Raw genomic sequence first — 72,089 nt, 5'->3', positions numbered from 1 at the left:
GCAAAACAGTACACAAACTAGAAGAAGCCAAGAACCTCTATAGATCATCAAATTTCAAGACATCAAATTTAACAATAATAAAAATTTGTAACCATTAAACTCTGATTTCTAGAAATAATAGCAACAGAAGTGCCTCCTAGAGTCTTACTACGCTTAGCAATAGTAGCAAACTCTTCAAAACCGTCATACCATTTGTCTATCTAACTATGAAATTTAACTTGTGCTTTAACTTTATTCTATTTCAGAAGAACAATAGGGCAAATAAGAAAATTATCTCGCATTTACTGAAATGAAATTGACAACATGTACAGTTACCACAATTTTGCATAAAAGCTCTAATTGAAATTGGAAATGTATAGACATAGAGAGATCAAAAGAGAGAGACCTAGAAAAGTGAGCATGCTACATATGGTGTAGGTGACCATGACCGCTTTTATTGAACACAAATTTGAAATCCTTGGCATCGATTAGCTTTTCAGTATGATTTCATCACATATGCTAAAGTAGTTTCAATAGAATAAAGGCGAGGGAGACTGGAAACTCTCTTTGCTAGAGTAAAGGGGGAAACTATATGGAAATTAGTGTCACGGACTTAGACGGGTCTTGACATTAGGGCTCCAAAGGTATTCCGTATTTTGGAGGACATGAGCAAGGTTTTTTTTTTATTAAGTAGTTTATGATTAAATTATTTTAAAAGAAATAAATACGATAAATCAATATCTAGCACTTTTCCTTTTAATATCAATATTAATATAGTATTACCGACCGGATATTATTATTCTTTGGCTATTGCTAATTCAAAAATTAACTTTGACAATCGGAAAAAAAAATGGTTGTTATAAGTACACTTTAACGAACAGATTTATGTCCCTTCGTTGAGATATGGTCGTTAAAAATCTAATTTCTTGTAGTGGATGTTGAAGGTAATATTTTGTTCCTTGATTTGAATTGATGTGTTCATTCTTGAGCTTGTGTAGTTGATTGTCCGAATGATTGAATGTTTGTGAAATTGATCCTTGAGTCTATCCCTAGTTCAATTATCATTCGAGGAATAATGATCCCAAGGGGGAGATATTGTAATACTCCAAAATACCCCTAGCTAAAGATCGCTCGCATAACATATCATGCCGAGTCTTTTTGGCCAAGATCAAGCTAGAGTATTGAAAGTGGTTCAAAAACATGTTCAAAAATGGTCTCGGTGGATTTAGGCCAAGGAATTCGAAAGATATGTTTTTGGGGAAAAATAGCTTAACCAGAAGAGTACGCAACAAGTCCGCGTCACGAATTGGTCAATTTTGGATTAAAAATTACCATCGAAATTTTTTGTAAAAAATAAATTATGGCGGAACAAGTCCGCGTCAAGGACTTGTTTCATGACAAGTCAAATTTTTGGCCCGATCTTAGTTTTAATGAGGAATATTTTGATCTTTTTTCCACCTCTCGTATACTTAACCCATATCATTTTGAAGCCGAATTCAACCTCATGTCAGTTCCTAAGAATGATTTTTCCATCATTTACATGTAAGACTTTGAGAGCTAGGAATAAGGAGAAAGGAGAAAGCTACGGTTCAGAGACCAAGTCAAAATTCTTCAAGTTTGAGAGTTTAAATCTCTGTTCTAGGCATGTAAGGCTAACATAACGTTGGACTGAGTTCATCCACGTGCCCTTTTCACTTCTATTGATCCGAATTGAGTTTGAGTCTGAGTTTCTGAGTTCCCTGAATTAAATTCTTGAGATATCGATTATCTTATTGAATCCTTTGTATCTATCTAATTACATGTTGATGATGTTCATGAGTTGGGTATTTTGAATGCATGTTCATGTCTTCATTCACATGAACCCTAATTGAGGATTATATTTGATTTTATCATGATTTGAGTTTGAAAGTACGAGTTGTGATTGTTATGAATGAGATTAAGTCGAGTATGAGTTGAGTTGAGCCCTAATTGTCTTGAATTCCGAATTGAGTTAATTAATCCTTCGTTTTTTGAGTCTTATTAAATTATGCATTGAGATTATTGTTATTCCTATACTTTAATTCTTGAGATTGTCGTTCATGGTTACATTTCCTTAGACCAAAACTGAGTCAATGATCATGATTTTTACTATGCATTACTTTGAATTGAGATTGATGTTTTCTTGTGTGTGTTGAGAAAAGATAGCTTTTAATTGATTTGAAACATCTTTTACTGAGTCTAAATGAACATGAATGTTGAGCATATATAATGATTTGACAAAGAGTCTTGATGAGACGTGAACGACTTTTGAAGCATGTTTTTGAATGAAAGCACATGATGTTTTGAGAAAGAGTTTTGAAGGAGTTTGAAAGTATACTTTTTTTTGTTTTTAAAAGAAAGATTTGATGAGTTAGATGAGATTGAATTGATGAGAGTCCAAAGAGACTAATTAAACGAGTTAATCGAAAGGAATATTGGAGTCTTATGAGCATATTGTGTCTTGGGAGGAGTATTGAGCACCGAATTGAGTGATAGTAAATAACAACCCAAACTCAATAAACTATGTAGCCAGCGGGAGAGGATTGAACCGTGAAATCGGATGTTTCCCTATTATCCCAAAAACCCAGATGTTTCCCTATTGTCCCAAAAGAGGACTTGATGTGATTGATTGTGGATCCATTGATGTGATGTTCTTTACTCTAGCAAGGTATTGGATGGATGTGACAACGACATCACTTCGTTGTATCATCACTGGCTCATAGGTGATGGTTGTCGATTAGAGAAACTCCCAAATAGGACATGATAGTACTCAATATGATTGGATTGAGTTGCATATCATTGAGTCCTTTCTAAAATATAGTTAAACTTGTGTTATTTTGTTGAGTTTCATTATCATCCTAAGTTGAGTTATTTGAGTTGAGTATATCTTGATTTTGTTGTTTTCTAGCTATTTTACATACCGTACATTCCGCGTACTGACGCCATTTGGCATTGCATCATTTTATGATGCAGATACAGGTGCTAGAGATCCTCAACAGGCGCCCATTGACGATCTATTTCATCCCAGAGATTGTGGTGAAACCTCCTTGCACTCGGAGGATCCATTTATATTTTCCACTTAGAGTTTAATATTTCTATTTTTTTGATGTAGCCATGGACCTATTATTGGTACCATCTAGGTGTTTAGAGATAGAGGCTTCATAGACAGTGATGGATTGATTTGATGTTCTTATATTTAGACTTGTTCCTTCAAACTATTCTTATGATATTGGATTGATTTGAGATTGTTGGCTTTGAACTATGGTTCTACTTAATGATTAATTGGTTAGCCCACTTGACTGTTATCTGTATACTTCCATTGTTGATTGAATGAGGGATCGAGCAAAGTGGTTCACTTGGGGATCAGAGATGGTTTCCGAGTGCCGGTCACATCTAGGGTACCATCCCGGGGCGTGACATCTTACTTCCTTATTAATATGTAATATATTTACAAAAATAAGAAAGAAACAACAATGTAAATCACAATAATCAACAAAAAAAATGATTAACTTTTAAATTTCACTTATGCCACATAAATTGGGACTGAGCGAGTAACATATATTATTTATAAATTACGTTAAAAGTACAATAAATTACAATAATAATAATTTAAAATATTTAAAAATATATATTAAAAATTTGATTAACTTTCAAAATTTTACCTATGCCGCATAAATTGAGACATAGGGGGTAACATATATTATTTGAAAATTACGTTAACTAAGAGTAGCATAAATCACAATAATTATCAATTTAAAATATTTTATAAAAGATATTGTCACGACCCCGAGCGGTCCGCGAGTAGCACCCGTACTCACCCTCCGGTGGGAGAACCAATAATCTAACCCAATACAATCTCAACCATAGTCCTCTCAAGGGAATCACACCCAAACAAGTTTGTGTCAGAACGTGACACTCGATTAGATAATGTGTCGGAACGTGACACCCGATTCAATAATGTGTTAAAATATGACACCCGATCCAATAATATGTCGGAATGTGACATTCAATCTAATAATGTGTTGGAATGTGATACCCGATCAAATAATATATTGAAATATGACACCTGATCCACAAGCACAAGCACATGCACAAGCACAATCATAATCACAACCACAATGAATAATTTCACAATTTGCTAAGTTCAAGTAATAGATTCATTGCATGCAATTAGATCATGAAAGATTATCAATTAGCTTTATTTCATCATTTCTTTTTTCACGTAGATGCAAGTAGTACTATGAAATAGTTAACATGCACATATCACACTAATGGGAATATTAAACCATCACCTACCTCGAATTCAAGCCTTGAACTCTATAGAATCGGAGCTTTCCCCTTTTCCAAAGTCCTAGCTCGTTCTTGATCTATAAACAATCAAGGAAATACATATAATCAACAATAATGTCCTAATTTATCCGGATTATAGCAAAATCCTAACCCTTGTACCCTTTCATGATCATGTCCCCCCCACCTAGGGCCTTTACCTACCATTAATTGCAGGTCTAAATCTTCCCCTATATTATTTCTACCTAGAATCTAAGGTCTAGGGATTAAAATATAAGTTAGGGAAACGGTTAACTTACCTTTAGCAATGGAATTGGTGGAAAACAAAAGAGAAATAGCCTTAGGTCATTTCTGGTCTCTCATGGACGAGTGGGAGAAAATAAGAATGAATTGGGACTTTTCTGACTTAAAATCCGTGTCTTTCTCGCCATGGCAGCCACTTATCTCGCCATGGAAGCACTGCCATAGAGGAAATAATCCCACCATAGCAGGTTGCACGGAGACAGAAACTTCATAACTCGTGTCCCAATCATCATATTTACAACAAAATCTCAAATCATGATGTTAACTAATTTACCCTTTGTGCCAAGATCAATTTCGGAAATTCTACTCGCCCAGATTCAATTTCGTAAAGCCGTACATGCTCCTTATCATCTTGGCTATCAATTCGTATGATCAAACTTAAAATCCACTCCCAATCCATTACCGTATTTCCCTAGACCTCCCATGACTCAATTTTTATCTGAAATTGGTCTAGGCTCAAAATTTTCAACTTACTGCTCAAAAGATTTATGACCCTATTTCCTTTCCCATTGACCTATCCATGACTGCGGGGCCAAGTCGTTACATATATATTAAAAATTATTCAACTTGCAAAATTTTACATGTGTCACATAAATCACAATAATTAACAACTTAAAATATTTAAAAAGTATAACAAAAAACTGATTAACTCTTAAATATCACATGTGCCACAGATTTTATTTAAAAAGTACATTAAAGATATTATAAAAATAATTAACAATAAGAAATATTTTAAAATTAAGATGACTCTCCTAATTGTATCTGTGACACATAAATTGAAATAAATAAAGTAATATATATTGGACCTAGGCTTTTGCATCTTACAATATATTAGAAGAACTGATTTTTGAGGAGCTTAGAGTCAGGCTGTCAATTGACCAATTTGCCGCCCTTCTCCTCAAATTTCCTCTATTTTTTTATTTAGTATTTAAAAGATAAATTATTATTATTTATTTGACTTTCCTTTTTGTATATTATGTATTTAAAAACTATAACACTATAAATTACAATACTTAGTATTTCTTCGTTTATTTTTCTTTTTAGTATATTATGTATTTAAAATTATGAAAAAATATTATTATTATTTATTTGACTTTCCTTTTTGAATATTATGTATTTAAAAATTATGAAAAAATAGTACTATAAATTACAATATTCAGTATTTCTTCATTTATTTTTCTTTTTAATATATTATGTATTTAAAAATTATGAAAAAATTGTATTATTATTATTTTACTTTCCTTTTTAGTATATTATGTATTTAAAAATTATGAAAATATAATATTATAAATTACAATAATTAATAACTTAAAATATTTAAAATACATAGTATTATAAATTTGATTAACTCTCAAAATTTTACCTATGCAATATAAATAGAAGAGTGAATAGAGGAGCTTAGGGTCAATCAATTAATCGGTTAAATTGCCTTTCTCCACCAATTTCCTCTATTTATATATGGTGTTTTCTCCATTTTAACTTATTTGTCTTACTTTTCTTATTAGTATGTTATGTCAGTACTATAAATCATAATAATCAACAACTTATAATATTTAGAAACACACATAAAAGATTTGGTTAACTTTTAAAATTTTACATATGCCACATAAATTGGAACAGAGGGAGAGTAACATTAATATATATTATTTAAAAATTACATTAAATGTACTGTAAATTGCAATAATTTATAAACTCAGTTATTATGTATTGTAATTGACAGTGAACCCAATTATTATATATGTATATATCTTCACTTGAAATCATCGTAGGATTTCATAAACTTTCAAATCCTCGATCTGGAGTAGAATATGTTTTGAGACTGACGGGTTGAGTTCTTCTCTTCAAGATGTTAGCTGTGATAACAAAATATTCTGGCAATGGTTTAAAGAATTTTTTCAAACATCTTTTATTGAAGTAGAGGTAATGAACTGAAATGTAAAAGCAGAGAAAAAGAAAGATGGAGATCTAACTTAGGAGAGATTGTATTGATTGAGCTCAAAAGACTACATATACAATGAATAGACCTGCTATTTATAGACCTTGCATTTAGCTAGTAAGTAACTCATTTCAATTAATTAGAAAGTTTGTTATAACTAACTTGTGCAACTGACCATCCTATCCCCAACTACTTTTCAACAATTGTTAACTTCCCATTCATATCACAATGCTCCCCTTAAAGCTAGGAGGTGTAAAAATGTTTAAAACTCCTAGCTTGGATAGAAGGTGTTCATGCTAAAATCTTGACAATTCTTTAGTTAAAATATCTGTTGGTTATTCTTTGGTAGGAAGATAGTTCACTGTGATTAGGCCTTGCTGCAGTCTTTCTCTTATGAAATAACAATTAATCTCGATGTGTTTAGTGCTCTCATGATACACTGGATTTGCAGCTATTTGAATGGTTGCCTTGCTATCACTGAATACATGAACTGGAAGTTGAACTTCAACACCAACTTCTTTTAGCATACCTAGTAACCATACTAATTCTGATACAGTGGAGGCTAGACTCCTATATTCAGCCTCAACTGAGCTTTTTGACACAGTAATTTGCTTCTTTGCTTTTCATGAAACCATAGAGCTACCAATTTTAATCATGTAGCTAGTTACAGATCTTCTAGTAAGTGGACATGAAGCCCAGTCAGTATCACAAAAAGCAGTAATTAGTTCATCTGAATTGCTTGACAATAACAACCCTTGTCCAAGTTGTTTCTTTAAATATCTCACTATTCTCAGTGCAGCATCCATATGAGACTTCTTAGGATGTTCCAAGAACGGACTTAAAGTCTGAGTACTAAAAGATATGTCTGGTCTTGTCATATTGAGATACAATAGTTTCCCTATTAATTTTTGATACATTGTCTAATCTACCAAAGGATCATCTGGAATGTCTTAGTTTTTTTACCTGTTCATCATATTGCCTAGAAGTTAGTTTGACATTGATATCAATGGGAGTCCCTGCAGGCTTAGCTGCTGTTAGCCCAACCTCAGCTATAAGTTCAAGAGCATACTTCCTTTGGTGCATTAAGATACCTTCTGCTGATCTAGTAAACTCAATGCCTAGGAATTACTTCAGCTCACCTAGATCTTTCATCTTGAAGGCTTGTTGAAGTGCCTTCTTTGTCTCTTCAATCAGTTTCAAACTACTATCGGTCACCAACATCTCATCTATATATACAAGTACTATGATGATACCTTCTTCTAATTTGTTTATGAATAAAGAGTGATCATATTGACTCTGTCTAAACTTGAGATTCATAAGAGCTTCAGTGAGCTTATGACTCCATTGCCTTGATGCCTTCTTAAGTCCATAGAGTGACTTTGTTAGTCTACATACCTTCTCCCCTTGATTGACAAATCCTTGTGGAAGCTGCATATAAATTTCATCCTCTAAATCTCCTTGTAGGAAAACATTAAACATATCCATCTGATGAATGTGCCATTGTTTGGAAGTTGCCAGACCCCTCCACACTCAGGGTCAGGAATGAGAAAGGTAGAATGAGTAGGACGCTCATCATGAAATATTTTCGATATTTCTACCGGAAGACTAACAAGATTGTCACTATCTTAACCATAGGTGGGAAAGTTTCTTTGTAATCTATCCCCTCTTATTGACTATAGCCTTTAGCAACTAATCTGGCCTTGAATCTTTCAACCTCCCATGTGGACTTGTATTTCACTTTATAGACCCACCTGCAACCTATAGGCCTCTTCCCTTGGGCAACTCAGTAATTTCCCAAGTGTTATTGCTCTCTAAGGCCTGAATTTCAGCTTGTATAACATCTACCCATCTTTTATCCTTCACAGCTTTTGCATAAGTAGTTGGTTCCCTGATTGTAGAGGTGGCAACAATAAAACATTGGTATGCTGGAGACAGGCGAGCATAGCTCATGTAGTTAGATAGTGGATACAACCTCCTTGTTGATATTCAAAGAGATAAAATCGTGCAACCATGTATGAGTGTGTTTGCTTCTAGTAGACCTTCTAGGTGGAACTGGCTCTTGTAGGACATTCTGCATTGAGTTGGCATCTATATGATCAGGATTTGAAGTCGGGAGCTCAGAGATGGAGGATAAGATATCTGCTCCATCAAGATACTCATTTGTGTGGGAAACTACCTCATCTGACACATCATGAACTACTTCATAACCTGTGGTCTTAGGTGTTAGCTTAGTCATATCTTAAAACATAACTTGTAATCCTTGCAATGTATCAACAAATAGAGGCTTTTGCTTGGAACTAGCTTCCTGTGAAAAAGAAAACAGATCCTCTCTAAAGAGGACATCTCTACTTACAAAAAAAGATCTACTAGTCAAATTAACTAGGATGTACCCCTTCTGTGCTTCTGAGTATCCCATATGAACTGCTGCCTTGCACTTGGGCATCGTTTTGTTGTGATCAGTAAGAACTTTGGCAAAACACAAACAACCAATTGTTCTCAAATGAGACAAACCTGGTTTACAACCATATAGTCTTTCATAGGGAGTTTGAAAGTTAGTAGCACTACTAGGTAACCTATTGATCAAATAAACTCCAGCTAGGACACAGTGTCCCCAATACTTCAAAGGTATTTTTGCCTGAAACCTTAAAGCTCTTGTTACTTCAATTAAGTGCCTATGTTTCCTTTCAGCTACTCCATTTTGCTGGGGAGTATATGGACAAGACCTTTGGCGAATGATCCCCATATCCTTGAATAGATTTTGACAAACTAAATTACCAAAATCAGTTCCATTGTCAAACCTTAAAGACTTTGATAGGTTTTCCAAACTGGTTCCTAACATACTGAATGAACACCTTGAGAGACACACATACATCAAATTTATGATGAAGCAGAAATAAACAAGTCATTCAAGAGAAATCATCTACTATTGTAAGGAAATACTTGTTGCCATCACTAGTAGGAGTATGATAAGGACCCCATACATCAACATGTATCAATTCAAAATAATAACAACTTTTAATACTACTAGAAGGAAACATTAGCCTTTTATGTTTAGCATATGGACAAACTAAACACTTTGGCCTTTCACAGTACTAACCGTGAAGGCTCTGATACCATGAACTAAAATGTAAAAGCAGAGAAAAAGAAAGATGGAGACCTAACTTGTGAGAGATTCTATTGATTGAGCTCAAAAGACTACATATACAATGAATAGATCTGCTATTTATAGACCTTGCATTTAGCTAGTAACTAACTCCTTTCAACTAACTAGAAAATTTATTATAACTAACTTGTGCAACTGACCATCCTACCCCTAACTACTTTTTAACAACTTCTAACTTCACCTTCATATCACAACAGGTAATCAAACTGAAAAATATGGTAAGAAAATATAATTTAATAGTATCATATATAAGCCTATAGATCATGCACTGAAAACAAATTATACTTAGCAATGCACTGGACTGTCTTTAACATGAATTTGATTACTCCCAAAAAAAAGTCTTAAAAAAACCAACATGATTATCATTTAGTATATATTATTATTCATTTAAAGTGTAGCAACTCAAGTATTCAGAGAATGGGTCCTTCTTTACAAATTCTTTGGGATGCCAATTCTTGTTGTCATCTTGGATTTCAATTCTAATTTTGATATATATATATATATATATATATAAATGTGTTCTTTAATTTGGCATATGCTTCAATTTTGAGTGTGCATAAGTAGACATCTAAATTTGTATAAAGTTGAACAAGTAGACACGTGTGTCCTAATTAAGTTGCTTGATACATATAGGACGTCACGTAGGATGCCGTGTAGGACGTAAAATGCCATGTAAAATGCCAAGTAGGACGTATGTATCTACTTGTTCATCTCTATACAAGTTTAAGTGTCTACTTGTGTACATCCAAAATTGAAGAATATAAATATAAAATGGAGTTAAATTAAAGAACACATTTATATGTTATGCCAATAGAATTACACAGCTTCATCTATCTATCAAAAATAACTTTACCAAAATTATGTTATTCAAGGGTAAATAGAGATACTAAAATTAAATATTTTCATAAAGATAAAGACTTGCTTCTTTTTAGGGATAACTAAAAAAAATAAACTTATCTACGTTCAATGTTTATATCAGAATAAGAAATACAAGACATATGGTTCTGATATACACATGTATCACTTAACTATGATTGCATGATATTTTTTTAAACCAACATGAGTACTGTGTCAGTGTGGTTGGAATCTCTTCACCCTAAACTAATGGTTATGAGTTCGAATCCTAAGAATTGAAGAGAATCCATTGGGATCACGGATTCTAATTTAGTTGAGCTCTAATATAGATATCAGACATTGCTTGAACAACCAAAAGAAATATATTATTTTGCACTTCAATTTTTAACTACTAAAACTAAATTATTTGATTTGATATAAGAAAAATGGCAGAGATAAGTATTTGAGGGACGTTTGGGCTTGTAAGATGAAATCATAAGAGATAAAGTTGGAATTTTGTTTGGACATGCTATTTGAATTTTTAAAGTTGTATTTTTCCTCATAAACATAAAAATTCTCATAAGTTGTGAAAACTATCAAAATTATCCTAATTCTTTATACAATCTTATCAAATAAGCGAAAGTTTATAACAGAAGTATAATACACTACCACAAAACTATTCTAAAAATATACAACATTTATTGATCGAACTTTAGTTCAATAAAAATGTAAAATTGAACATGAGTTGTTGTGTACTACTCTTTTTTTTTGGTTTTCCACCGGGTGTCCGGAGCCCTGGAACCCCGACTAAATTCGGATCGCGCACTACAGGGACCATTCGGGGGATGGCGCTCCCAACAAGATTTTTTCCATTCCAGGGCTAGAACCCGAGACCTCTGGTTAAGGGTGAAGCAGTCCCACTACTGCACCATAGCTCATGTTGGTTTGTATACTACTCTTTATAATCATCCCACATAGTACGGACAATCTTCTCACCTTGAGCTTGCATTTCTTGATATAAATGGTAACATTGTTAAGAGTAATAATATGAACTATAAATTTAGTTTGTGAGAGTAATAGTTATATCAAATATAAATAGCTTAAAAGTTAGTAAAAGTTGTTTATATATGAAATAAATGATAGGTAGAAGAAATAAAATATATTTTTTTTTACTAAAAATAAATCTGTGGGTCAATTTTAGTATTAAAAAAATGTGAAATTATGATATGAAATTTCTAAATAAAAAAAAATAAAAATCATATGTCCAAACGCTGATTTCATTTCATGATTTCAAATCACATGTCCAAATGTCTACTTATAAATAATAATAATAAAATTATGAAAAAATTATCTAAATACATATCTTATTTTATCATAATTTCTAAAATTCTCAATTATTTAAAATGATTTCAAATATCCCCTCACTCTCCTCTCGCTCTCGCTGATACATCCATATCCCGTTCTTGAATACATTTCTTCCCTCTCGAATACATCCCTCCCTTCTCAAATACATAAATCTCTTCCGTGATACATCCTCTATGTATCCGGATGTCCTATCCTTTCAGATACATCCCCCTCCTATGTATCTAGATGTCTGCTGATAATGTATTCGAAAGTCCACTGACGTATTTTGAAATCCATAAATTTTAAAGGATTTTTTATAATTTAGAGAAGAAAAATAATATAATTAATTCTTAATACCGTGAAATTTACATAAGTTATACTAAAATTATTGGCATCTTTTATTAACACTTAACCAATGAACATGATTTGGTGCAAACTAAAAATGTTACGTAATATTTTTGTGTGTCCAATTATGTAAAGTTGTTTTCAAATAAGGTGCAATTGCAGAATAAAGGTATATTCAACTAGTAAGATCCTTGTTTACTAGTCACTCTTCTTCCCCCCAACCTCCTGGGCAAATGCTGTGTATATACACATTTTTGCAAGTGTTGAGGGTGCATTGAACGCAAAATATTTCGATAATTGTCAATGGATTTCACATCCTGCTTGTCGTTCCCATCATCTATTGCGCCTAATAGAAGCTGTAGTAGCAACAATTGTAGCAATTACCCATCATGCTACAATAATATCAGCAGTAAGCCCAATTTGTTGAAGCAGCAATCTTACGTCTTCAGCAAATACCAGTCGCCTAATTTCAAGATTCAACTTGTTCCTCGTCAGGTGGAAGAAATTCCATCATCTTTTCTTGTGTTGTGTTAAACCCTTTTTTATTTTAGGCATAACCTTTTAACTTGTTTCACCTAGTAGACACTTGTATAAAGTTGAACAAGTACATCGATTCAACGTCTTTTATTTAGATATATTTTAGCATCATAGCTTCTAGAGATGTTTGTGGATGACAGTCAAATTCCTTATTGCGGTGTTGTTATTGACAGAAACCTGTATAAAATTTATGGGTTAGGGACGTAGAGTGGCTTGAATTAAAAGAGCAAACACGAGGAGACTTCTATATGGCTAACTTACAGATGTTTGGGAGCTAAAGATTTTACAATGATACATCATACATCCTGTCTGTTGCTCTCTCCTTTATCCATAATTAGACTGTGTGTGTGTGCCTGTATCGGGGGGAAAATGTAGGACTTGAGAATATCATCTGTTAATAATTCTTGAAAAGGAAAAAAACGTTTTTTTGTTTTGTTTTTGGGTTAAGAAGCATGCCATCAAGCATTTCGGTTATGTTTTCCAATTATCTCCTGGACTTAAGTTTGTTTCTTCCACAGTTGAAAGCTGAGCAACAAGAAGGCTCAGAAGCTGGTTGTGAATCTGATAGTCTTCGGTGGCCTTCTCCAAATGATGAAGTTCCATTCTGGAAAGGAGAGTTTCCATCTTGGGACCTCAGCTCGGATGCTTCTGCTGGTGTGGAACAGGATTCTGATCTTTTGCACATTGTTCATGTGACAGCTGAAATGGCACCTATAGCAAAAGTCGGGGGTTTAGGTGACGTTGTAACAGGACTTGGACGTGCCTGTTTAAAGCGTGGCCATAAAGTTGAGGTTATGATTCCTTTCTATGAATGTATTCCAAAGCATTGTATCAATGAGCTAGCCTTGATCAGAACTTTCAACTCATATCATGATGGAAACTGGGTTGCCTGTAATGCATATCGAGGAGAAGTTTCAGGCGTTCCGGTGATACTTATTGAACCATCCAACCATTTCTTCAAGGGAACAAACATATATGGAGGGTCATACAATGAGTTAGATGCATACTTGTTTTTCAGCCGCGCTTGCCTTGAATGGATGCAGGTATTACAGTCCATGAGTTATAAATTGTTTCATGGTAGATGTATAGAAAGATTAAAACTAAACTTACTCCTATTTGACAATTCTACTGACACATTTTGGTTTAATTCCTTTAATCCCATGACTTATTGAGCTATATCTGATTGCACACTAGTTATGTACACATGTGCACATCTTGGGACAAGCCATATGGTTTGCTGCCTTGATCAAATGTAGTCCTAAGTTTAGTTGAATAGTTGCAGCCTCAATTCAGTAGGTTCTTGATGTTCAAATGTTTCAAACCTGTTCCTGTATTTTGAGTGATGTCTTCCTGTAGCTTTCATGCAAACAACTTATTTTTCTGGTCAACATCCTGTTACAGATAACTGGAACACAACCAGATATCATTCATGTACATGAATGGCAGGCAGGTGCTTTACCCCTGTTCTACTGGGATATGTACCATTTTCTCTCACTCCAGGTATGATATAGGGGCTTCTGTTTTTCATTCCGTTAATTGATCTGAAGCAGATCTATCTGTCTGTTTGTTTTTAGCATTGACATCCCGTGCAGAAACCGAGAATTGTATTGACTATTCACAACATGGAGCATTATGGAGAATGCAGGTACACTTTTAGGCTACAAAAGAAGGAAGAAATATGGCTTCATTTTTCTAATATGTTTATGCTCTTTGTATATCTAACCTCTTCAACGATGGTGTAGTCTAGTCCCAAGAGACCGTTGCACACCATAAATTAATCCCCTTAACACTTAACCAGATGCAACAATAAAGAAACTACAGAACAACAAATTAAAGGAGACCATATCTAGGATGGTCTTTTGTCCTCGTGATTTTTCAAATCTCAGTTTGCAGTTGTCTGAATTAGTGTCTATTCTGTATTCTCTTTTAGTATGGGCGAAATATGTTAATTTTTGATTATGCCTTGGGGGATAACTTTGGAAGGTATCCAATATAGAGAAAGGTCAGTTAATAATATCCAGATCACCTTACCCTTTGGGGTGGCCCAGTGGTTTGGGCTTGGGACATTGGAGGTCTCAAGTTCGCAATCCCTTGCTAGTGAAAGCAAGGGGTTTGCTTTCTGGGTCGAGCTCGTCGCACCGGGCTTGCCTAGTGCGGGTTACCTCTCTTGTGTGGTTTGCGAGCTATTGTGCAGGAGCGGGGGTTTTACTTTGTGTGCACCCAAAGAGTAGCGGCTGCGGGTTTACTTTGTCATAAAAAAAATACCTAGATCACCTTGAAATGTAAAACAATGTGTGTACATTAGGGGAATATTCTGTGTTCTAGAATTCCCATTGTCAATGGGTCATCATATGCAAGCATTCTGAATAACCTTTATTCATTTCTGCAATTATAACAAGGGAAGTTATTTATAGTATGGAATTTTCCAATTGGCTTCTTCTATGCTTTTGTTGGTTTTCAACTAGGGATGTCTTCAGTATTGATACTGTAATGGAATAAAATACTGATATATTCATTTGCTGAAAAAAGAGTTGTTTTACTGTTGTCCCAGCCTCTCAGGGGGCTAGTGATGTATCCGGACAGGCTCACTTGCTCAGTAGTAGAAGTTAATTTAAGAGTGAGGGAACGTTTGCAACTTAAAAGTCATAGCTGCAATCTAGAGATGTGTGAGAAATATAGGAGAAAAATATTATTGAATTGTGTAAGAACAATATTACACAAAGACCCTATTTATAGACACTATAAAACAATCCTTTTTCAAGTAAGATACTATAAACTATTCCTATTCTAAGTAGGATTGTGTACACCTATTCCTATTCTAACACTCCCCCTCAAGCTGGTACATACAAATTATATGTATCTAGCTTGTTACAAATATAATTAATACGAGGACCGGTGAGGGACTCGGTTAAGATATCTGCAAGTTGATTACTTGACTTCACAAACTTTGTAACAATATCTCCTGATAGTATATTTTTTCTGACAAAGTGACAATCAATCTCATGTGCTTAGTCCTTTCATGAAACACTGGATTTGATGCGATATGAAGGGCTTCTTGATTATCACACACAAGTTCCATATGACCGGTTTCTCCAAATTTTAGTTCTCTCAGCAACTATTTGATCCAAACTAGCTCACAAGTTGCTACAACCATTGCTCGATATTCTGCTTCTGCACTAGATCGAGCAACCACACTCCATTTTTTACTCTTCCACGACATCAAATTACCTCCTACTAAAACACAATATCCGGATGTAGAACGTCTATCAGAAGGTGATCCTACCCAATCAACATCTGTTATCCGGTGATATGCTCATGGCCGTGATCCTCGAAGAGTAGTCCGTTATCGGGAGCTGACTTTATATATCGCAGAATACGAATAATTGCATCCTAATGACTATCACAAGGAGAAGTCATAAATTGACTTACAACACTCATAGGAAAAAAGATGTCAAGTCTAGTCACTGTGAGATAATTCAACTTTCCAACCAGCCGTCTATACCTTTCAAGATTACTGAGTGGCTCCCCCTGTCCTGAAAAGAGTTTAACATTCGGATCCATAGGAGTGTCAATAGGTCTATATCCCGTCATTCCTATCTCCTCAAGAATGTCTAAGGCATACCTGCGTTGAGAAATAACAATACCTAATCTAGACTGAGCAACCTAAATACCTAGAAAATACTTCAGTCTACCGAGGTCTTTAGTTTGGAAATGCTGAAAAAAATGTTGCTTTAAATTAGTGATACCATCTTGATCATTGCTGGTGATAACGATATCATCAACGTAAACAACTAAAGAAATACACAGATTTGGTGCAGAATGCCGATAAAAGACAGAGTGATAGCTCCACTATGAATCATGCCAAATTGTTGAATTACTGTGCTGAACTTTCCAAATCAGGCTCGAGGAGACTGTTTCAAACCATAGAGTGACCTACGCAATCAACATACAAGGGTACTAGACTCCCCCTGAGCAACAAAACCAAGTGGTTGCTCCATATAGACTTCTTCCTCAAGATCACCATGCAAAAAAACATTCTTAATGTCCAACTGATGAAGAGGCCAATGATGGACGACAACCATAGATAGAAACGACGGACATATGCTATTTTAGCCACAGGAGCGAAAGTGTCTCTATAATCTAGTCCAAATATCTGAGTATACCCTTTGGCAACAAGGCAAGCTTTCAGTCGATCCACCTAACCGTCTGGATCAATTTTGACTGCATAAACCCAAGGCAACCAACAGTTGATTTACCTGCAGGAAGGAAAGCAAGCTCCTAAGTACCACTCATATGTAAAGCAAACATCTCATCAATCATAGCCTACCTCCATCCAGAATGAGATAGTGCTTCACCCGTTTCTTAGGAATGAAAATAGAGGACAAAGATGATACAAAGGCATAATGTGGTAAGGATAGACGATGATAACTCAAGAAAGTATAATGTGTGTTAGCATTTCGAGTGGATCATATACCTCTTTGAAGTGTAATCGGTTGGTCAGAAGGAGGCAAGTCCGCAGTAAGAGCAGGGCTCGGCACATGACATGAATCATCTAGGACTACAACTGGACGCGGACGACGATAAGTCAGAAGTGGTGGCATTACAACTAGAGATGTAGGAGAGACGGTAGATTCCTCAAAAGTTGATAGAGGTAAGATTTGAGGTATGGGTAAGACCTCAGATACATCAGGATGATCAGAAAATGTATAGTAAGGTTGAGATTCAAAGAATGTGACTTCGGCGAACATAAGGTATCAATGAAGTTCAGGTGAATAACAACGAAACCCTTTTTAAACTCGAGAGTAACCAAGAAAGACATGTTTGAGGGCACAAGGGGCTAATTTATCTTTCCCTGGGGCTAAGTTATGAAGAAAGCATGTGCTCCCAAAGACACGAGGAGGGATAGAGTAAAGACGTGACTGAGGAAACAGTATGGAATGTGGAACGTGATTCTGAATAGAGGATACGGGCATTCTATTAATTAAATAACAAGACGCAAGGACTACATCTCCCCCAAAACGCAATGGAACATGAGATTCAATGAGAAGAGTGCGAGCGGTCTCAATGAGATGCCTATTCTTCCTTTCTGCTACACCATTTTGTTGAGGGGTGTATGGACAAGATGTTTGGTGAATAATTCCATGGTGAGTCATAAACTCCTGAAATTGGGAGGATAAGTATTCTAAGGCATTATCACTACGAAAAGTATGAATAGAAACACCAATTTGATTTTGTGTTTCAGCAAAGAAACTTTTGAATATAGAAAATAACTTAGAACGATCTTTTATTAAGAAAACCCAAGTGCATCTTGAATAATCATCAATGAAACTAACAAAATAGCAAAAGCCTAAGGGTGAACTAACTCTACTAGGACCCCAAATATCCAAATGAACTAATGAAAAAATAGACTCTGAATGACCCTCAATATTACGTGAAAATGTAGCACGAGCGTGTTTCCCAAGTTGACACGACTCACAATCTAAACTAGACAAACTAGGCACCATTTTTTGTAGCTTGGTTAGACTCGGATATCCCAAACTTTTGTGAATTAGGTCTGGAGGATCTGTAACGGAGCATGCTGTGAAGGAATTTGAAGAGGTAAGATAGTAAAGGCCTTGTGATTCATGTCCTGTGCCAATCTTCTGTCCCATACTGCGGTCCTGCATGAGAAAAAAATCATCAAAAAAGAATATGCCATAATGTAAGGCATGCGTCAAACAACTAACGGATGCCAGATTAAAAGGAGAGCCAGGGACATAAAGAATAGAGTCTAGAGTGACAGAAGATAAGGGTTTGGCTTTGCCAACCCCTTTTGGTTTTGTTTGGATCCCACTAGTTAAAGTAATATCTGGAAGAAATTGTGAATAAACAATATCAGACAAAAGTGATTTATTATTAGAGATATGATCAGAAGCGCCTGAGTCCATGACCCATGATCCAAGAGTACTAGATTATGAAATACAAGCAAAAGAATTACCCACAACAGAAACATCAGGTTATGCAATCGAAGCTACTTGTAGTGACGTTTGCTTACTTGCTCGATACCAGAGGAATTCATCATATTCTGTATGAGCAATATGAGCATTATTGGATAAGTGATTAGGCTGAGCCACAGATGCTACTTGTGGAGATGTCTGTTTACTTGCACGATTTTGAAGGAACTCATTATATTCCTTTAGAGCAATAGGATCATAACTGGGTGGTGGACCATGCAAAATATAACACATGTCACGAGTTTTCCCAAGTTTATGACAATGACTACACTTGGATCGAGGTTTTCCAAAACGCCTTCCTCTTCGCCGATTCTCCATAGATTTATGTTCGTTTTTCTATGGTTTGAGATGCAAGAACAGAGGAATCAATGGTGGGTGATGAGGCTACTTTGTGACTGGGAGGCGCGGCAAGGCGAAGTAGACGAGAGAATAATTCATCAATTGTAGGAACTCTAGGACTAGGTAAAATATGATCACGCACTGAATCATGGTAAGTAGGAAGTCCAACAAGTGTAAGAACTTGAAACAATGTCTGTTTGTGCTCTTGTTGTTTTTCCACATTTGTAGTAACTGGCATCAACGTTTCAAATTCCTCCATGACTGCTTGTACCCGTCCCAAGTAAGTAGACATATCGGAATCTTGTTTCTTTAAGTTGGTCATTCGAGATTTCACATCATAGAATCGAGATATGTCATTAGCGTATAAAGCACGTGCCTTTTCCCAAACTGAATTACTTGTCTGGATGGGCGAAACAAGGGCATCAACATGGAATCAATAGATCGCCATAGGAGACTACATAATTGAGTATCAACCTTCACCCATTGTGCTTTGACTTTTGCATCTTCCTCACTAGCCTTTGCCTTTTCATCTACCACATAAACACTATTGGTTAAGTGATCTTGGATGCCTTGACCCTTACACTACAACTCAACTGAGGAAGCCCAAGCTAAATAGTTTGAGCTTCCCATTAATGGTTCTGAAGTAATTATAGGACTTGAACTTCCTATATTTTTGGAGCTAAAAATATCAATCCCGAAAGACATATTATGAAAGCAAAAAGAAAATATATAGGAATCTGGAATCTAAAAAATCTGGAAAAGTCAAATCTGTCCGGAAACTGGAAAAGATAGATCTGACTGCCGAAAACTGGTCGGAATCAAAATAGAAATATATGGTCAACCTCGGGATGCAGAGGCGCCTCACTGGAAAAAAATAAAAAATTCAAAAATTGGCCGAAAACTGCCACACGCGCCGGAAACGGACTGAGTTTTCTTTCTTGTAAGTTTCTCACCAATGCTCTGATACCATGTGAGAAATATAGGAGAAAAATATTATTGAATTATGTAAGAACAATATTACACAAAGACCCTATTTATAGACACTATAAAACAATCCTTTTCCAAGTAGGATACTATAAACTATTCCTAAATCTCTTCCTATTCTAAGTAGGATTGTGTACACCGATTACTATTCTAACAAGATGGAAATGGGCCATGTCAGGTCGGGAAAGAGTGGGTTAAGCTTTTCCCTGTGTTGATTGATAATGATAGCTTAATGATAGGAGTAGAATGATATTGTATTGAATTTAATTGATTGTATTGATTATGTGGTATTGTATTTCCTTATTTAGTCTTAGGACTCATTGTATAAGTACCTATTCTCATGGTTGTATATTCATCAAGAAATACAAAGAACATTTTCTTCTTCTTGAAATTTTCATGGTATCATAGCCTTTGCTGCCTTTATGAGGTGATTTATCTCCCTCGCAACACTAGGGCTTCGTTTTTATCAAAGAGGTCGAGTTTTCTCTCTTGGTTGACTATTCACAACGCAATCTATTTCTGGTCAGTTTCTTTTGGAATTTTTTTCCATTGGGGTCGCTGGAACATTCCGAGCCTATCCCTACCAGTTTTTGATTTTTTCCGATTAATGCAATTAGGATTCCGGTTAGGCATCTAGCTTTTCGGCAACTTTTCCTGATTTTGTTTTTCTAGATCTTGGGTCGCAGGCTTATTCCGACCTTTCCCATCCAAGATTTGGCAGATTTCGTCCGGACAGAATTTTTTCGCCGAGTTTTCAGGTGAGATCAGGAAGATTATATCTCCGGAAGGCTATTTCTGTATTTCGGAATATCCCTATTCAATTTTGGACACTAAGGATTATTACTTGTTCAAACTAGTGATACAAAAATAGATAATAATTCTATGTCTCAAATTACTGTTGTAGAAATTGGATGGTGCGGCTACGTATCTTGCTTGCGTTTTATTAAATCTAGGATATTATTGTTTATATCACTTGAGAAAAGAAAGCAGCCGTTGTGACATACTCCATCTATAGTCAAATCTATAGGAAATTGATTGAGTTTATCACTTGAGAAAAGAAAGAACCTATTGTGACAGACTCTAGCTATAGTCAATGGATTCTGATTTGACTAAAGCTAGAGTCTGTCACAACGGTTGCTTTCTTTCGTCCAGTGATATACCCAATCAATTTCCTAGATTTGATAAAAAGCAAGCAAGATCTTGACCAAGCAAGATATGTACCCCACCATCCAATTCTACAACACTAACTTGAGCAAGTAATAATCTTTAGTGTCAAAATAGGGATATTCCAAAATATCTTCCAAAAATAGAATCTGCATGATCTCACCGAAAAATTCTGCCTGGTTGTAATCTGCCAGAACTTGAATGAGAAGGGTTGGAATAGCCTGCAATCCGAGATCTGGAATAGATTTGCGTGAAAGTCATTGGAAATCTGTAGATATGGCCAGAAAGCTAGCTTCCACGCTGGAACCCTAATTCTGGTGATCGGGAAAAAAATAAAACTGATAGGTATGTACTTGGAACAAGCTTGCGATCCAAGATCTGACAAAATTCCGGAAAGATTTGCTGGAAAGCTAATTTCGGTGATCGAAAAAAAATCAAACCTAGTAGGAATAGGCATGGAATGTTCCAGCGATCCCAATGGAAAAGAAAGTTCAAAAAGAATTGACCGGAAGGAGTTTGTGTTGTGGACAACCACCAAGAGAGATAAAATTTGACCTCTTTGTTAAAAAATGGAATGCTAGTGCTGCGAGGGAGGTAACTCACCTCAGGAAAGACAACAATGCGGCTCTAATACCTTGAAGATTCAAGAAGAAGAAAAAGTTGCTTTGTATTTAAAAGGGCAGCCCGGTGCACTAAAGCTCCCGCTATGCGCGGGGTCCGGGGAAGGGCCTGACCACAAGGGTCTATTGTACGCAGCCTTGCCTTGCATTTCTGCTTCTTGATGAATATATATCCCATGAGAATGGATACTTGTACAATAAATCCTACAACTAAATAAGGAAAGAAAAGATTACATAATCAATATTATATCAATCTCTATTAATGTACTTCTATAATTATGCTAGGAAATCAATATCAATCTACAAGAAGACTTGCTTGGGCAGGTATTCCTTGGAATTAGTCGAGATTCGCAAAATCTGGCCCAGACACCATGGTTCTAAAAAAGAGGACTTCCCTGGGCACCTTTTATATTGTTCATATCCAAAGCTTGACATTTTGGTGTGTTGAATGACGTTCTTATTCCAGTTAACAATGATAAATCTATTGATATACTGCGAAGGACTCAATTGCCTCACCACTTTCTCCTGCACCCCTTTGACCCTCAAGATCTCCTATTGCTGTAGAAAGTGTTTTTGCTCCACTCAAAATTAAAATTGTCATCCCATTTGTAAATTTCTTGAGTTATCATCATTTATCTGCATACCAGTGCATTTGTTTTCTCAATGGTCTTTTGTATTTATTCCTAGGTCTACTAGTAAGGCTTTAGCTGATCTTTGTTGGAGATCAGCAATGATCAGTGAAGTGCTTGCCTATATTCCAGTGGGACTTATGAGTTACTTTCATTGTTGATTGATCACTCCACAATTGGCTATCACTAGATGTACACGGTAAAGGTTGTGCAGCTAACTTACGGTCCACTTTGTCATTGAAGGATGAACTCAAGTTTAAAGAATTTAGATTATGGCAATGCCTTATCTCTTTTTTATAAGGTCGCATTTGTGAGATAGTCCTTATCTATGGTTTCCATTAAACATTGGCATTTTCATCAACTTAACACTAAACATGCATATCTCTATTGTAAGTAAGAGGAGGATGTCTATATGAAACAACCATCCGATTTTGTTGCTTAGGAAGGTTTGATCTAGTATGTCGATGTTGGCATCAAGGTATGAAGCAGTCATTGTGGCTTAGATTGGAAGTTTTTAATACGTAGCAAGTCAAACCATTATATCTTCTATTATATTTTGCAACATAATTTTTGTTTTGACTTTATTTTGTTTTTTTATTTTTTTGATCAAGTAAATCTAATTTCATTCATAAACATGGCCAAATACTTGGTTGTATACAAGGGTTATACCAAAAGGTGAAAATTTTATTAAAAAAAAATGATTCTCTACAAATTCCACCCAATCTTCTATACAATTGGGAACATTATGGGTGTACCAAAAGAAAATAAGGGATCAGAGGCTACTTCTTAACTTAGAAAAACTCTACTCTACCCCTTCAAAAGCTCTTTATTTCTCTCTCACCACACCACCCACATTAACGTTATTGGAACCATGTTCCGTGCTCTACATTTTCTCCTTTTTCTCCCGCTTTTCCAATGGAACATCAATTCTTCCATAGTTCTTGGCATAGCCCAAGAAGTACCTAACCACCTAAACATATCCCACCATAACCTCATGGAAAGACCACAATGAAGAAGAAGATGATCCATGCCCTCTCCCGCCTCCTTACACATATAACACTAGCTGACGTAGACAACCTTCCGCTTTCTAAGATTTTCCGCCGTCAAGATCATCCTTTTAGTGGCTAGCCAAGTGAAAAAACACACCTTCCTTGGCACCTTAGGTACCCAATTTGTGTTACAAGGGAAAACTAACTCTTTCCTAATTAACCTTTTTCATAAAAAGACTTAACGTGGAACATACCATTCTTCCCCAAACCCCACCACAAAGCATCCGCTATATCTTTCTTATGGAGTAGAGCTGAAACTCAGCCGCCTCCCAATCATAGAAGCCCCTCTTAAATCTCAAGTCCCAAAAAGTCTCCTCCAACTTGTGCCCCCCTAATTTATTGTATTATCAATCCTTTGGCAAGTTATTCTGAGTAAGCTAGAAAAATCATTTTTCAATAAAATATTCCCATACCACTTCTGTCCCCAAAATTTAACCGTCTTCCCATCTCCTACCTTGAATGAGATATTTGCTCCGAAATCATCCCTACCACACCCAAGAGGCATAGTCACATCTTTAGTTCTCCCCACTCTCCTTCGCGCACCGTATTTATTAACTATCACCCCCTTCCAAAAAGCATTTACCTCCACCCCGAATATCCACAACCGTTTACCAAGCAATGCTTTATTGAACACCTTTAAATCTTTAATACCAAGCCCTCCCCACTTTTTTGGAGATGTGACAGTCTCCCACCTAACGAAGTGAAACTTCCTTGCTCCATCTGCTGCGTCCTAAAGAAAATTTCTTTGGAACTTTTCCAACTATTTTGTGACCGAAGCTGGAGCATGAAACAAAGACAAGAAGTATGTAGGAATACTCGATAAAGTGGTCTTGATAAGCACTTCCTTCCCACCTTTGGACAATATCTCTTCTGCCACCCGACTAATCTCTTCTTGACCATCTCAAGAATCGAATTCCACACCCTAAGATCCTTGTTCGAAGCACCTAGTAGTAATCCAAGATAAGTAGTTGGAAGAGCCTCAATCCTATAATTCAAAACTTGAGTGAGCGACCCAATGTTGTCCACCTCTGGACAAGTATAATTCACACTTACTCAAATTAATTTTAAGGTCTGACACCACGTGGAACCAAGTGAAAACTTGGCCTAGATAATCCAATTGGGACACATCCGCGCCACAACAAACAAGGTATCATCTGCAAACAAGTGAGAAATCGAGATTGTCCCCACACTCCAACCGTTGCAATAAAACCCTTTAAGAATCCTCCCATAACAACTCTATCCATCATCCTACTTGGTGCTTCCATTACTAAAATGAACAACATCAGAGACAGACGGTTCCCTTGTCTCACACCCCTTGAACTCCCAAATAAGCCACACGGATTGTTGTTCACCAACACTGAATATCTCACCAAAGAGATGCAAAGTCTTACCCATCTCTTTTGTTTAACCTCAAATCCCAAATATAAAATGATGGAGTCAAGGAAGCTCCAATGGACATGATCATATGCCTTCTCAATATCTAGCTTGCACAACACACCTTTATTATATTTTTCTTGACAGTCATTTGGATGCGTTTTCATCAAGACTATCCATGTTGGGAGTTGCTTCCGAAGATTACAAAGATTATTTAGTATGGACATGTAGATTAGGCTAGACCACTCTTATTTGAATATTGTGTATTGATTGATTGGTGCACACCTAATATATTGTGGAGGTAAGAAACTAAATATGGTTGTAAGATCAAGTGCAAAAACTAAGTTTTAATTATGGCCTAGGCATGTGAGCTTCTGTGGTTACTTCAACAAGAAGTCAACTACAATTACACCTAAATCCCAAGTTCCACCAAGTTGAGAAGCTTTAACTGAAAGGACCTCACTGACCTCCATTTTCCGTTTCCTTTATTTTCTTCTCGTAAGTTTAAAATTAAGAAACTGACCTCCATCGGCCAAGAAGAAGGTTGATTAGCAATCATGGCTTGATAAACGACTAAGAAAGAGATTGTAAATTAAGCTGCTCGGACTTGGTGGGGTGTCTGGTACGGGTGCGGATCTAGAGGTCGAATCTTTCGTGATCTAAATTTTAAGATTCGGGGATATGGATCTAGGTATGGATACATGTGTTGGGATTTGGGTAAAAGTATTTCAAATATCTAAAAATGAAGTTTTAAAAATATGCCTAAATTATGGTGGACTATTTGGAAGGAATAGAAAGCACGAGTTTTTGAGAACAAGTTTGAATATGTAATTTTTATTAAGCACTCCTTAATATTTTTTTGGTGTAACATGACTATTACAAATGATATAGAGGCCATGATAGACTTCTTGAGTATAATGTTGACCTTTAAATATTTTAAAGCACCTTATGGTTGTTGACTTTTTAATTCAAATATCTTTTGACGACAAAAAGAACATATCCCTAAATTATGATTTAACCATAGTTTTTTATTTGATTTCAGAAATCATTGTATCTATTTTAAATCTCTCTATCTAATTTTGTCAAAGTACCCAAAATCGATTTACCATATCCGGTATGGATTCCACACCCATACCCCCATCGTGTCTATAGGGGTGCGACACCAAAAGTGAAGAGTCAGTGTAACTTAGATTGTGAATAACCTCCATCGACTAAGAAGGGGGTTACTTAGTGATCATGGGTTGACAAATGACCAAGAAAGAGGTTGATTATAGACAACAGTGTGATAATCCACCAAAGAAGTAATTGATCATCGCCTGGGAAGGAAGTTCAAGAAGGAGGTTGAAGATGATCTCCATTGACCAAGAAGGAGGTTGATTAGTACCATGGTTGATAAACAACCACGAAGGAGGTTGATTGTCGACAATAGAGAACAAAAAACCCCGACAATTTTCTTTTTTATATTCTTTAATCTAATTTAAGGGTCATCCACCCAATAAAAAATCAACTTGAGGCCATTTCCTTAATTGAAGACTTAGAATTGGTTTTTAATCAAAGCAACAAGAAAAGATTTTAACAGAATGTTGGGGTCGACTATGTAAGGAGCTAAAGTTAAAAAAAACAACATAACTGAAATTGATCTGCGAAGGTTTAAGTTTTATTTGTGGCACCACTTTCCTTATCAAATAATTGATATGTGAAAATGGAGTTGCGATACACATAGCATATAATCTAGTATTCCACGAGAGGACCAAACCTAATGAGATATATTATCACTTAATCAGGGAGAAAATGCAATTTGATACCTCTTATGAGTTTTTGTGGACAAACAATCAGTTGGCATACACATACATTACAGTGCTCCGAAGACAGAGATTGGATGTTTGTGCCACAAGCCTGAAGCCTATAGTCTATATGTTCCATTTTTAGGGTTAGTGTTGCTGTATGGTCAGATTGCATCATTCTAGGAGAATAATTCGTAATATCTCCTGTATATATTCATATTCTAACTACTTATCATATTGTACATAGCCTACGTTCTACCGAAGGAGCTGTTCTTCTATAGTGTTAATCAATTAATTGAAAATATCTTACTCTTCAACTATTTTTCACTCTCTCCATCCTTCTTACCTTGAAGCAGTTGTTCTACAAAAGAATATGTGATGCACGCATGCAAGCAATGCAGATAAACATATACTTTCTGCTGTTTGCTCACTTTGGAACCTTTGGTTTGCTTGAATGGTGGTATCTGTTGTCACATTTTGTAAGAATCGGTCTCTTTCTAACTGACACCCACTTTAGAACTTGATGGGTTCTCTTGCATGGTGGTTTTTATCGTCATATTCTTTTAAGAACTCTGTTTCTTTCTAACTGAAAAGCTCTTTTTTGAGTTTTTTTTGTTTTGTTTTATGACTGTAACTGCAAACTGACTCACTGCAATGTAACTGCAGCTGAACTCCAAGTACTATCTTATCAATTTGTTAATATAAGAGGCTAAAGAGATTCTTAGTTCTATCAAAATCTGCAGGAGTTGATCTGTCAAATATGCATACTCCTTCTCTAACCTTTTTTTGCTCCAGTTCATTGCTGGATAATACTGAATGTAATGGAGTAAAATTTCTTGTAGTCCCTCCCCCCCCCCCCCCCTTTTTTTTTCTTTCTTAAAAAAGCCATTATTCAATCTGCTGCTAAGCTAAAACTAGAAGGATGTGAAGCTAATAGTTGGTAGCTGCGTCTATTGCAAATAAGTCTTTTAGATTTACCAAATTCCTCTCATGGGTTTTTTCTAATTTCTTTGACAGACAAGAGCAACTCAGTAAGTTTGGTCTTGATGGATCTGCCTATGCAACTGAAGACAAGGTGTTCTCATTTATTCAAGATTTAGTTATCATAATTTGCGCAGTCTATGTTGTTTTTTCAGTTAAGGATATTAACAGGAATCCAATGCTTCTGTGTAGTGGTTTAGAGCTCTGAATGTTTATATCAGTCTTTCAGCCACTTATTTGTGTGTTTCTTTTATCTCTAGGGTACTGTTCCCCTTTACCCTAAATAAATTGCTTTGTTCTCAATGTGGCAGGCAGTAGATGATCGCACAGTTGGCCATAATCCAGAGAGGTTAAGTTTGTTGAAAGGTGGCATAGTATACAGCAATGCTGTAGTGTAAGTTAGCTAAATCTAGTGTAGCTACTTAATTTGTCTACAAGGTTTACTCTTTCTTGGTATGAAAATAATTTTCCCCAATTGACATTGGTCACAGTTTAATCAGCCAATTTCCCTTTTCATTTCTCCCTACTCTAACTGTTTTCTTCATAAATTAAATTAATCAGTCCAATTGTTACATCTCCTCCCTTTTCCTATAATAAGAACTATAACCTCGCAACTCATGTTCTTACTTCTCCCGTTTTGCTTCTTGTGTCATCTAGTTTATACCACCTCTTTTGCAGAAGCAGAATAAGATTTTTCTCCAGTTGCAACTTTATATTTCTAATATGGTGAATCACCAAATCACCTGAATCACAAGTTGACGAAATTAATTAAATTAGAGTCTTGCCTAGGGTCTTTGGGAACAATCTCTCTACCTCCATGAGGTAGTGGAAAGGCCTGCGTACATTCTACCCTCCCCAGACCTCACTTGTGGGATTTCACCCACACTGGGTCTGTTGTTGTTGTTGTAGAGTCTTGCCTAGTTGCCATCCTTGTAGAAGCAGTGGAAGATTTTTTAAAACGAGTTACAAATTGTTTGACTAGTTCAACTTAGCAAGAGAACAATCTTTGTTTGCTCGGGAGTAGGAAATTTTACATGGTTGTCCACATTGACTGCTTGACTTCTTCAGCAAGTTCTCCATGAAGGAAGGTATTTTTGATCCCAACTCATAGAGAGATCAATGGAAAATGGTGCCTTAGAGACAAGTGCGATTTTGGCCAACTGGAAAAGACCCATAAAACTGATTATATTCTTTGGTAAACAGTCAAGCTTTAAGACTATCAATCTTCTTATCTGGTCATACGTTAACTGTAAATGTCCAACGAAATCCAACTATAGTTTTTACCTGTGAGAAACAAACTATGTCCTCAAGTACCCATTTCCATGTAAATGAGTCATTTTCTCAACCATAGCCTAGTCCCAGCTAAGATGAGCCATTGCTTCTGAGACAATTTTGGGTATTTGGAAAGTGGATAAGTTTGTAACAAGAACATGATATGAAGGTAAGAAATAGTGCTAACTTATTAAATTGAAATAGTATGAGGATTGGGAATAGACTGGATACCTCTGCAAAGAGGAACTGGAAAAAATCGATTGATGTTTCTTCTCACGGTATATGTCTGCAAAATGCACCTAATGAGTAGTGACTCATCCTACTCCAAATCAATAAGCTGAATGAGTTTGACCTAGATATAGAATCAAATGAGTAAGAAATAAGGAGAAGTCCCGAAAGAAGTTACATCTACTAAGATAAAGTATTTGTTTGTAGTGGGATCAATGATCATAGCATTCGTAGGATTTTTGAAAACGGGAATGCCTAAATAAACATAGACTTGCCTTTTTCATGTCCAAGGGTGAGATTCTGCAAAGCTTGTACAGCTAAATACAGATCAAGAAAGCTGAAATTGAGTTGATCTTGATATAGAATCAACCGAGTTCTTCTGTGCTGCAAAACAAAGGAAGTATTCCAATTGATTATGTAACAATAAGTGGGAATATCAACCCGAAAAAGAAGGGAACATGAGGATGGATAAGTTATTTGCAACCTATTTTATTCAAAGTCTATTTTCCGTTTAACGACTCCATTTTGTTAAGATATATGTGAACATGCTAGATGCAGGATGCCTTGGAAAGGCATAAAAGATGAGAAGGATGTGGAAATTATATTAAATATTCTATAAAGCACCACCCTGATTACAAATGTTAGCACAAAAGGCTTGAAAGATAGAAAATATTCTGATCTATTTCTAACAGGAATAGCTATCAAATAGAATTAACACAATTTAGGGCCATATTTTGGATTAACTTTGGGAAGACGTACAGTGTGTTTCTCAAACTAAGATGACTCACAATCTAAATAAGACATTTTAGACTGATTTAGGACTATCTTTTGTAACGTGGAGATATAAGCATGTTTCGAACGGTTATGAAGTATATATAATGAGGCACCAAAAGTAAAAACAGTGGGGGTTTCGGACTGAATAACTGATACAAGTCTTGTGACTTATGTCCTTTTCTAATCATTTGCCCCTTACTAAAGTCGTGCAGGATGACAGAATTAACTAAACAAATTATCTTCCTTATGTCTAGTTTCAAGTCTGATTCTTGGGAAAAATTCTGAAGTTTTCACTCATAAATCAAATAGAGGCTATCCTGAGCGTGTAAGAGCTATTGGAATTGCATTTCTCCTGCAACTAAATACAAGATACATGAACTATCTTCATTCGTTATGGCGTCAAAAACAAAAAAACTATCTTCTTTCTTTAATTTCTCTTCTTAATTTCAGTACAGTTTCACCAACCTATCTCAAGGAGACACTCTGTTCTGGATGGCTTTCTGGTGCTTTGATGAGAAACCTTGATAAGTATTGTCTTCAGCACTTACCATTAATAATATTTCCTTGTTACATTAAGTTCTGTTTCATTAATCCTGCTTCAGCCCCTCTTTCTGAATCTCTGTAGAAATTAGCATGTGCCATATTTAATATCATGCCAATTACTATTAAATTTTCTCTTTTACTTTGCTTTATTTTTTTTTGTATCAGTTTTCCTAATCAAGCTGTTTAAATGAGTTATGTTATCATTCAGGTATTCTGGCATTTTAAATGGGATCGATACTGAAATGTGGAATCCAGCAACAGATATTTATTTGCCTGCTAAATTTGATGGTAACTATTTCTGTGATGTTGTAGAAATACTTAGACATCACTTGCTTTGAGCTACCATTGCATATGTTTCCCCCGTATGAGGGATGCTGATGTTGGTATAGATTCAAACAGATTACGTCTTAATCCAAGGAGATATTTACAAAGTTCACCTCATCCATGTTGGACATGCGGAAGCACAATAAGATTGACTTGCTTTTTTCGTTTTCATTTGTTTGAGCAATGTAGACACAGTTCATGCAGAGGAGTTAACCAGAAAATTGTCAGTCAGTTTTGTCCATCAACTACCCCAGGGACAATAGCATAGGGTGACTTCACATTATTTCGTGATACTCATCAATCGAATGTATCTCAATAAAGACAAGCGCAGGAAAGGACTTTAAATAAAACCCTACGACACAAGGCTCATTCAACAGATATATGGTTTTTGTTCTTCTATCGTTCTCTAGGTATCGGTGTAATGCATAGGGTAAGATATTTGTAATTGTTTAAAGACAAAGCATTGCTTCTGCAGGAATTTCCGTTCTCTCGATGAAAGAAAGGATGCTAATACAACATGTCAGTTTTTTCAAAACTTTGCATATTATTGGAGACTGTTTAATATCATTATTAACTTACAGAATTGAATGTAATGATTGCTCAATTATATTTACCTATTAAGGGGGGGAAAAGGTCAAAATTTACTGATATTATTGCCTTGCTCTGAAAGACGCTGGTGTTTTCTTTCACTGTTGTCTTCTTCACTAGTTAATATTCTTGGAACTATGAGACACTAGGACTTTGCACTTAATAGACTTGCCGTTCAATCAGGTAAACCATGGAACAGTTGTCAATTAGTTTTCATTCTTTAGTTGTTTAATTGGACATGAAACTGGCGATTTTGTGATATCTAGTCCAAATAAAATGTAGTATAGCTTTCAATGTGCAGAAATGGGATGAAAAAAGTAGGACAATCTTTATCTAATCCAAAAAAGAGGTAGGACAATTAATGAAATCTTTTTTGGCTTGTGAATAAGAATTAATCCTGAGCAAGTCTTTTTGGGAATTTCAAAAGCTCTTTGATCATAGCTCAGGGGCTAGTTCTTAGGCTCTATTCTCTGGTTATACCAGCTTGCTGCTTTCTTTATCTGACTCCATGGTCACAGGAAATTACCAAACTCTTTGTGTGTTCCTAAAAGCCTCATGATCCACTCCGTTAATATCAATTATGATAGTAGTGTCATAGGTAGTACTAGTCATTGGTTATTGAATCTCATTGAGTTACAAAAGTGCGGCATGATGTGAATTCGCCAGCAGAAGAGAAACATATGTATCTAGAAGTTCACTCCAATATTTCTACTAAGTCTTCCAGAATGATCCCCATGTAGACGCCTAATCCAACTTTGATCTTTTCAGTTAGAATAAACCATGATTCAGTATTTATGGTATTTGGATGCTCTCTTTACACATTTTTTCTAATTAGGAATATAATAATCCTATCATATCTTTCAGCTTTGGGAAACTCTTACTCCTTTTAAGTATATTGCTTCAGATTCTAAGAGAAGTTGCACACATCAGACCTTTCTATTGTTTAGGAGTTAATATTCATCAGTGGATTCACGTGAATTGACTTGGACTGCTTCACTTATACATTTTACATAACATGTGTAAACTATTTACAGTCAAGAACTTGATGTCCTCATGGTTCCCACTTTGCCATTAATCTGCTCGTTTCTTCATTCCTTATATAAGCCTTTATTTTCAAACCAAAGCTTAGGAAGTTTGGTTTTTATTCTGTGTGTAGAGATTATGCAAAAGAACTAGTTCTGCATGTTTGATGCAATAATGAGCCAAAAGGTTTTATCCATCTGATTGTCCTCTCTATGTCCATGAGTCTACCATTGGTGTTCCTCTGATCCTAGCCTCTACACAAAAAGGGATGCACAATTAACCGAAAGTGCCTCCTTTTTGGCACAAGGAGAATGTGGAGATTCCATTGATACAGAGCCAATTCCAATAGACTTATTGGAGGGTCCCATTGGTGTGATGATGCTAGCGCAGTCAGAAGAATGGGTCAAGTAGGCCCTCTCCAACCAGTCAAGTGGCTCCACTACGATAGAAACTGACAATGAGTTTACGAAGGCTTCGAGTAGTGCGGGATAGGCTAGAGTGCCCTCCTGGGCTGCAATCTAGAAGAACTGCACCCAATTTTTCCGATTCGGCGGTTCGATCTATGATTATTTTTTTTTTAAAAAAAAAGGGATGCACAATTAACCGAAAGTGCCTCCTTTTTGGCACAAGGAGAATGTGGCTTTCTCATGGTTAATTTCTCTTGTGAACTTCTAGCTTTGGTCCTTTTCTCCTTTGGTAAATACTTTTTTGATTTTGGCAGACAATGTGAATATTACCATAGCCAACAAGAACAGGCATCCAATACACCTAAGGGAGCACCTAATCTCACAACCACCTACTAGGAAAGGTATTATGAGAAACGTAAGGCCTCCAGAATAAGGCTAGTTACAAATGCTCTTATGAATCAAACCGCTACAACTACGAGCTCTCCTACTAGCTTTTAACAGATCTAGTCTTTCTACAATGTCCTTCTTTACCTATATCAAAACTGTCTTAGCCTGTACACTTTGATGCTTGAAAGTAGTCCAGTTTCTAGCTTTCCAAGTATAGTAGACAATTGCTCCCCACGTAGCTGCTACAATCTCCTTTTTGAAATGCATCCAGTGCCTCCTTCTAATTCTCTCCAACACAGTTTTCATTTCACTAGCTTGAAGTTGTATGCCCAGCCAGTTTGATAAATCAGTTCTCAGCTGTTTGGTCCAAGCACAATCTGCAAATAGGTGCAGAGGTGTTTCTGTAATCTTCATGTCACATAAGCAACATTCATCACTATCGATGGATATGTTCAAATGTCTCAGTCTTGCTTTTGTAAGTAGTCTCCCCCGGACAGCTAACCAAAGAACAAGTCTATGTTTAGGTTGGGATACTGCTGTCCACACAAGGTCAGCTATTCTCCACCTGCTTTGAGAGCCAATGAGTGTATTATAGCTATTTGTTATAGAATAACTTCCACTTGAATAGCTACTTTTTTTATTTGTTGTGTAACAGATTTTAGCTTTATGGACATTTTCTTCAACTTCCTTCTTATTTCACGCTTGTGTTTTTGAAGCCAGCAAAACTGAAGGGAAGAGGATATGCAAACAATTTGTTCAAAGGGGACTTGGTCTTCCTTTTGAAGGCATCAAACGCGGTACTTGTGTGGCTGATCAAGTACCTTTGGTTGTCTGCATTTCTAGATTGGTTGCTCAAAAAGGTCTCCATCTCATCACTCATGCGATCAAGCACGTTGAAGAACTAGTAAGTGCTTATCCCCATTTTGTCCTTTTCACCAAAAGTGCACTTGAACACAGGAAAACGGACATCCGATCAGTCAAATTTATACATAAATAGCACATAGGATACATTTTCGCTTTGAAAGATTCAATTTTATGAGTAAAAGAGAGTCATTGAGACGATGTCAGCTTGACTTTTCCATGATAAGAACAAAACTTGTAAATTGCTCTCGGCACTTCCTAAGACATTCCCGTGTCTCAACTATGATAGATGTGTAGAATCCCGATTTGTGTATCCAGTTTCAGATTTTGATATTATAGTCCACCAGTTCCCCACCCTGGGGATATAGGGTCACCTGAGCAAGGGAAGTTGGAGAATGCACACACGCTGTATGATGCAAACAATGTTATCTTTGTCAAGTCTACAGAGATAAGCATGCATCTAGTAGTGCTCTATTATAGTCTCTTTCAGCATGTCAACATACTAACTTTTTTTTTTTTTTTTTGAATAGGTAACATTTGTTGTATATATAAAGACTGCACAAAACATGTGCAGTCACCATAATTACAGTGTAGAGTACAGAAGGTCCCTAATCCTTTGTCTTCTAACAAGGATTCTAAAACATCAAAATAGATTCAAGATCTTCTAGGTACTCTTGTTTACACCAAAACTAAATAAGACCTAGACACTTCATCTTCAACTTCTGTATTGTATTGTATTTGTCTTGAAGTACCTTTGATTTCACTCTTTCCAGATTGTCCAAATAAAACATGGGACAGTCCTCTATCTCTCTTTCTGACTGGATGAGCTACTATATTAGTTCCAACTTGTTATAGCTTCAAGCATTCCCCTTAGCACAGCCTGCATAATACCTTTCAGGTTGATGAATATCTTCCACAAATGATCTGTCATCTTGCAGTGTAAAAGAGATGATGGTTGTATGTGCCTCCTCTCCACATAAGTAACATATGGAACATAATTGGTATATCCCCTTTCAATAAGATTGTCCTGTGTCGGGACTGCCTCTTTTGCCCGAAGCCATGTAAAGCAAGCCACATTGTATGGAACTTTGACTTTCCATATCATCTTCCAGAGCCAACAGTGAATCTGATTGTTTGTTAGGTTGAACTCTTTATAAGCAGATTTTACAGAGAGCTTGCCTACAGACAACATGCATATGGTGGACAGTTTGGAGGGAGAGAGATCTTAGATTCTTTCAAGACAAAGAAGAGACCATTGAGAAGATTAAATGAGCTGTTCACTTTATTTTATTTTTGGCGCAAACAGAGTAACATTAGTGATGCTGAAGCAGTGATAGAATCTATATAATCCCTTTAACAATAGCAAGGGATGCACTTTTGGTAATTTGAAAATACTTTAGACAACACCTTCTTGGTGCGATATTTGTAACACACTTACCTTATCTCAAAAAAAAATAACGTACAATTTTGCAGCTATTTGTAGGGTTGTCTTGTAACTTGTGGCCAACTGATAGGGTGTTGTTTTGACCATTGTAATTGAAGTCTGCTGCTGGCATGTTTTGCAGGGTGGACAGATGGTTGTTTTGGGGAGTGCTTCAGATGGTCGAGTTGAGAGAGAATTTGAAGGTCTAGCAGAACTGGTAACCACAATTTCTAGACTTGAACTATTCTTCCTGCTGGCCCTGCTTGGTGATATTGGTACAGAAGGTTCTTTTCTCCATCATGAGATGTAAAATGGGAGCATTCATCACTGACAAATCAGTTCATTATGATCATTTTAATTTTTCCTTCTCTTTATCATTGTTTTATTATGATTTTAGAATGGAATCATTTAATGATTAAGATATCAGGTTCCAGACCAAAGTGCTGGATTTTGACCTGAAAGAAATGCCGGTTGATAAACCAAAAAGATAAACGAACAGGAAAGAAGAAGAGTGATAGAATAAATTAAGTAAAATTTACTGCACTAATTTCTTATTAATGCATATTTCCAAATTTTCCTCTGGAGTAAGCTAGAAGTAATAAGCAGTTAATGATTTCATATGTTAACAAATGTATAAGTTTCATCACTACTTACACATTTGAGAGAACAAAGTGTTTTATTTAAAGGAGTCCAATAGATCTGGTTGTGTTTATTAACCTTTCTGAATGACCATGCAATGGTGATATCTGTTACTTGTCCTCTTTGTAGCATAACAAGGGCTCCAATATCCGTATCCTTTTGATGTACAGGTAATTTAAGACCAATTGATTATCTAATATTCCTAACCTTCAACAAATATTAGTGGTAATGTTTATGGATTTATCTGGAGCTTCAACGGAAATTCTACTTTCTAATCTGATTAAGTGAACCTCAAATGATATGAATCACCTGTAGATATCAATTCTTTTTAAAATATGAATCACCTGTATACTCTGAATGCATGATGGAAATTTTAACCCGAGTGATCATTGTTTCCCAAATGGTGTCAATCATGAAGCGAGGAGCTGTCCCATATGCTATATGCTGCTGCAGACATGGTCTTAGTGCCTTCAATGTATGAGCCATGCGGGCTAGCACAGATGATTGGAATGCGTTACGGAGCTGTAAGTACTACGATTACTTATTTAGAGTAGTTTGTTTCACATTTTACGTGGATAAACTAGGAAAGATATCTGTTTCTTATCTGCTGCTGAGTTGCCATAATTCTATGGTAGAAGAACTTGTCAGAAAGGTTTTATTTAGGGCTGTGTGTGTTTCTAGAAGGATAAAATGGTGGTTGTCCAATTATTGCTTCCAGAAACATACTCATTCCAGCTTAAGAAAGGAAACAATAGCAAGGAGTTTTTGTATCTGTTTCAGGTTCCCATAGTTAGGAAGACGGGTGGTCTCGCGGACACTGTTTTTGACATGGATGATCAATCTCACACTGAGATTGCTAATGGGTAACTGATCAAATTCTTGAAATCCCACTTATTTTTGTATTCAAAATTGATGCTAATGTGAACTGGGTTCTGAACTTCAACCTTGTATGTGTGCTTTATATAGCGAGGATGAGAATACAAAAAAGAAATAACCAATAAATGTGGTATTTGACGTTGATCATTAGTCACCTAAATGAAAAACAACGCTCACAGCTGCTTTCTGAGTTCACATAGATTTTCTTTTTCAAGAATAAAATTGTCTTACTGATGATACATACTATATTGCTAGATTTCAGAGCTAAAGGGTTTTTAAAGAAAGGTGCACCCACTTATTTCAGCTTAAGTAAATTCAATATAAAGCAAATGTTGCAAGAAAGTGGGTACAGTCGGATCCCTATTGTTTATGTTTATTTTTTTCAATAAAAAAATTCTCTTGTCATGGATCTTTTTCCATTTGTAGATTTGACTGGCATTATAACGTGATTCTGAAGTGCTCACATATTTTCCATGTAGGTTTGTCTTTGAAGGAATTGATGAAGGATCCTTAAACTGTGCATTAGGCCGTGCATTTTCTTACTATCAAGAAAGTAAGCCATATTATTCTTGAATATCCATGTAGCTCGTCCTTCTGATTTCCTTGAAAGATACCGGTTGATTGTAGGCCCTCATTCACCTCAGAAGATGAAATTTAGTGGAGAGGATTAGTATAACTGACTGCAGCTGCTTTGAGATAAAGATTTAATTGTTTGATTGTATGATGTCCTCAATTGTAATGCAGAACCAAATGACTGGAAAGCTGCCGTGCAGAAAGTTATGCGTATTGACAATAGCTGGAATAATACAGCAGGGAAATACATAGATATCTACAATTCCGTAAGAGTGAGATGAAACAATATCCCAAGGCATAGATGATCAAGAAATAGAACCAGTTTATCTATAATGTATGTGTTTTCCTTTTGTAATATAGACAAGTGTTGTAGTTTCCTCTGCTACCAGTAGATCCAAGTTGTGATAAAGCAACGATAACAAATTCTCCTACGGTCTTTAAATGTTTGCCCCTTAATTTCAAGTCTTTAATATGGATCACAAGTGTTTGTCCATGATGATGGCCTACCTGGACGTGCACCTTTTTCTTTCATCCTTATTAATTGTGAAGATTCAAGCAAAAGGTTGTGTAGTGTTTAATCACAGCAGGTGGAAACCAAGGATTCATGGAGTTCAAAACCAAGGAAGGATTCACGGAGGTCAAAATCAAGGAAGGATTCGCGGTGGAAACCAAGGAAAGATTTATAGGGTATTGAACTAATGAACTAGGTTAACTCGTTTCTCTCCTCTCTATCTCTCTTGTTTCTGTCCTCTCCTGAGTGAAATATTTGTTGAATATTGCATTCATGGTAAGGAAATTTCAAAAGATACTGACATTGAGATAGTCCGTATGAGGTATGCATCCCTATTGTGGGATTATGGAAGAAAAAAAAAGAGGCCGGTGCAACGAGCGAGGCTAAAGAAAGGGTCGGCACATATAAGAAGGGACGTCTGGAAAAGTAGTTTAGTTTTTCAGTTTTAATGTAGAATTGCTACATATCAAGGTTTTATAAATAACTTGGTTGTTTTTGATGCTTTAATGTAAATTACAAAGGAAGTTTTCTAAAATTGCATTAGCTATTTTTGATGTGATAATGTAAAGTACAATGAAATTGTTAATCAATGAAATCTATATCACGTCCCAAAATACCCCCTAGACGTGACTAGCACCCGCTATCACCATCTGTCGGGCGAACCAAATATCCATACACTTAACCGAATTATCTAAGCACTGAGATAAAATATGTGCAACTCCAAAACTCATCAATACTCCTCAAAATGAAATAGTTATCAAACCAAAATCGTATATCGATTTATGAATAGAATGGACACTTAAATAATGTATATCTAGCTCAAATCCCACAGTAAAACCATGGAGCATCTAATAGAATTACATGAGTCCAACTGTCTGGCATGCAAACCCCAAGAAAAGAAGATGTAAGCTATAAATAATTAGAGCTGAAACAGTAGCCTCTACGATCAATGTGATGGCTCACCTCAGTGACAGAATCCACTCAAACGAACCAGTTAGCCACTAGTCTCACCCTCTGCTATAGTATCTACATAGATATGCAAGTAAGGAGTAATCTATATATAAATATAATCCAGAAAGATCCTCGACTCGCTACTCTAATACTCCTGGAACAAGAGTTAGAAAATACACTTATACCATAAACACATAATGATATGCACAAGAATGTATTTCATAATATAAAGCTCAATAAGTCTAACCAAATGTTCCAAAAAGGGTACTACACATTTTCACTCAATCCACACTCTAAGCTTGTCATAAACGGCAGTGAAGGATATCAACCCATCACCCCGACAAGTCCACGACAGCATATATAATGCCCCAAAGTATACTCGGCAGCATGTACAAAGCCCCTAACATATTACGGCAGTTATGTATGCCTCTAGTAACTATATCACGCTAATAAAAAAAGATATTCAATATTACACCACATATAACTTACAAAAATATTTGATATTCTTCACAAAATAGCTTATCTATGGCTGATCTAAAACCACCAATTCTGCCAAGCACACGCTTGTCCCAACACATGGACTAGGCAGAGAAAATACATTTTTCAAAGCAAGTATGAAAAGAAAGCACTAAAGCTTAAAGTCTCACTTACCTCGCTAATGAAAAATTCCACAACCTTGCACGCGTAGAACACCCACCAAGACAGCCCCCAAATGCCTCAATCAATGCAAAATATTGATTAATAACATCAATTATACTAGTCAGATAAAGTGTCAATATCTCTAACTTTTAAGCTTAGAGCTAAACCTTAATATTTCACCCTTAAACCATAAATTAAATATATATATAAAAAATTGCAGCAAGCCATAGCAACAGCAGTTCTTCTTGCTGCAGCAGTTCTATTTGCTGCAAAAAAAAAGGCTTAAATTTTCAATCTCCTTAAAATTCTTAGAACCATAGTTGCCTAAGGATTTTCAATCCATAATCACTATCACAACATTGATTTCTAATCATTGCTTCAATTATTTTTAAGAGCTATGGTAAAAGTAGAAAGAGATTACTACTTTTTACAAATTTTAAAGGGGGTACAAGTATATGCTACTATGAACAAATCTGAAGTCATTACCTGAAGCTTATTATCTCTCAAAACAGTGGTCTAGAGGACTCTTCTTTGCTGTACCAGAACTCCAAAGAATCTCCTCTATGAGTTGTTTGTTTTCTTCTAACAATAAAAAAACAAATTCTATCATAGAATTCTACTCTAAAGGACGGTAAGGAGAAAGGAATCTGTAAGGTCAACCACTCCTTTTAACTGAAAAGGACAGCCACTCATTTTGGTTCTTTTAATAATAAAAGTTATTGGTTAAATTACCAATTGACCCTTCATTTAAATCTGCAGCCCACTTAATTAACCCTTCATTTAAATGAAAGGGTTATTACAATCTACTTTTTGTTTGCATCAATTGTGATGACCTGGTTACTCTGCATTTTGTTGGATTTAATTGATAGGTTAAATGAAAAATGAAGGGAAAATAAGTGGAGAAAAAATGATTTGTTCTCTCTTGCTTTATGAAATAAGTATTTGTCCCACATTGGTGGTGAAAAGCAAAAGTCTCCTACTTAAAAGTAGAAGCACTCCTTCATGTTGCTAAAGGGTCAAGAAAAGGGTCTCCCCTCACGCCGTCGTTGCCGCTCGCTCGCTCGGCTCGGCTACGGCTACGGATTCAAATTCGGATTCGGATTCGGATTTGGTCAATTGATTGGTAATCTTTTTGGACCAAATTTTATTTAAATTTTTAATTAATTAATATTATTTATTTATTTACTTAATTAATTAAAAATCCTGACCCGTGATCCAACCCGTTTTTTTTTTCCGGATTAATTTAAAATATTTCCCTCAGTTTTTCCAAAGGTTGCAACCTTGTCTGAAAAGTTGCAAACCTTTTCTCAATAGGCAAACTTTTTCCCAACAGGTACCTTTTCAAAAAAGGCTGCAAATAGGCTATATATATGTTAATCCTCAGAATTATTCCTTACGAAAAATTTCTGTTAGACATCTTCTTCTTCTTCTTTTCTGCACTTCTTAAAACTCGTGTGATTGTCATGCCCCGGAAGGGTACCCTAGACGTAACCGGCACTCAGAAACCATTTCTGGCTCCCAAGCTAACCACATAGCCTGATCACACATCCGTTCATTCATTCATTCAGCGGAAAATTTAAAAACAAAGAATAATTTAGCGGGCAACTCAAATCACCCATCCAACTCAGAGAATAAAGGCCATGGGCCGACAGATCAACTAAAATATTTGTCATTAAAAAAAATAGTTTGACAAGAATAACTCAATCGACTCATCATTATCTAGTCTATGAAGCCTCTATCACTACTATCTAATTGGTGCCAATGACATGTTCATGGCTACCTCAAATCAAAATGAAAAGGGCTAACTCAATACAAGAATACACAGACGGTATCCTCCGAATGTAGGGGAAGACTCACCAACACGCTGAATGCGAATAGATCCCCAATGATGCTCCTATTGACGATCTCCTAAACCTATCTCTGCATCATGAAACGATGCAGGCCAAATGACGTCAGTACGTGGAATGTACTGGTATGTAAAATGGCAGAGTGAAACATACCTCAAGGAAGAATAGCAGCGGTCCAAATATCTCAAATTGAAAAAAGGATAAGAGAGACTCAACAAGGCGTCATCAGTCTAAAGTAATAATACATTTTTAGACAAAGATCAATCACATACCATACAGTCTAATCCAATCATACACAATACTGTTCAATCAACTCATTTACAATTCGATCCCTTTCAATCATGTACAATCCGATTATATACACTCAACTCAACAATCAGCTCAAAAGACTCAACTCAGTAAATATGCAAATTAAATTATGCAATGTTTTACAATTCAACTCAAAGGACTCAACTCAATAAATATGTAGCAACTCACTCAAGTGTCCTAAGTCTAACAAGAAATAGTTTAGATAGGACTAACTCATAAGCATAGAGCAACTCACTCAACTCAACTGACTCAGAGTACTATCAAGACCTAAATGGGAGTTTCTCTTAACCGACAACCAACACTTATGAGCCAGTGAAGGTACAACGAAACGACGTCGTTGCCACGCCCGTTCATACCTTGCCAGGGCATGAACGACGAACACTCATGGATCCAATCCAACCAGGTCCTATAATGTCAGGACAAAAGCTCTCGGGGAAGCATCCGACTTTAATGGTTCAATCCCCCCTACGTTTGGCAACACAGGTATTGGGTTCGAGTATGGACTATACTCTTGCCAAATTCGGTGCTCGATACTCCTCCCATGACTCCATGCTCATAAAACTCCTCCAATCATCTCAAACAAGCCCTCACGGCTAGTTTCATGTGGAACATTGCCACCTCATCAACTCTGTTCTCATTTTAACTCAATTAACTCATAATGACGAGTCTAATTGGACCTTCTTTCAAATCGACTCCTCTCAAATCATCAAACTCTTCTCTTTAAAAATTTATACAATCTCAACTCAATGATTGCAGAAACTATTATGTACATAAAAATATAATTTCAACTCCTCAACTCAAACTCAAAATAGATACTTTAATGTAAAAATACTCAACTCATTTAAAGGCTCCTCATACTCAACTCATACTTAAACTCTTTTCTAAATCAAAGATAAAACTAATAATTCTTTAGACTCAAAATAGTGTATAAGTAGTTTATGCAAAAAGGTTCACAATTAATTTATTTAAAGTTCCTCCTCAAAAGATCATTTATTTTCAAAACATTCCTAAGACTCCAATCAACTCAAATTATGCACATCACATACCACAAACTCACATTAGACTCCAATCCACTTCATCACATAACATCCTCATCAATATACCTCTTCGTCAACCATTCTACATATATTAAATAAGCACCATTCACATCATCACTCACATCGTCACCAAAACATCATCATCACATCATTGTCATGTATCATCATCACATCAATCATCAAATATCTACTCCAAAATCCTTATTTTTGTCCTATGTTCATTTTATAGAAGCAAAGGGACATTCTTAACTAATCAATTCATTCTTTCCATTCCAATCAATACATATATATACACACAACTATCCATCTCAACCTCAAGACATTTATGACAAGAAATCTCATCTTGAGTTCAACAACAACAACAACAACCCAGTGAAATCCCACAACGTGGGGTCTAGGGAGGGTAGAGTGTACGCAGACCTTACTCCTACCAAGGTAGGACGACTGTTTCCGAGAGACCCTCGGCTCAAAAAAGGCATAAAAGGGGGTCAGATAAGGTTAAGAAATTCAAAGCGCTATAGGAAAATAAATAACGAAGGCATCACAGATAAAATAGAGTAATCAAAAGTACTGAAAGCAATAAATAGTAACAGAAATAGCAGAAATGAGAGTACAAGGAATTGTAATGTGCTAGTGCGCCTATGAATAGAGAAGAATAACGAGACTATGTACTAGCCTTCTACCCTAATGTGGGTCCTCCACAGCCTCCTATCTAAGGTCATGTCCTCGGTAAGCTGTAACTGAGCCATGTCCTGTCTAATCACCTCTCCCCAATACTTCTTCGGCCTACCCCTACCTCTTCTGTAACCATCCATGGCCAACCTCTCACACCTCCTCACTGGGTCATCTGTGTCTCTCCTCTTCACATGCTCAAACCATCTCAGTCGCATTTCCCGCATCTTGTCTTCCACCGAGGCCACTCCTACCTTGTCCAGAATAGCCTCATTTCTAATCCTGTCGCTCCTGGTGTGACCACACATCCATCTCAACATTCTCATCTCGACAACTTTCATCTTTTGAATATGAGAGATCTTAACTGGCCAACACTCTGCCCCATACAACATAGCCGGTCTAACCACCACTTTGTAGAACTTGCCCTTAAGTTGTGGTGGCACCTTCTTGTCGCATAGCACTCTGGAAGCGAGCCTCCATTTCATCCACGCTGCCCCAATACGATGTGTGACATCATCGTCAATCTCTCCGCTGCCTTGCATGATAGACCCAAGATACTTAAAACTACTTCTCTTTTGAATGGCTTGGGCACCAATCTTAACTTCCACGCCAACCTCCTGAGGTGTCTCACTAAACTTGCACTCTAAGTATTCTGTCTTGGTCATACTCAGCTTAAACCCTTTAGACTCCAAGGTATGTCTCCAATCCTCCAGCTTAGCATTAACTCCACTACGAGTCTCATCAATCAGGACTATGTCATCCGCGAAAAGCATACACCATGGCACCTCACCTTGAATTTGTCGCGTCAATGCATCCATTAGCAAGGCAAATAAAAATGGACTTAGAGTCGATCCTTGATGCAACCCCATCCCAACTAGGAAATGCTCTGAGTCCCCTCCTACTGTCCTTACCCTGGTTTTGGCTCCCTCATACATGTCCTTGATCACCCTAATGTATGCCACAGGTACATCTTTAGCCTCCAAACATTTCCATAGTATCTCTCTTGGAACTTTATCGTAGGCCTTTTCTAAGTCGATGAATACCATATGCAAGTTTCTCTTCCTCTCCCTATATTGCTCCACCAGTCTCCTCATAAGATGGATGGCTTCTGTAGTTGAGCGTCCCGACATAAATCCGAACTGGTTCTCTGAAATAGACACGCCTCTCCTCACCCTCATCTCCACCACTCTTTTCCACACTTTCATAGTATGGCTTAGTAACTTGATACCTCTATAGTTGTTGCAACTCTGGATATCCCCTTTGTTTTTGTATAGAGGGATCATTACGCTCGACCTCCATTCTTCGGGCATCGTTGCCGTTTTAAAGATGACATTAAATAACCTAGTCAGCCACTCCAAACCTACCAAGTTGGCGCTCTTCCAAAATTCCCCAGGAATCTCGTCAGGTCTGGTTGCTCTTCCCCAGCGCATCCTACGAACAGCACCCTTAACCTCTTCGACCTTAATACTCCTGCAATATCCAAAATTGCGACGCCTCTCTGTATGTTCCAAATCTCCCAACACAAAGTCTCTGTCCCCTACGTCATTCAAGAGTTTATGGAAGTATGACTGCCACCTCTGTTTAATGAGAGTCTCTTCTACCAATACTTTTCCATGCTCGTCCTTAATGCACTTCACTTGATCCACATCGCGTTCCCTTCTCTCCCGCGCCCTGGATAGCTTGAACAATTTCCTATCCCCACCTTTTTCTTCTAGTTCAGCATAAAGGCGTTCAAAAGCTATCCTTTTTGTCGTCGAAACAGCCGACTTCACCTCCTTCTTCGCTATCTTATAAAGTTCCTTATTCGTCCACTTCTCCACCTCATCCGTGCTTTCTATCAACTTCGCGTACGCCATTTTCTTTGCTTCCACCTTCCCTTGCACTTCTACATTCCACCAACAGTCCCCTTGATGTCGACTACGACTACCTGTCGAGACTCCCAACACTTCCCTTGCTACATGTGGATGAAACATGGACCCATACTCTCAACAAAACGCAACTCAAGAATATCGTCAATACCTATAAATCTATATACAAAGATACATTTGTAGCCAAAAATATGAAAGATAACTATTTAGTAACTCAAGTCATTAAAACATCAATCAACTAATAGTACTTAAAAACATTCCATAGTTTAGGAAAACTTTCAAGAAAATCTTCTTAGAAGGTTCAACTCTTTCACAACTTCTATCCAACACATATGTGGGCATATGGAAGAACTAAATCCATATTTAGGTTAGCCTTACATACCTTGTTTGAAGACTTTGAAGGAACTTGATGTTAGGTCTTCAATGGAAGACTTGAATCCTTGAAACTCTTGAAAGCACCCTTTGTTGGAGATGGATTTGGAGAAGAAGAAGAAGAAGAGAGGGAAAATATTTAGGGTTGTTTAGAGAGAGAGAAGAGCTGAAAATAATGGTCCAAAATGCTCAAGGATGGTGTATATATAACTTGGAAAAAGTCCAAGTTGCCCCTCTTCCAAAAATCTGGAAATTTGGGCAAAAGTCTTGCTGGCGCTATAGTGGCGCATCGCGCCACTGCAGCGCCAAGCCAAAATAGGCTTAAAAACCTGCACATCTAATAGTGGCGCGTCGCGCCAAGCCCCAAACTACTGAGGTTATTTTCTGGCGCTATAGTGGCGTGGGGCGCCACTGGAGCGCCAAGCCTGAATTTCGCCCAGGCCTGAATATTCCTGTAGTACTAGTCCGTAGTAAAATGGCCATAAATTTTGACTCCGAATTCCAAAAATTTCAATCTTGGTGGAGTTGGAAAGAAGACTCAAAGACCTTTAATTTGGTAGGTCGTGGTCCACCCAGTTCTTTATATCCTAGGAGATATGGTCGTTTGAAGTTGACCCTTATACTAACTCGTCCGAAAACTTAATCGATTGGAGTTCTTTGGACTCGACTTGGTGTTAGAGATCCCTTATGACCCCTGAACACATCTAACACACTTCAAATACTTAGTAATTAATCCTAACTCACATGTAGAATTACAAGTCCCCCGGCCCGAGTCTACCCACACGTGAAGAAATATTTGGTTCTTCGTGAAAAAATTTCCGGGGTGTCACAGTGATATACTGCCTTCGAGTGGTTCGCAATCACCATAATTTGCTGTACCGCTATTCTGGTGAGTAAATCGTTCTATCATGAGAGGAAAGATTCTAAAACCTTAGGTACATTGAAGAGAATAATTTTCTTAAGGACACACTGTGCATTCAGTGGACTCGATTTTTTTTTCTTACATAATTTTTTAGACACTATTCGTACTTTCAATTTCTGTTCTGGTTCTGCCTTTTATTTCAGAATTATTGTTACTGTTTCATCATTTGTTTTCAATACAGTTTATTAACAATCTTAAGAAAATTAGTGTCATTTTTGCTTTTTTGATTAAACTTTATTCTGTTTTGAAGACTAAAACCTGTGTGGTTTTCTACTCCGTATGAAATAAATATTCTGACTTGAAGAATATAAAAACTTTGTTGGAATATTAAAGTTCATACTTGTACAACGATTTGAAGACTATAAAAACTTCATCGTTGTTGTTGTAAAAAGTCTGATATTCTGAAATATTAACATAGTTTGTCTATTTTGACAGTGAAAAGAAATGGCAAGTGAAACTGCTACTACTTCTGCAACTGTTGCTGCAACAAGTCGGACTGCTGTGCCACCGGCAAAAAAATCAGAAAGTTTTTTTGGAGCAAACTTCAAAGGATGGAAGCAAAGGGTGTTCTTTTGGCTTACCACTCTTGGTATGCAGAAGTTCACCAACGAAGACCCTCCTGTGCCTACTGCTGATATGTCGACCAATGAAAAATTTATGATTACTGAGGCATGGACACATGCAAATTTTCTATGCAAGGGCTACATCCTAAGTGCTTTGGATGATGATTTGTACAATGTCTACAGTTCTATGAAAACTTCTAAAGATCTGTGGAATGCACTTGATAAGAAGTATAAGACTGAAGACGCATGCTTGAAAAAATTTGTGGTTACCAAGTTTCTAGACTATAAAATAATAGATAGCAGAACCGTTGGAACCCAAGTTCAAGAACTTCTACTTATTTTTCATGACCTTATTGCTGAAGGCATGGTGGTTAATGAAGCATTTCAAGTGGTTGGAATGATAGAAAAGGTGCCTTCTTCTTGGAGAGACTTCAACAATTATCTAAAGCACAAACGCAAGAAAATAAAGTTGAAAGATCTTGTGATTCATCTCAAGATTGAGGAAGATAACAAAATAGTCAAAAAAAAGTCGCTTGAAAATTCAATGATTATGGGAGCGAACATCGTTGAAGATGCTGGTCCAAAGAATAATAAAAGGAAGAAACCTTTTGGAAAGAATAAAGAGCAGAATAAGAAAAAGTTCAAGGGCAATTGTTACAATTATGGAAAAGCTGGCCACAAAGCCCTAGATTGTCGTCTCTCGAAAAAGGACAAGGAAAAGGGACAAGCCAATATGGTGGAGAATAAATAAGGCATGGATGATCTGTGTGTAATGCTATCGGAATGCAGCTTGGTAGGAAATCCCAAAGAATGGTGGCTTAATTCAGGAGCTACGTCGCATGTTTGTGCAGTCCGTGAAGCCTTTACTACTTATTCCCCTGCTGCACCTGATGCGACTATCTATATGGGAAATTCTGCAACGACTAAGGTTGAAGGATATGGTAGAGTATTTTTGAAAATGACATCCGGCAAGGTGGTGACGTTGAACAAAGTTTATCATGTTCCAGAAATGCAAAAGAACTTAGTTTCTGCCGGTCTTCTTATCAAGAATGGATTTAAGTGTGTTCTAGTTTCAGACAAAGTAGTTGTCAGTAAGAATGAATGTATTTAGGAAAAGGCTACATCACTGAGAGTCTTTTCAAACTAAATGTAATGGTTGTTGATAATAATAAAGTTCAAGCTTTTTCTTACTTACTTGAGTCAAATAATTTATGACATTCATGTTTAGCACATGTCAATCATAAAACCTTGTGAAAACTGATTAACTTAAATGTATTGCCTAATTTTGAGTGCAATAAATCAAAATGTCAAGTATATGTTGAATCTAAGCATGCTAAGCATCCTTATAAATCTATTGAAAGGAATTTCAGTACCTTAGAATTGATTCACACAGATATTTGTGATATGAAGTCAACACCAACTCGTGGTGGGAAAAAGTATTTTATAACTTTTATTGATGATTGCACTCGATATTGTTATGTGTATTTGCTTAATAGTAAGGACGAAACAATTGATGCATTTAAGCAATACAAGAATGAAGTGGAAAATCAATTGAACAAAAAGATAAAAATGATTAGAAGTGATAGGGGTGGTGAATACGAATCTCCTTTTGTAGAGATATGTTTAGAATATGGAATTATTCATCAAACTACTGCCCCCTACACACCACAATCAAATGGAATTGCGGAAAGGAAAAATTGAACATTAAAAGAAATGATGAATACTTTATTAATAAGTTTCGATTTACCACAAAATTTGTGGGGAAAAGCTATCCTTACAGCTAATTGAATACTCAACAGGGTGCCCCACAACAAAACACTGCCCCAGAGCAAAACATAATCTATTCCATATGAACTATGGAAAAGAAAAAAATCCAACTTGAAATATTTTAAAGTGTGGGGTGTTTAGCAAAAGTCCAAGTTCCTTTGCCAAAAAGGGTAAAAATCGGACCAAAGACCGTGGATTGTGTGTTTACTGGCTATGCTACAAATAGCAAAGCTTGTCGGTTATTGGTTCACAAATCGGACAATCCCAAAATTCATATTAATACAGTCATTGAATTAGATAATGCTGAATTCTTTGAAAACATTTATCTGTATAAACAGAATGTGAGTCCTCAAGTGAAAGATCTAAACAACCGCGAGAAGAACCAAAGGAAAGTAAACATACAGAAGAGGATCCAAGGCGTAGCAAACATCGAAGGATATCTACTTTCTTTGGACCAGATTTTGTGACATTCTTACTTGAAAATGAGCCTCAAACATTTAAAGAAGCAATGTCTTCTTCTGATTCAGCATTTTGGAAAGAAGCAATCAATAGTAAGATTCCATCAGTTTTGAATAACCATACAAGGGAATTGATAGATCTTCCTCCTAGAAATAAACCTTTAGGATCAAAATGGATTTTTAAAAGAAAAATGAAAGTTGATGGCACTATTGACAAATATAAGTCAAGACTTATGGTCAAAGTATATAAGCAGAAACAAGGCCTTGATTACTTTGATACATATTCGCCGGTAACAAGGATAACATCTATTCGGGTATTAGTGGCACTGGCAACCATATATGGTCTTGAAATCCATCAAATGGATGTTAAGACGGATTTCTTAAATGGAGAATTGGAGGAAGAAATTTACATGGAACAACCAGAGGGTTTCGTAGTTCTAGGTAAAGAAAGAAAAGTGTGCAAACTTGTTAAGTCACTTTATGGACTTAAACAATCACTTAAACAATGGCATGCGAAATTTGACCAAACAATGTTGGCAAATGAATTTAAGATTAATGAGTGTGACAAATGTGTTTACATTAAAAATACTTCAAATCATGAAGTCATTGTCTGTTTATATGTTGATGACATGTTGATAATGAGTAGAGATATTGTCGATGTGAATGCTACGAAGAGTATGCTTGCTAGCAAATTTGACATGAAAGATTTAGGGATTGTTGATTTGATCTTAGGAATTACGATCCATAAAACTCCACAAGGTCTAGCATTATCACAGTCACATTACATTGAAAAGATACTTGATAAGTTCAAGTATTTAAATTTCAATGTTGCAAAAACTCCAATTGATGTAAGTTTTGCACTTCAAAAGAATGAAGCTGAAAGTGACTCACAATTGGAGTATGCACAAGTTTTGGAAAGTTTGATGTATATTATGAATTGTACACGACCAGATATAGCATGTGCTATTAGCAAATTGAGTCGATTCACGAGTAATCTCAATCAAACTCATTAGATGGCAATGAAATGAGTCTTGGGGTATTTAAAACACACCCAAAACTATGTTTTGCATTATAATAAATATCCTGCAATAATTGAGGGATATAGTGATGCAAACTGGATCACCGGATCATATGAAGTTAAATCCACGAGTGGATATGTTTTCATCGTTAGTAGACGAGCAATGTCTTGGAAATCATCAAAACAGACATGCATCGCTTGCTCTACAATGGAATCTGAATTTATAGCTTTAGACAAGGCCGGTGAAGAAGCTGAATGGCTCCAAAATTTCTTGGAAGATATTCCATTTTGGCCCAAATCTTTGGCACCTATATGTATACATTGTGATAGCCAAGCGACAATAGATAGGGCAGGGAGCATTATGTATAATGAAAAATCGCATCACATTCGACGGCGACACAATATTGTTAGACAACTACTCTCTAGTGGGGTTATCACTATTGACTACGTAAAGTCAAGAGATAACGTATCAGATCCACTAACAAAAGGCTTATCTAGAGAGGCGGTTGAAAGATCATCGAAGGGAATGGGGTTAAGGCTAAGGACAAGTCATCATGGCGGTAACTCTACCTAGTAGACTGGAGATCCCAAGAACTAGGTTCAAAGAGATCAAACAAAGTTATGAATGGCGGTTCAACATTGTCAAATAACTCAACTCATTCTTATGATGATGACAATGTTCAGAAACAAGGATAAAACCTTAAGGATTTTTAATGAGTTAATAAAGCATTAAAGTTTTTTAATGATTATCTAAGTCTGGCAGAAAATGACTAGATAATGTATCTATAGGACTACACGTTTAGAAATCACCTATGTGAGTATGAAGTATAAGCCGCTTCAAGGGGAATGACGGTAAATGCTCATTCTCTATGCATTCACCAAACCAGGTGGTGTTCATGGCTGAAACGAACACAACCGTGAGAACCATAGATAGTTGAGGGTTAATTGTGTGACTTATGTTGTCTAGTTATATAACAAAGTTCGACGGTTCAAAGATATTGCATCTACCGATTGATCGAGTATATCCTATATAAGTTTACTATGGAAAGTTCAAAGGAAAACCTACTTATCTAGATGCAATTAATCTTCGCTTGTATATCACACACTTATATGTGCATTCCTTTATCTTATAGCCATTCTCCATTCATGTGGGGAATTTTGGATTTAATTGATACGTTAAATGGGAAATGGAGGGAAAAGAAGTGGAGGAAAAAATGATTTGTTCTCTCTTACTTTATGAAATAAGCATTTGTCTCACATAAGTGGTGGAAAGAAAAAATCTCCTACTTAAAAGTAGAAGCACTCCTTCATGTTTCTAAAGGGTCAAGAAGAGGGTCTCCCCTCGCGCCATCGTCGTCGTCGCTCGCTCGGCTCGACTTTGGCTTCGGCTTTGGATTTAGATTTGATCGATTGATTGATAATCTTTTTGGACCAAATTTCCTTTAATTTTTTAATTAATTAATATTATTAAATTAATCAATTAATTAATTAAAAATCCTGACCCATGACCAGACCCGTTTCTTTCTTTTTCGAATTAATTTAAAATATTTTCCTCCGTTTTTCCAAAGGTTGCAACCTTGTCTGAAAAGTTGCAAATTTTTTCTCAACAGGCAAACATTTTTCCAACAGGTACCTTTTCAAAAAAGGCTGCAAATAGGCTATATATATCTGTTAATCCTCAGAATTGTTCCTTACGAAAAATTTATGTTAGACATCTTCTTCTTCTTCTTTTCTGCACTTCTTAAAACTCGTGTGATATACTGCCTTCGAGTGGTTCGTAATCACTATAATTTGTTGTACCGCTATTCTAGTGAGTAAATCGTTCTATCCTGAGAGGAAAGATTCCAAAACCTTAGGTACATTGAGGGAAATAATTTCCTTAAAGACACACTGTGCATTCAATGGGCTCGATTTCTTTTTCTTACATAATTTTTCAGACACTGTTCGTAATTTCAATTTCTGTTCTGGTTTTGCCTTTTATTTCAGAATTATTGTTACTGTTTCATCATTTGTTTTCAATACAGTTTATTAACACATTATTGGTGGTATGTCTTCTTATACTTAATTTTTTTTTTATTATTAATGTGGTCATGAACTCTGTTGTAATATGGTCTAAAGTCCAATGTATGCAGTTTGATATAAGATTTAATGGCACTGTTGATACACGCTTTGAAGTCCAATATACTACATCTCTGAGATGCTATTTTGAGAGGTGGTTGTTACACCACCTTGTAAGGGCTGACATATTTCTTCCCCATTTTGGACTGATGCATTGATGAAATCGGTGTTCTGAATGATAGAACTGCTGCCATATTGGTTGTTATGCTTTGTTGCCTTTTGAGCCTAGTAGCTGTTACGTTTTGCTGCTATGCTAAGCAACTGCTGCATTTGTTGAAATTTATTTATTGCTAGGACTGCTAAGCAGTAGCTGCAATAAAGGACACGTATCTTCTCAATCAAGGATAACCAAAGTAACCCTGATTGAAGAAAATTCCCTTCGGTTATCCTAAAGAGCTCATCACCAGAAATCAATCAAGTAATTGATTCTCGCCTCTATCTCAACAATATCAACATCAGATCAATCACAACAACAACTAAGATGGAAGATTGATTTCAGCAACAATCAAGGTGAAGAATTGATTCTCTATACAGCAACATTCACTTGAACAACAAGAACTATTCCCTCTTTTATCTAACAAAAAACACTGTACATTATAGTTAACTAGTGAAAAGAAAAGAAAAAGAGAGACTAAAAGCTATACAAGTAGAGGTTTTGACCACAGAAGGATGCGAAATTGTCCAGACATAACAAACTTTCAGAGTTCATCACGACAAAATCTGTAACCATCAAGTTCGTTCAAAAGCTCTAATCAGGCATAACAAACTTTCAGAGTTTATCACGACAAAATCTGTAACCATCAAGTTCGTTCAAAAGCTCTAAAGGAAACCTTTAAAATCCAAGGGGACTGGACTAGGCATCACATCGTTGATCTAAACCAGTATAAAAGCATGTGTCAATTAGTCTTTTAGTTACTTCATATCCTGTTATACTTGCTTATCTGTCTGCAGGAGAGTCAACTTGAGCATAGCAATAGTCGACTAATAGTTATTCTAACTAATGAAAAGATTTCAATTCAACACCCCCTCCCCAACAACCACCACCACCCAAGAGTTTCCAAAAAGCAAGAACGTCATGTCTAAAAACAGTTGATTATAATGTATGTGTAAACTATTTCATGATAAATTGATTCATTACCCAACTCATTACAAGTGAAACAATGAAAATTTCAAGATATACTCTTATCACAAGGCATTAGTAGTTCAAGATCTCTTATATGGCAAATTGGCAATCTAAGAAGGAACATCAAGTGGTATGCAATTCATAGAGCAAAGTTTTCTGAAAATCACAGAAAGTAACACGACTTACAAAGCACAAATCGTTAAGCTTTGAATGGAAGATAATTAAATTGATAGAGATTTTGACAAGCACTGCTTGAACTGTACTATAGTTCATAAAATAGCATCAAGGAACACCATTTTGCAACTAGGATTTTTTTTACATGTTTCGGAAAAAACAGCAAAAAGTATGTAGCCAAAAGTAGCAGAAGAAACCCCAAGTTATGTATCTTCCCACACACATGTAACTCAAGATGAAATGTTGATTACATTTGATCGATGGTTTCTCCGACATTTGTAAACCTCTTTTTTAGATGGGCAGACACTCCCATGTGAATAAGAAAGTACAATAACAACTGAAAGGATGTTTACATATAAAGTTTAGATCATATAAAGAGTTCCCAGATACAAAGAGGTGTTTTCAAGCCTCTAACAAACCTATTTTATTCAGAATCTGAATACTGTTGGCAAAACAAATAATGGGGGTAACAAATATTCCCAGTATGAATGATTTCAAGGAATGATGCCACTTTGATGACAAGCTATTCACATTATGAAAAATACAAAATGTCCTTTTAAACTTTACTCCAATTTCAGGTTAGGGAGCCTCTATATATGGAAAAGTGGAAAGGAAGGCGAAAAGTATCAGTCCTTTTACATGGGACTGATCGTATGTTCTACCTGTAGATGCTGCTGCAGTTGAAACCAGAGCTCTCTAATGCCTCCTCATTTCTTGGAAAATATTGGCCACTCTAGGTGATAACCTCGGCAAGAACTTAAACAACTGGAAAGCAAAAACAGTCTTCTGTTAGAGAATAGTATTATGGGTTGCATTGCTTCCAATACCATAGAGAAAGTACACATGATAAAAGGATTTCTACAAACAACAATGAAAATTATACCGTTTGAGCTTCAATTAAGGGAAGTTGAAACTTTTTTTATTCTTTATATAGTGTTAGTGTATTAATTGGCTGAATTAAGGGGTAATGGGTAATGGGGGTCCATATAAATGAGATGACAAGCATTTATGTGGTACTGGTGCCATGTTATGGCTAAAATGATGATTATCTTCTTGCTTGATGAATCATGTGATTACGTGAGCATGATTTGTGATATACTGACTTGGCTTGATTCTTATGTTGCTCACTTGGTATTGATGAATTGATCTTGGCTGAAAGCCCATACATGAATTGCTTACTTGCTTATTCTCTCACTTCCTAACTCTCATTGTTGAATGATTCAGAGTTGATTATAATTGTCCGTGTTGAGGGTTGAATACAGTGTAAGATTTGCTTGTGTTGGCATTACATCTCATGCGCATTGACATTGTGGAAGTGAAAGGATAAAACCCGATTTATAAGGCCACCTAGGGTATACACGGTATATAGGATTTATCCAGTACAGGGTGTTGCATCCAGGACATTTCATTAGTGTTGTACGGTATAGGGTGTGTATATGGACCTCATAAGTTCTCCATGGGTCTTGTGTATCCGACAAAGGAGACTTTCTAGAGTTCAGGGTGAGTTGCTTGATTCGGCTGCACTGAATTCTAGCTCTCTTTTAGATTTACTGTTTTTCTTCTTTTCAGACAGCTTGTAGTATTCAGACCTATATTATCGGATCTTAGTTGCTCTTGTACTTGTGACACTAGTTCTTGGCGGTTGTATTTATAATCGTTTATCTTTGGATTATGATTCAGATTTTAGACTTCTGACTGTTTTACCTTATTTTCTGCATATTTCCACTTTTCACTCATCTTAATGGTTAATAATGAATGGGGTTCACCTATGGGGAAGGGTAGGTGCCGTCACGGCCTATTAGGATTTTTGGATCGTGACAAACATTTTGCCATATGCTTTCCTCAATCCTCATCATCATTGTTGTCATCATCTTCATCTTTTCTAAAATGAAACCTTCTCAAACATCTTTTTATCAATCCTCTGATAGATGAGTGATTTTTCTCATTCATCTCCTCAAGACACAGTATCATTTGCGACCTTTCTACTCAAGATTCGTTGATATGCAACAACTCCATAAGCAACTGCTTTGTTAGGGTTGACACCCTTGTTGGGATCCTTACCCTAAACAAAATCCTTCAAAAGGTATTCAACTTTTGAAATCTTAGTAGTTCCACCTACCTAAACAATTTCTTCAAGTTGGCGCTTTACTAGCACAACATCCTCATAGTTATAGTAGCTAATCTCATTCATATTTATTTCAATATGAAGATTCATTCTTTCAAATCTTTTGAAAATCGTATTTTCCACATGTCCCTCAAGACAAGTGGATCCGATACCAAATGCTGAAATTTTTTGGGAAGGTTGAGTACTCTAAATGAATCATTTTCTCTTGGAAGATAAGTGAGGAAATGCTTCTTCTTTACTTCACTCAACTTGCTTTATCAATGAATGATTTTATCTTTTAAGACAAGTGGAGGAAAATATTCTTCTACCAACTTGATTTACCTAAAATGTTGTAGCATCTAAGTACTTATAAGAATTCTTTTAACATGTATCTATTCTAATACATGTATCATGATTTAGTTCTAACATGTGTCTATTCTAATACCTAAAAGTGATTTAGTCCTATTCCTAGTTCATGAATAAAAGCATACATGCATCTTAGCACTAATTTCCTAATACATGGACTAGGTAAATTCATGTACATGGGCATGAATCTAATTTACTTTTTCACAGGTCAAGGAGGACTTTACATCAATTACAACTGGAACCATGCAGACAAATATGGTTATCACTGATTGATCAACTTCAATACCATAATGCTCCACAAGGATCTCGAGCAAAGTCTCCCAACCAGAGTCAGAATGGTATCGCCATGAAGGTCAAGGAGGACTTTAATGGCATATGCTTTGTTCACTTTCCAGATTAAAATAAAAAAGAATCCAAGCTATTGAAAAAGTAGCACATACCCAAAGCTTCACACAGGCATCCATTATAACTGGAACCAAGCAGACAAATATGGTTATCGCTGATTCATCAACTTCAATACCATAATGCTCCAGAAGGATCTCTAGCAAAGTCTTCCAACCAGATTCAGAATGATACCTGAACAGATTCACCACATTATCCAACATGACAAAGCTCTAGAAGGGTAGCTTCCATTACTTTTGAGAAGTGGGAAATGCTGACAATTTCCAAAGATACAAATACATAGCCAGAAGATAGAAATGAATAGGAAAAAGATAGAGAGTAAAACTAGGATTGGCACCACTAAAGTTTTAGGAGATGAGAATAATAATTTTATCTAGACCTTGCACCTCGTTCTAGTTGAAGTACTTGTACAATAGAAATTTTAAATTTAATCCTTGAGGTAAGCCCAAAAAGAGGAGTAGGTTACTTAAACCCTTCGCTTCTGTGAATTGGAAAGTAATGAACGAGTTTCCTTCACTTTTATGAATTAGCTAACATGGATAAGTGCTATATTAACAGATAAGTTAATTTACAACATTCAATTTGGCGATAAGCATGAAATAGAACCAAATTTTACCCCAAAAAGATATCAGTTATCAGAATAATCACAAATGCCTTGCCAGTGTCGGAGATATTATTTAGTATCTTGTAACCAGTAAATTTGAGTAGCTTTACCTGCAGACATTGACAAGAAAATTTGTAACTTAGAAACACGAAGACAATTTAGGAAGTACACTTTCAGAAATCCTATCCAATCCCGCAGGTAAATAACAACTAGGGCCACATTTTTAAAGTTAAAGTTAAGATGTCTAAATCTGAATAAATGCTTGATTTTTAAGATATGTCTATATTTGGATAATTAAGACTCTTTATTTTCTCGAAATCTCAATGTGTAGAATTTATCTTTATCTAACAACTTATACATATAAAATTCATTTTAAAAAAATAATTAAATATTATATCCACATAATATTAGAGAAAATCTTAAATTAAAAGGTCTTGTAAAAGTTGTTAGTTAGATGAAGTAAACTCTAAAAGCTAGCGATAGTGGCAGTTATGGGCGGCGGTGGGAGGTAGTGATGGTTGTCAGGTGGTGGCTGGTTGTGGTAATGGTATTAAATGATGGTTGTGCAGTGGTCACTAGTGGAGGTGTTTGGTGGTGGTTGCAGGTAGTAGTGATTGGAGATGGCTTTGGTTGGTGGCAATGGTGGTTGTGCGGTGGAGGTTGAAAGTGGAAGTACCATGGCTGACGGTAAAGGTGGTTGGTGGCAGTTGTGTGATGAAAGATGGTGGCAATGCTTGTGCGGTAGTAGTGATAGAGTAGTAGTAAAAGATGACAGGAGTACAATAGGCAAGGTACGATCAAGAGCGATATTAGGAAAAAATGGCATTCAAAGAAAACTTCCTTTATTTATCTTAATCACACCAAGTCCAACCAAGTTTGTCATTTCACGTAACCTCTTTTGCCCAATAACATAGATGATAACAGTATATTGGCAAACAGATAAACTTAGGAGGAAGAGAGATAATGTTCCGATTGGGGAGAACTTACTTTACTCTCATTGAAGTACAAAAGAATGAATAATGAGACCCCAAAGACAAAGTCCGACCATATATTAGCAAATGCCTTGCGATTTTCTAACCTCCACTCATCCCGCAACTCTAACCTGCAATTGTAATCGCCCAGAGACTAACAGTATCAGAAATCAATGAAGTCACGTCAGGATCTTAAGTGAGACATGTTATAAGATGATTTCAGGGAAGGATTTCACTGAAATATTATTCACTGTTTCCAATCAGTTTGTCCACATATGTCAACACATTAGCTCCGCAACTATGTCCTTTAGCAAAAGAAGAGGCTCCAAGGACATGCTTGGATGTAAAGACAGACTTGACCTAAATATAATATCAACAAACTAGTTGAGGAACATAGTATGAAACCCTCTCCACATAATAGGCTAACTTAGTCATTTATTTATAGACAAACTGTACAAGCTAGAGTTCAAAACACAACGAAACATAAATACAATTTAAAATACAAGTTCTATTCTAACATACATGTTAAGGGGAGGAATGAACACTCAGCATCCTTTATGAGATCTCTAACTGCAGGTTGTTTCTTTTTTGGTCCAAACAACCAGAGTTTCCCCAAGGAAAACACAAAACCCAAGGTGGAGCAGGAGTAGCAGACTCTCCAGCCCAATCCGTATCTGCATAGAGGGTTAGGGAAGATGAGGAACTGGAATATGATCGCAAGTGATAAGCGGAAGTGCTTTCAAGGTATCAAAAGATCCTCTTGACTGCCTGAGATGATAAGCACGGGGTTGATGAAGAAATCGCGGAAGCGTCGTGAATGCAAACTGGAGTCAGGCCGTGAAAGAATATATACTATATAGAACCCATCCATGTTACCGTAAAAGGAAATATTTCAGGCAAAGGAGAATGTCAATCTAACTTACTATGAGTGAGAGTTTGAATAGGTTTACCTGAGTCAAGTTAACCACTTAAGGATATCAGTAACGTATTTGCATTGGACCAAGTCCAACAAGTTGAATAAGAACTTGATTCCAAGTGTAACAAAGGGTACTCAAGTCTTCCATAGAAAATTTGGATCGAATTAATTAGAAAAAGAAATCAACTATTTGGATGAAACAAAAAGTGCTAGTTCATCGACATAGATGAGAAGAATCAAGATATCAGGGTCTTTATGAAAGATAAACGAGTTGCAATCATGATATTGTTTGGTTGAGAAGAAAAGTTCCAAGACGTTAAAACCATGCATGAGGTGAGTGTTAAAAATTTCAGAGAAGAAAAGTTCCAAGACGTTAAAATCATGCATGAGGTGAGTGTTAAAAGTTTTAGATGATTGAATCTCTTAAATTGCCTCATAAAAGCACCGTCTCGCGACTTTTCATGACAAAAGACATAGGGAGGAGGGTGTGGAATCCAGTTCTTCATAGGTTTGAGAAGAGGTTAGCTGGATGGTAGAAAAGATATTTGTCCAAAAGAGGGAAGAAAGTGCTCTTTATCGAGCATTCCCGCTTGTTACATGTCTTTGCTTCATGCTCCAGCTTCGGTCACAAGTAAGTTGGAAAAGATTCAAAGAGAATTTCTTTGGGATGTGGTGGATGGGGCAAAGAAGTTTCATTTTGTGCAGTGACGGTCACATCTCCTAAAAAATGGGGAGGTCTCGGTATTAAAGATTTCTTTGTGTTTAACAAAGCTTTGTTGGGCAAATGGCTTTGGAGATCTAGGATGGAGGTACAAACTTTTTGTGGAGAGGTGATAGTTGATAAATATAGGGTGATGGAATGGAGATGAGAACTAGAGACGTCACCATACCTTTTGGGTGTGGCTTGTGGAGGAAATAATGAAGGAATGGAATGTTTATAATGCAAAGATCTCATTCAAGGTTGGAGATGGGAGGAGAGACTTTTTTTGGGAACACAGGTGGTGTGGGGACAATCTTCTGAAAGACGAGTTTCAGAGTTTGTTCACAGTTTCATGCCAAGGAAACTCGACGGTCCCAACATATTAGGGGGACAAAAGGTGGAGAGAGTTTTTGGGATTTGAGATCTTGGAGAAATTTCCAAAATCGGGAGGTGACAGAGTTTCAAAGGTTGTTGGCCCTTCTGCACAAGCAAGTCACTCCGATTGATAACCCCGATGTTTGGTGGTGGAATTTGGGGAACAATGGTTTTTTCTCTGTTAAGTCCTTTTGCAAAGACTGTTGGTTAGGGAGGAGGTTGCATTTCTGTGTAATGAAATTTGGATACCACAAGTGCAAAGAAATGTGTGTTTCCTCTCTTGGCTAGCTGCTGGAAGGGTGATCTTGACAGCTAAAAATCTTAGAAAGCGGAAAGTTGTTTGTGTTAGCTGGTGTTACATGTGCAAGGAGGGGCGAGGATGTGGATCATCTTTTTCTACATTGTGATTTTACCTGGTCTGCCATTCACACAAAAAGACTCCCAACATTTGTTTACTTTTTCTTTAAAACCCTCCACTTCTAACCACCATGTTTCAAATTTAAAGTAAGAGTTCATCCACTCTTCATCTCCACGGGTCAGAACAACAGAACTGTGATCAGAAGCTATTTTGGGAAGACTACTATGTTTGATGAGAGTAAAATTTTGCCCCCACTCTGCACAGTGGAAAAATCTGTCAATCCTAGAGATGCACAACTGTGATCCTCTCCTCTTCTCCAAGTAAAGAATCCTACAAATAAAGGACGATCCACCAGTTCCAATTCTTCAATACAGGATGAGAACTCTGCCATGGCACCAGTCAGTCTGTGGCATTTTCTGATGTTCTGTTGGAAGAGCAGGAGAAGGAGGAGAAGACGTAGGGCATGGAACATGGTTCCTCTCGCGTTGATGTGGGTTGTTTGGAGAGAGAAAAATAAGAGAGTTTTGAGGGTGTAGAGTCGAGATTTTCCCATTCGAGGAGTAGTCTCCGGTTGCTTATTTTCTTTTGGTGCACCCATAAAGTTCCTTGTTGTATAGATGATTGGGTGAAATTTGTAGAGAATCATGTCTTTCTGTAGATTCCTCACCTTTTGGTATACCCCTTTGTATACAACCACTTTTTTGGCCTTGTTAATGAATGAAAGACGTTTACCTGATTTAAAAAAAACATAGGTCACATCCAATTGGTTCATGAGACAACCTTTGTAGAATGCTAAGGAAAGCACCAAAAGAACCCTGTTCATCTTATGATAGCTTCCAGTCTAGCCTAAGGTAGATCCAGGAGATCATGACAAGATCTGCTATACAAGGACGGAGGACATACATGTGTAATCTGATGAAGATTGGGCAAGATCACCATCTATTTCAAGGTATTATGTCCTGATTGGAGAGAATCTAATATCCTAGCAAAAAGCAAGAGTAATGGCGAGATGAGGCACGAAAACAGAATACCGTGCCATAGCTTTAGCTACATGTGAGCTCATACGGTTGAAGCAACTACTTCAAGAATTAAAACTCAAAGGACATGAACCAATGAACTGATTTGTGACAATCAGACCACACTGCAAATTGCCTCGAATCTTGTATAAAAGAAAAAGCACATCAAAGTAGATTGTCATTTTATTCATACGCATTACCAAAAATTTTGTTTAACTCGACTAACAGTTAGTAGGGGTCCATACAAATCACTTCAAGGGACAAGAATTGATTATATTAGTGGCAAGATAGGAGCATACAACATATACACTCCAGCTTGAGAGGAAGAGTTAAGAATGAAAATATAGAAAGACTTGATCCCTATCCCGATGTTTATGTAATTAGTGAATGTCTAAGGATCCAATTATAGGTTTTCCTTTTTATGAATTGCTTTTAAACAATATTTAAACCCTTACCTTTTGAAAGATTAAAAATGGAATTCATTTCCTAATCCTCTTTTTGTCAAAAGGAAGCTTGTTATCCAATTTTCATACGGTAAAGAAATCCCAAACTAGTTATGGTGTAGAGGTTGCATCTGCCCAAAATTACAAAAGGAATGGAATCTTGAAATAAAAGAAATCAAATAGCATTTGCAATGTGTCGATACTCTCAGTCAGCATATTTGAGTCTTGTGTAAGGACAAGAAAACCAAAGAGAATGTTGGATTATTGTGTTGTTTTCTCACCCATCTGATTGAAAAAAATAAAATTGAGCACACATTTTTTTAGTGGTACAGTATATTCTATTGATACCAAAATATACGAACAATGAAAGTTCGGGAGCAGACTATGACTATACACTCCACTACACAATGACTAAACACTAAATTCTATCTGCTCAAAACTAAACAATCTGAAGAGCATAACTCTAGTGTCCTCTGGAACTACTGAACTAAGAAGGAAAACCCGCTAAATTACAATGTATCATCACTAAAAGACAACGAATTGAGCACACATTTTAAACCAATGCATGGCACTCTATGAATTTATCAAATGGCTCCAATTTCCATGCATTAAACAGAACTTTGTACAGTCTTTGATAAACAGAAAGTAGCAAGGGAAAACAGAATTAGAAGGTGCTCGCCAAACATCAGAATAGATCAATTTTGAATGAAAAAACTGGCAATATCATTAGAAGACTGAAAAGACTATCTGGATTGTTTGCCGAATTGATAGACCTTACAAACATTACTTGAAAAGGAAGAACTGCAAAATGATCCTTTATTGATTATTATCAGTATGAAAATTTTACAAGGATTCCCTAAATGGTTGTGCTGATGTGATGAAGAGGTGTTGCTAGATAATGCAAGAGGAGATGAGTTCTTGGCAATAAGAAGAGAATAGAGAGCGTCCAAGTTTCTACAATGGAAAAACACTTGATTTATCTTCTTGTCCTTGACCAAAAAAACCATTACCAGTAAATTTAATAATAAAAACATTATTCCAAGTGAAGAGGGTAGTTCTATAGGAAAACCCCCTTTGATGTTAGAACAAATTTGAGGATAACGGAGGTCTAACTAAAAGAAGTGATGGCATTTCTGTAGAGGAGGAAGAAGAAGGATATACCATTGGTTCTGATATCAAGTTGAAAAGAATAATATAAGGATATACCATTGGTTCTGATATCAAGTTGAAAAGAATAATATGAAAGCACTCTCAAGCCAATATATCGAGTAATGCATGTATTTACATGAATCATCCAAGTGGTAAATCAGTAAGTACAATAAAAATAAATATATTGTAAAATACAAATATAGTCTATTAATACATTTATCAGCTCAAAGAAGAGAACACATAAAGTGGTAGATGTCTTCTGCAGACCCTTTTTTTCTTTTTTACACTAGGAATTTGGTTGTTCAAGACAAGATTATCCAATGTGAGTGCATAAACTTGTTTTCCTTCAAAAATCAATTGCTTCCTTCATACCAAGTCCTTTAATATCAGGTGGATAGTTGGAGAAGAACGGAAAGTAAGACAAGTATGTGAAGGCAAGGTGCAAACTAAATTTCTCACAACACTTCAGATTAACATAACTAGAACAGGCATCAGCCGTGGTAAACTTACGCTTTGTGTCGTAGCTCCAGATACAACTCCTTTTCAGACAAAGGTGGAGATTTGCCAATCTCAACCTCAAGGCGGTAGCGTGCTTGCTCAGTCTTCAGTTCCTTAACCATTTCAAGCTTTTGGTTTCTTCTGACATCAAGCATCTGTGCTGCTAAAGGTACAGTCTTAACATATCTGATCATGACAAATAAGACAGTCAACACAAAGCTTAAATGGGTGTTCCGTTCACACTAGCAACCATCAGCAGGAAATGTACCTGAAGAAGAAATAAGCAAGCAAGAGGTGTAATATTTCCTTAGATTATATTGTTGTATTGTTTTTACTCATCCAAAAAGTAAAATGTCCTCAAAGACTTAGAAGTCAGCCATGGTAGTGCAGGGATGTATGTTCACAATATCAAGAAATAAGCTTGAATATCTGTATTACTACTCTACTGTCCATGAAGAATTTGTCGCACTATGACGCAGAAACAAGGAAGAGAAAATTTCTTCAAGTAGTTTTGATTAGGAAAATGACACTTGAGTAGGCTTAGAACCATTGGAACAAGTAATAAATGAAGTCGAGCAAACCTCCCTTTTGTGGTGGTGGTGGGGGGGGGGGGATGATGAAGTAAGCAAAGCTTACAACAAAAGCTCACAAGAAAGAGCATCAGAGAACTCATCAGGCTGGCAGAATGAGATTACAAACTTCACCTCAAACCCAAACAAGTTGAGGTCAGCTACATGAATCCTCATTGACCAAGCTTTTCCTATAGTCCCTTCTGGCCTTTGGGATCCCGACTCCGGTGGACTTCTTCCACTGGAATAGTACTTTCTTCTCTTCTCTTTTCACTTCTTCCACTTTCTTTACCTCTACCATTCTGTTCTACTTGAAAGGAAGGACAATAGGATCTATTTTCGTTCAGGGGGAAATCCTATGACATCACCGAAACCAAGGTTAGATAAGAGGTCTGGTACGACTGGGTGGAAAGTGGCAGATACCATATGAGGAGAGTGGTGTTGAGCAGAGGTGTTCTCCCCTGGATTTGCAAGAGATTTTACAAAGCATCATTAGTGAGAGGGAATTCTTTTAAAATGTGGAGGTAAAAAGATTATTTCACCAACATCTTTCTTTCTCTGAAATCCGACAAGTATAGAAGGTTTCTATCTTTGATTACAGTTAAGGGGGCAGACAGGGCAGTTATTATTATTCCAGAAAATGTTTTTAATGATGGGTAGAGGAAACTTGAAGACAATATAAATGCCTTCATTAAAAGAGATATAACTATCAAACAAGAAAACAAATAAAATGGAGAGACAGATCTAGCTGCAAACAAGGGGAAAGGGAGTTGCATGGAGATGCTCCGGAAAGAAATATGGATACAGACAGAAACAGAGGTAGCAGAAACAGGGGAATCTGCTGTGAGGAGGCAATAAAGGCAAAATTCCATCTCGCAGAGGAAGACCTTCTGAGAAGGTGTCTAGTCAGATATCTTACTGGCAAAGATGACACTCCCACAAAAAATGAGATGAGACGATGGGCAAAACAAACATGGAAAGGAGCACAAGGAGTCTCAGTCAATCCAAGAAGAGAGCTGAGCATATTCTGATAGGAACCTGGAAGAGACAAGGCTGCAAGCTCAACCTACAATGGTGGAATCCGACTACCGAATCTTTCCCTAAGAGCCACGAATTCAACTGGTTTGGATACGTGTGCTAGGGCTTCCCCTCCATCTCTGGTCTAGCTCGTTGATGAAGAAAATAGGCTAGAGATGCAGGGGATGGCTTGAAACAGAACTGAAGAATCATTTGAGGTGGGCCAGAATTCGTGTAAAAGGCCCGGAGACCAAAATTCTGGGATAGATCAACATCGCCTACAAGAACTTTGTCTTCTCGCTTCCTATTTGGGTGGAAGAGCCAGCCACCTACCGGAAAAGGGACGAAATCAATCTAGCCAGAAAAGGAGAGATATGGGGGATTCTTAAGAGGTGAAGGCTCATCAGAAATTCCTAGGCTCATAGAATTTCAACAAGACGAGGATAAGGAAAGGGGTCAGAGAAATTCAAACTATAAAGCTGAAAGAGGCCTTTTTGGTGATAAAGTCTACGTGCCAGGGGAACCCACTAAGAGTTTCAGCAAAACTCTATTGGTCAAGGCTTTTGGGCCGGCTCTCTAAACCAAAAAAATGTTGGGCCTTTTATGGATGAAATTAACTTATGGTCCGCCACCACAGAAGCTCAAGATGGCTCTTTAGCTTATGTTGACCAAAGCTTAATCTCTGAAGCTGAGAAATTGCAAGATCCAAGGGAAATCGATCTTCTGGAACAAAAAATCAACTGCATGCGGGAGAGATGAACTCGACTACAAGGGGGAAGGAAGGCAACGAAGGAGAGATAGAGGACCAAGGCAAAATAAAACAGATAACTTTCTCGGGGAATCCAACTCCAATGCCTCATAGTGTAGCAAAGAAGCAGCAGAGGAAAGAGTGAATATATGGGTCCAAAACAATATCCTCAGACTTAGTCAGGAATTTGGGGCTGCATTTGAGTGGTGTAAAGAAGAGGCCACAACACTGTTGTTAAAAATTGATCAAAGAAGAGAGAAGAAGTTTCCCTAATTATGACCTCAACAAAGAATTTGGATAAACAATTGGTTCCAAAGGAGCCGAAAAACCTTATCTTTGATGTAAATTCAACGATACAGAACCAATGAGTGACTTAAGAAGCAAAGGGAGGAAACAGACTACTCAGTTGTTATGAAGTTGAAGATACTAGCATGGAATGTTAGGGGGTTAAATAGGGATGAGAAAAGAGAATTAGTAAGGAGCAGAATTCAACAGGAGGAAACAGACGTCATCGCCTTAGTGGAGACAAAGCTAGGTACAATGGGAAGTTATATTCAACAATTGGGAGGAAACAGATGGATGAGGGAAGTATGGATGGAAGCAATAGGGACTAAGGGAGGAATCATTATCATGTGGGACAAAGGGTTTGGAGGGGGAAGAAGTAGAGAGTGGCAGCCAGATGATTACTTGCAAACTGTGTGGGATAAATCAGGATCTAGGCTGTTTTTTCACAGTTGTTTATGCATCTTGTGATAGGAATCAAAGAAGGGGATTTACAGGAAGAATTAGGAGCAATGAGGAGTATGGGTTAGGGGGCCTGGGTGGTTAGTGGAGATTTCAACATAACAAGATTTCCCTCAGAGAGAACTAATTGTGTTAGTTTAGGTAGAACAATGTCTGACTTCTCCAGCTGCAATAATGAGTTGGAACTCCTAGACACCCCCCCCTCCCCCTTTATTTCGGGGGACTACACTTGGAGAGCAGGAGCAAACCACTGGAATGCCTCTAGAATAGACAGGTTCTTATATTATTTCCCCAGGGATGAATTGTTCACTTGGATCAAACAAAAGCTCTCTTCCTAGCCTTGGGTCTAATCACAACCCCATCCTTTTGACTTGTGGAGATGAAACTTTCAAGAAGTCCAACTTTAAGTTTGAAAAGTGGTGGTTGAATGTAGAAGGCTTCAGAGAAGAAATCCAAGAATGTTGGTGTCCTTTTATTGTGTCTGGTACTGTTGAATTTTACTTTAGTTACTACAGTAATTTTTAGCAAAATAAGTTGTTTAGCTTAAGATGAATTTGAATTTTGAATTTTAGTTTGGTTGTTAGAGTTGTTGAGATATTTTAGGTTGTTTTAAATTTCAAACTATACAGATTATGTATTTTATGTTGGCTATTTAAAGCCTCTCAATGCTTAATAAAATTATTGAAAGCCATTTCAATCCATTGAGAGACATTTTCAATTCATTTTTAAAAAAAAACCAACAGGTACCCCTGACTACATTCTGGCAACAAAATTGAGTCTGTTAGAGGCAAAACTCAAAGTCTAGGGCAAGGAACACAGGGGGAACTGGAAGGCAAGTAAAAACACATCTTAGATCAAATAGGGAGCTTGGAAATCATCCAAAAGAGCAGACCCTTAACTGATGATGAGTAGCTGGTAAAGGCTCATTTGGCTATGGAATATGTGGAATTGGCCAGAAATGAAGAGACTTTGGAGACAGAGATCCAGAGTCTAGTGGATCAAAAGTGGAGATAAGAACACTAAGTTCCTTCACAGAATGGCTACTGCACATAAGAGACTCAACACTATTGATTCCCTGATGATCAATGGGGAACAGTCCAATGATCCTGTGTCTATCAGGGGTTCCATTGTAGATTTTTATCAAGACTTATATAAAGAAACAGAAAGTTGGAGACCTGCTTTGAACATACATGAAGTGCAGAGCATCGCAACAGAGGAAAGATAGTCTAGAAGGAGTTTTTAAGGAAGAAGAGGTACCGGCAGGGATAAAGATGTGTGTTGCAGATAAAGCTCCTGGGCCAGATGGACATACTATGGCTTTCTTTCAAGCTCCTTGGGAAACAATAAAGGGTAAGCTGATGCAGACACTTATTTGATTCCACTCACACCGAAAATTTGAGAAGAGCTTCAATGCTACTTTTGTAGCTTTGATTCCTAAGAGGATAGGGGAAAATGAACCAAGAGATTTCAGACTCATTAGTCTTATCTCTAGGGTCTACAAAACCATAGCAAAGGTGTTAACTGAGAGACTAAAGAAGGTAATCAACAGGATTATAAACAACCATCAGATGGCTTTCATCAAAGGGAGGCAAATAATGGATGTTGCTCTAACTGCCGGTGAGTGCATTGATACTAGGATGAGGAGATATGCCAGGAGTTATGTGCAAGCTAGATATAGAAAAGGCCTTTGATCACTTAACTGGGATATTTCGTTGAACATACTTGGGCAAATGGGATTTGGAAACATGTGGTTTAAATGGAGAGTTATGTATTAAAACTACCATGATAAATGGAGAACTTACAGGTTCTTTTCCAGTTGAAAGAGGTCTCAGACAAGGGGACCCCCTCTCCCCTTTTCTGCTCATTATAGCTATGGAAGGACTGGATAATTTGATGAGAAAGGCTACAGAAAATAACTGGATAAGGGGCTTCAACATTAAGAACAGGAACAATGAAACTATGGTGGTTGACTCACCTATTATATGTTTGATGACACAGCGGGTTTTTTTGAAACTGAACATAGACAAATTTGCTACCTGAGGATGATCCTTGTAGTCTTTGAAGCTTGTTCTGGTCTGAAAGTTAGCAGGAGGAAAACCAACATTTTTCCAGTTAAAGAGGTACAGCAAATTCAGACACTTGCAGAATTTCTGAAGTGCAGGATAAAGGAGATGCCCACAGTTTATTTGGGAATGCCACTGGGTGCTTAACACAAAGTAGTGAATATATGGGATGGAATAATAGAGAAATCATAAAAAAATAAAAAATAAAATAAAATAAAACTAGCTCTTTGGAAGTCACAGTACCTTTCCCTGGGAGGCAGTCATATTGATAAATGCAGTCCTACACTCATTGCCAACCTATGTGATGTCCTTATTCCCCATTCCTGGCAAAGTGGTGAAAATCTTGGACAATCTGAGCAGGAATTTCCAGTGGCAAGGGAACAAGATTGAGAAGAGTTTAAACATTGTAAAATGGATCACAATCCAGCAAAGAAAGAGTTTTGGAGGATTGGGAGTGAGGAACCAAAAGTTGCACAATAAGAGTTTGCTTATGAAATGGCTACGGAGATTTACCCAAGAGGAGCAGTCCATGTGGAAGGAGATTATTTTACATAAATATGGTCAAGAGGGTCAGTGGTGCACAAATGAGGTGACGGACGCCTAAGGGGTTGGGGTTTGGAAGTCAATCAGGAATCTCTGGTTGTTATTCAAGTCTAACACTAAAGCTAAAGTTGGAAGGGGAGATAACTTTTCTGGAAAGAGGACTGGAGTGGTCATGGAACTCTTTAAACTTTGTTCCCTAGTATGTTTTGAATATGCTTGCATCATGATTGTAGTATACAAGAAGTGTGGTCTCCCCAAGGATGGAACCTGACCTTTAGAAGGTTCTTAAATGATTGGGAAGTAGCATGGGTATCAGAATTTCTGAATTTGATAGGAAACTTTCTAGGTGCTAACCTGGAACCAGACAGTCTCATTTGGGGGCACCACAATATGGAATTTTCACTGTTAACAGGGTATACAAAGGGGTTTGAGTGAAGCTGCAGGCAGGTCAACAGAACCATGGATTGCTATTTGGAAGAGTGTGGCTCCTACAAAAGTGAAGTGCTTCACTGTGTTGGTAGCTAGGAAAGCATGTTTGACAATGAGGCATTACAAAAGAGGGGGATCAACATAGCATCTAGGTGCCTTCTGTGCACAGAGGCACTAGAAACCAACAAACACCTCTTCCTGCATTGTTAAGTAACAGCACAAATATAGGCCTTGTTCACTACCATTGCTGGAGTTTATTGGATCATGCCTGGACATACTGCTCATATGCTGCTGTTGGATCAGGGGAGGAGGAAGCAAGAGCCAGAAAAGATGGTGGAGGACATTCCCAGCTTGCATCTAGTGTTACATTTGGAAGGAGAGGAACTAGAGGATCTTTGAAGGAAAAGAATGCACTATACAGAAGATTAAGTGGAAAGTTATTACTTCACTAGGTTTTTGGTGTAAAGAACTGAACATAGAAGAGGAAATCCAATTAGTGGATTTCATAGGATCTTTGCAAGTATCTTTTATTTTCTTTACTGCAAACTTTTTTGGAGGTGGCCAGCATAGCCCTTAATGCTAAAGAATACAAATTACCAGTTTCAAAAAAAAAAAAAAAAAGTAGTAGTGTACTAAAAGTTTTCTATATTTTCTACTAGTAAATAAATCTCAGACAGGACTAAAGACTTCTAGAAAACATAAAAACTAAGTACGCATACTAATATGACTAAATTAAAGTCCAAAATCTGAATCGTATACAGAACTTTTTCTTCCATTGTCTGCTACTTTTTGCTAGGTCTTTGTTGATTCCAACAAATTATAGGTCTTTTGACATTTCATGTGATTTTAGGTCTACCTCGCCTCCTTTTTAACACATTCACTCATGGTTTCAAACCTTTAGCCCGGTGCATTTGTAGGTCGACAAAGGACATGAAAAAAATCATCTCTCAAGCATTTTTGTTTCAGTTTATCCTCGATTTGTGCTACTTGCACCTTCTGCCGGATGTAGTCATTTCTAATCTTGTATGATCGTGTGTCCATCTTTGCATGCACATTCAACAACACTCATCTTGTGAATATTACACTAACGTCCAACATTCACTCCCATATATGTTACTAGGTTTACGCTGGTTGTCAACCTATCGCAACCCTCCTCCTTTATCCGAGCTTGGGAACAAAGCAAATTCACACAAACTCAATAAGAGAAATAAATGGAAAAGGCAGGAGTTATCAGATCGTGTAGTTTAGAATTAGGATTTGTGTTTGTAATAGCATCTAAACGGAAAAGCAAAGGGGACTAGTGTTAATTGTTATACAGAAGTCATTTGTATAACAATTTAAATATTCAACTGGCTTCCCTTATCCTTTATCTGACAATATCTACCAAACAAAATACTCCTACCCCAAATAAACCAGCACAGTTTTCTTTTTGAGAAGATGCACAATTTTCATTCTGATACTAACGTTATGCATTCCATCTGGGGATACTCAGAAAAAGACCCAAGTATGAAATCTTGTTACATAAATCCTATATAAGAGCTAACTTATGCTACATGGACAGTCAAATGCTGCCATGAAGAACAGAGATTTACTGCTTTCTGTGAGACATTTGTAAGGGCAACAACAACAACATACCCAGTGAAATCCCACAAGTGGAGTTTGGGGAGGGGTAGGATGTACGCAGACTTTACCACTACCTCATGGAGATAGAGAGGTTGTTTCTGAAAGACCCTCGGCTCAAAAAGTCACAGTCCCAAGTAAGAGAGAAAAACAATATATATTATGCAAAAAAATGAAAAGCGATGCAAATTTTACAAGACAAGAACAATAACGATAGCAAAGTAATGTGATAATCAAAAGCAACAACAACACAACTGTAAAGGCATGTCTAGACCTACGACCACCCTAAACTGACACACGGTAAGACACTATTCTATCCCTACTAGCCTTCTACCCTAATCCGCGACCTCCACTCCTTTCTATCTAAGGTCATGTCCTTAGTGATATGGACTAGCGTCATATCTTGTCTAATCACCTCTCCCCAATACTTTTTCGGTCTACCCCTACCCCTCCGCATAACCCCCAAATCTAACCGCTTGCACCTCCTAATTGGAGCGTCGACACCCCTCTTCTGCACATGCCCA

General features: G+C 36.8%; 2 protein-coding genes across 8 annotated transcripts in view; one reads left to right on the top strand and one right to left on the bottom strand.

Moving 5' to 3' along the window:
• The first annotated feature begins 12,369 nt into the window (after positions 1 to 12,369).
• On the top strand, positions 12,370 to 38,074 carry LOC129892522 (uncharacterized). 7 transcript variants are annotated; one of them, XR_008767336.1, is made up of 16 exons: positions 12,371 to 12,704; positions 13,265 to 13,789; positions 14,148 to 14,246; positions 14,339 to 14,391; positions 22,132 to 22,170; positions 27,700 to 27,757; positions 27,975 to 28,057; positions 30,388 to 30,465; positions 30,689 to 30,768; positions 33,926 to 34,113; positions 35,636 to 35,710; positions 36,262 to 36,302; positions 36,551 to 36,656; positions 36,913 to 36,995; positions 37,264 to 37,350; positions 37,488 to 37,561. XR_008767336.1 is itself a non-coding variant. In XM_055968104.1 (16 exons), exons 1-16 carry the CDS (start codon positions 12,513 to 12,515, stop codon positions 37,860 to 37,862), a joined length of 1,884 nt encoding a protein of 627 aa, XP_055824079.1. In that variant the 5' UTR covers positions 12,374 to 12,512; the 3' UTR covers positions 37,863 to 38,074. The 7 variants fall into 7 exon arrangements, 4 of the variants coding, with proteins under 4 accessions (XP_055824082.1, XP_055824081.1, XP_055824079.1 ...); XM_055968104.1 differs by lacking the exon at positions 37,264 to 37,350 and adding an exon at positions 37,753 to 38,074 and having other exon boundaries at positions 12,374 to 12,704; XR_008767337.1 differs by lacking the exons at positions 36,913 to 36,995; positions 37,264 to 37,350 and adding an exon at positions 37,753 to 37,888.
• Positions 38,075 to 54,244: 16,170 nt separating this feature from the next.
• LOC129892519 (chloroplast envelope membrane protein) overlaps positions 54,245 to 72,089 on the bottom strand; it is a 22,011-nt gene continuing 4,166 nt past the window's right edge. Inside the window, exons 3-7 of the mRNA XM_055968101.1 lie at positions 63,845 to 64,018; positions 58,394 to 58,508; positions 57,419 to 57,516; positions 56,841 to 56,976; positions 54,245 to 54,695 (exon numbers count right to left, since the gene is read on the bottom strand). Coding sequence (XP_055824076.1) covers positions 54,627 to 54,695; positions 56,841 to 56,976; positions 57,419 to 57,516; positions 58,394 to 58,508; positions 63,845 to 64,018 — 592 coding nt within the window. The 3' untranslated portion in view covers positions 54,245 to 54,626. The remainder of the gene's footprint in view (positions 54,696 to 56,840; positions 56,977 to 57,418; positions 57,517 to 58,393; positions 58,509 to 63,844; positions 64,019 to 72,089) is intronic.

Source organism: Solanum dulcamara, chromosome 6, assembly GCF_947179165.1.
Source record: "Solanum dulcamara chromosome 6, daSolDulc1.2, whole genome shotgun sequence".
Lineage (NCBI taxonomy): Eukaryota > Viridiplantae > Streptophyta > Magnoliopsida > Solanales > Solanaceae > Solanum > Solanum dulcamara.
Note: the sequence above shows the minus strand (reverse complement) of the source record. Positions and strands in the feature narration are given on the sequence as shown.

Coding starts and splice junctions, on each gene's coding strand:
- LOC129892522 (XM_055968104.1), top strand. CDS start 12,513: ATGGATTTCACATCCTGCTTGTCGTTCCCATCATCTATTGCGCCTAAT. Junction 12,705..13,264: donor TTCAACTTGTTCCTCGTCAG/GTGGAAGAAATT, acceptor TTTCTTCCACAG/TTGAAAGCTGAGCAACAAGA. Junction 36,996..37,487: donor CACACTGAGATTGCTAATGG/GTAACTGATCAA, acceptor TTTTCCATGTAG/GTTTGTCTTTGAAGGAATTG.